At 45.4% G+C, this 60,948-nt stretch overlaps 1 protein-coding gene across 3 annotated transcripts; it reads left to right on the forward strand.

The window, feature by feature from the left end:
• The first annotated feature begins 46,219 nt into the window (after window positions 1-46,219).
• MMADHC (metabolism of cobalamin associated D) lies at window positions 46,220-60,648 on the forward strand. 3 transcript variants are annotated; one of them, XM_038142998.1, is made up of 8 exons: window positions 46,220-46,263; window positions 46,551-46,600; window positions 48,012-48,156; window positions 50,074-50,288; window positions 51,980-52,085; window positions 55,424-55,554; window positions 58,652-58,738; window positions 59,968-60,559. In XM_038142998.1, the coding sequence occupies exons 2-8, from the start codon at window positions 46,592-46,594 to the stop codon at window positions 60,160-60,162; spliced, it is 888 nt and encodes a 295-aa protein (XP_037998926.1). In that variant the 5' UTR covers window positions 46,220-46,263; window positions 46,551-46,591; the 3' UTR covers window positions 60,163-60,559. The 3 variants fall into 3 exon arrangements, with proteins under 3 accessions (XP_037998926.1, XP_037998928.1, XP_037998927.1); XM_038142999.1 differs by lacking the exon at window positions 46,220-46,263 and adding an exon at window positions 46,328-46,424 and having other exon boundaries at window positions 59,968-60,648; XM_038143000.1 differs by lacking the exons at window positions 55,424-55,554; window positions 58,652-58,738; window positions 59,968-60,559 and adding an exon at window positions 54,434-54,813.
• The last annotated feature ends 300 nt before the right edge of the window (window positions 60,649-60,948 follow it).

The raw sequence follows: 60,948 nt of genomic DNA on the forward strand, positions 1-60,948 counted from the left end.
AAATCAGCATAATGGCTTTTAGTCCCGGCCTAAATTTGTGCCGGAACATCTGGCTCGAGGTGAGTGTGTTTAACTGTGCACACATCGCCTTAATTAGAGGAGAAGCAAGGCTGGGGCACTGGAGTCCCCGGCAAGCATTCACTCCCTTATTTTCATTTAAAGCACAGCGATTTGCAATAAGAAAAGCAGATAACGATCGAAATTCTGCCTCTCCTTGCAATAAAAATTTCGTTTTTTGGTTCTGGTTTCGTTTCAAGGAGCTGACCTCGGGCGCATTCCCCCAAACCTCACATCCCATCTTCTTGCAGCTGGTTTTGGGGTGTTTGGGGCACACTGCATGCCCATACAGCCAGAAATCGCTGTCACGCGATAATATTTTGGTTTTGCATGGAAATGAATCCATCAGCTTTGGGCACACTCCGGCCTCCAGCACTAATGTGGGCCCAAATCCACGATAAGGGTTAAAAAGAGAATAAACAATAATGAACAGCTCCTGCTGGCTGAGGCATTCTGCTGTGGGAGGATGGATAAACACAGGATAATTCACTGCCGATGTGTCCCCTGGACATTTCTGGGCACCTTGGGTTGTCTCCACGTCCCTCCTGCCCTCCTGCCACAGATCCACACCCCATTTGGGCGTTTTCATCCATGAAAATTCCATGGATTCGTGCACGGGGGACAGCGAACTCTGCCAATCCCTCATCCATCAGGAACCCTGCACCCCCCAGAGCTGCTGGAGGTGTCTCATCCCATTTTCCCCCTGGCTTGGCTGGCAGAGAGGCATGGAGGTAAGGCCGTGTCCGACCCCGTTCATTCCTGCAGCTGCCCTCCTCGTTATTCCAGCTGGGATCGTGGGGACTGATCCCTGGGGAGCTCAGTCTTGTAAAACTGGATTTTAGGAGTCTCATCTCTGTTTATTCCCTGCTGCAGGAGGGAAAGGCTCCAGCAGGGTTGTCCCAAACTTCTCCAGAGCATTGTGGGACCATGGGAGGGATGGTTGGAAGGGATCTTTAAAGGTTGGATGGGGCTCGGAGCACCCTGGGATAGTGGAAGGTGTCCCTGCCCATGGCAGGGGTGGAATGGGACGGGTTTTAAGGTGCCTTCCAACCAAATCCTTCCGGGATTCTGGGCTTCTGGGGATCTCCCTGTGATCAGATTCCATCTGTTTTATGATCTGGTCCAACCCCCTCCATGGAAATTTCTCAGAGCCAGAGAAACCCTTGGGAGTCATGGACCGCGTGTGGCCCCAGCAGGAGGGGATTTCCATCTCTCCTTGAGAAGTCACAGAGAAATTTAGGATGAAAACCCTTGAAGTTCATCGAGTCCAACCACTCCCTGCGCTTCCAAGGCCACCACTGTCCCCTGTCCCCAAGTGCCACATCCACAGGGCTTTAAATCCCTAAAGGGATGGGGACTCCACCCCTGCCCTGGGCAGTTTGTTCCGGGGCTTGAGCACTTTTTGGGGAAGAAATTTTCCCTCAGATCCAACTTAAACCTCTCCTGGTGCATCTTGAAGCCATTTCCTCTTCTCCTTAACTCTGGCATGGAGGAAACAGAGCTGGGACCCAAATCCTTCTCTCCAGTGGTGCAAAAGTTTCGTGGTTAATGCCCAAGGTTTTTTAGCCATGTGGGATTATATCCCTAAATTCCTGCTCTGCTGGGCTCCACATTTCATATTTACCCCCCAGCCCAGCACTCTCCTAGTCCTGTCCCAGCACATCTTGCCAAAGGAACAACCCACACCAGGCTCCAGAGGGAAAAATCCAGAATTTCCAGTGCTTTAAAATCCCCACACATCCATTATTTAGGGAAGGGATGCAGGGATGGGGGGCAGGAATGAGCCAGGGCCCCCCGCTCGAGATTAGACCCAGATGGCCCAGCCGAGGTGGGGGAACAGCCTTTGCCTCGCTGGTGATGGATGCGCAAATCCCTCCTGCAGCTGGGGGATGGATGGTGATGGATCGGGAGAGCATTAACCTTGTCATTTGTAATAGGTCATCCAGAGATTTTATCACGTTCTAATCCATGGTTTTTATCATGTTTTTATCATCCCGAGCCCCTTCCGAAGGGAAACACGGAGATGGGGACAGACAGGGGCAGCGTTCAGGGGGTTTGATGATAATTTTTTTAATGCTTGCCTTTCCTGAGTCCTGTTTTCTCTTTTTTTTTTTTTTTTTTCCTGTGGAATGAGATGCTCATTTCCCAAGATTTATGTCACCAAATTAGTGATGTTCAATTCCCGATGGCCGTGAATTCCCAATGTCCTTGAGGGAAAACCCAACAGCCAGGAAGTTTTTAGGGCTGTTCCACCCAAAAGGATGAATCTTTTTGAAGCACCAAACACCACATTTCCCATCAATCCAGGAAAATTTGTCCTTCTTCCCTGCATCTTCACTGGGAATATTTATTTCCCACTTTCACCTCTGTTTTCCATCAGGAAGGAAGGAAGGAAAGGGAAGGAAGGAAAGGGAAGGAAGGAAGGAAAGGGAAGGAAGGAAAGGGAAGGAAGGAAAGGGAAGGAAGGAAAGGGAAGGAAGGAAAGGGAAGGAAGGAAAGGGAAGGAAGGAAAGGGAAGGAAGGAAAGGGAAGGAAGGAAGGAAGGAAATCCTTTTTATCCCTGATCGGTCTGTCTGGAAGCAATAATTGTGGTCTCAAGGTGCTTTTGATCCAGGAATAGAATAATGGAATTATAGAACCAATAAAGTTGGGAAAAAACTCCATATAATTGAGTCCAACCATGTCCTCAAATGCCACATCCACACGGATTTTACATTCCTCCAGGAATGGGGACTCCCCCACTGGACAACCCTTTCCATGAAGAATTTTTTCCCTAATATCCAATCTTTAGGAAGTGACATCTCAGATGAAACAAGACCTAAAATGGGCTTTTGCATTCCATGGGGATAATTTGATGGGTTGGTGGCTGTGGCTGTGCATGAGGGTTGCTCTCCCTGACTGGGAGGATTCAGGAGTGCAGCAGGAAGAGATTGGATCCAGGGGATCATCCTGTCCCAATTTAATGCCTTCAAGCCCAGGTCAGTGGGATTTTTAGCTGGAGAAGCCACTGGAGTAAAGTGCTTAGGAAGGGGCTGAACAGATGCCTGAGTTCTGGTGAAAGAAACCGTGAAAAACACGAAGAAATAAATGTTTAAGATAGCAAATATAAAAGGGGGAGTATCCCAGCCCTGGGAGAGGAGAGGATCCCACCGTGAGCTGTTTAAGAGGTGTTGATATCTGCAGAAAATTCAGGCAATGGGAGGCTCAGCCTTGGCTCTTCCCCTCCGCATTCCAAAGGGAAAGGAGCTGAGTTTCCCCCGGCACATCCCTAATTCCCAGGATCATTCCCATCCCAGCCTGTCCCTGGAGTGATGAGGACAGTGGAGCCTCTTTCCCTGGGTCAGGGCTCTCTGGTGGCAGAGCACAGAGTGAATTTTTGTCTTTACCTTTTCGGCATCAGCCACAAAACCAGGGCAAATCTGTTCCATCTGCTCCGCGCTCACGCCCTGAAAAGTTGAGATTAAATTAATTTCTTGAGCCTGGCCAGGAGGTTTTTTGGGACAATGATGCACCAGGGTGTATTTATGTCACAGGACTGAATTCTCTGGGATTTAGGGCATCTCCTCCCTGGAGCAGAGCTCTGTGCTCCAAATTCCACCAGTGCAGCCTCTCCTCAGGCTGTGGAGAAAAGAGGATTTCACCCTCACAGCAGCTAAATCCACCTTCAGGGGGAAAGGCACCCGCAGCCTCTTGTCCCAGATGGAATTATCTTGGGAACCACATTTAACTCAGGCTTTCACTTTGTTTCAGTTCAAACACAGAAAAACATATGTGGATACAGAGAGGTATTTACACAGCGTTTATTTTTAGATTTAATCTGATGCAGAAAAAGGAATTTAAAAAAAAAATCAAGCACAGGGAAGGTGAAAATTAATTTCTGAGACGTGGCTGGACCTGCTGCACTTTGTAATAGGATTTCAGATCAATATGTTGGTGGCATATTCTCTGGAACAAATATTCTGAGGGGAAAGTGGGGTAAGGGTGGCTGGGGGCTTTCCAAGCCTTTGGATCAGCACTGCAGAAATAGGAGGCATATCCAGTCTGGAAAAAATATGGGGTTTAAGCTCTCATTAAGAGAAAGCCTCAATACATTCAGGAATTTCACTCCATGGAGGGATGATGAATTTACAATTCTCTCTCTCTCTAGTGAAGGCTTTGCTCTTATTAAGGGATTATTCTCATTTTTTGGGTGAGCTCAGATCAGGCACCTTTGGCTTGGACCATCCCTGTCACAACTGGGGAGGTTAAACACCAAAAAGGGTGGATTTTCCCCCAAAACATGCCGGAGATTTCCAGTGCCAAACTCTCCTGTCACAGCCACAGCAACTGGAAGAAGAATTCAACCCTGAAAGCATCACTTGGGTTCCGAGCCACGTCCTGTGCTCTGCACACACTCTTGGAAAGGACTTCCCAAAATATTGACTGACGAGGATTTCAAGCATTGCTCCAGCGCTTCACAACACACAAAAATCCCTGAATTTATCCCTTTGTGGTTGTTGTGCAGCAGGGATGAGTCAGAGTTTGTGAGCACAAGCTCAGGCTGCAGGGTTGTGTTCTGGGCAGGCTCCTCCTGCTCCTTGTGCTCCTGCTGGAGATTTTTTTAACTAGGGCTGAAAATGAAGTTTTTAAAATGGATTTGGATCCCTGGATGTGCAAATATTCGTGGTCAGGTTGGATGGGGCTTGGACCAACCTGGGAGAGGGGAAGGCGCTCCCACCATGGACAGTTGTGGACCTTTAAATATCTCTTCAAACCCAAACAGATCCATGATTCATTCAAGTAATTTCAGATAAAATGAGGTAATTCACAGGAAATTTGATTAAAACCTCCTGGTTTTTTGAGTCTGGTAAAAAACAGGACTGAAGGAGCTGCTGCTGGTGTTAAACATTTATTATCGTTGCTGGGTTGTGGAAAACAGATTTTTAAGCTGGAAAATGGAGGCTGAGCCCTGGACAAAGCAAAGCTCAGCTTTTCCAGAGAGGCTGTGGCAGCTCCTGGATCCCTGGAGGTGTCCAAGGCCAGGCTGGATGGGGCTTGGAGCAGCCTGGGATCCTTGGAGCACCCTGGGGGGGGTGGAAGGGGTCGCTGCCCATGAGCTGAGAGATCCTTCATGTCCCTTCCACCCAAACCATTCCCTGATCCCATGATTCCATGATGATTCCATGAGAATTCCATGATGATTTCATGATGATTCCATGATGACTCCATGACAATTCCATGATGATTCCGTGACAGCTCCATGAGGATTCCATAATAATTCCATGGTGATTCCATGATGACTCCATGACAATTCCATGACCATTCCCTGAGAATTCCATGACGATTCCACGACAATTCCATGATGGTTCCATTCCATGACCATTCCATGACCATTCCATGATAATTCCATGATGGTTCCATGACCATTCCATGACCATTCCATGATGACTCCATGATGATTCCATGATGACTCCATGACAATTCCATGACAATTCCATGACAACTCAATGAAAATTCCATGATCATTCCATGACGATTCCATGAGGATTCCATGATGACTCCATGATGATTCCATGACGGCTCCATGCCAATTCTGTGAGAATTCCATGATGACTCCATGACAATTCCATGATCATTCCATTATGATTCCATGATGATTCCATGACGCCTCCATGGCGATTCCATGAGAATTCCATTATGACCCCATGATGATTCCATTATGACTCCACGACAATTCCATGGCGGTTCCATGATGACTCCATGACGACTCCATGACAACTCCATGACAATTCCATGACGATTCCATCCCCTCACGCCGTGCAAGGCCGTGGCCCACACCTGGCTCAGCCTCCTGGAGCACAATCCGTGGAATTTGTGTTCTTCATGAGTCAGAGCCCTCACCTGAGAGTGATCAGGAGTAAAAACTCAATCCAGGCCCGCCTGGGATCAGGATGTCAGCCCAGCTGCACCTGCAGACCCTTCCAACCGCCTGGAACAAGAACTGTTTGGAGCAGAAAATCCCAAATAAACCATTTCAGAGGGAAGCCCGAGGTCCTGAGCCGCAGGAGCCGTCACACCTGGTTAGCTCCAACATGAGGCTGCAGCGTGGATTTATGGCCCAGCACAGATCACTCCAGAGGCTGGGATGAGGGATTTTGCCGGGAAGGATGGATGCCTCTATTTTTTTTTTTTTAACCAAAATATAAAGTTCAGCAGAAGTAAAAAAAAAAAAAACCAAACCAAACAAAACCAAAAACAAACAAAAAAACCACAAAACCAAAAAAAAAAACCAACCAGCTGACAAAGGAACCAAAGGATACAGGGAACATCTAGAGGAGAAATTTATTTAGGGTTTTAATAGGACATGGCATAAAAAAATCTGCATTTTGTCCTCAGCCTGATGTCTGGCCAAAAGCTCGATCAACTTTTCCCCAGCTTCATGGAGATTTTGCATTTTTTCCCATTATCTTCCCTTGATTGGTCCATGCCCCACCACTGCTCCTGTCTCCATCTGGGAGCAATCTTTGTTCTCAGCCACAGCAGGGATTTTTTTAGGGACATTCCTTGAAAATTGGAATTCATTGGGATTCATGAGAGCCCAAGACGTCCCTGTGTGTCTTCCTGCACCAAACACATCCATGGCTTTTTTCCACGGTTTATATTGAAAAAAATCTGCCACAGATGCCCAAATGATGCCAAATTTTTCATTCTCCCATTTTTTTTCCTCACATATGGTAATAGTTTTTCCATCAAAAAAAAAAAAAAAGCATGTCCATGACATTTGCTAAGGATAAAAAATAAAATAAATAATTTTTTGGGGGGAAGCTCTCTCTTTTGGAAGGAAAACAATGCTTTTGAAACTCTTGTTTTAAAGAGTGTCGTTGCTCGTGTCAGGCTGAAAATATTTGGCTCGAGTTCAAGTGCAATAAAACCAGCTTTTGAAACGTCCAGATTTGCAGTAAAACAGACATTCCAGCCTCCACACAGCTCTGGATCCAGAAAATCCTTAGGAACACTTGGGACAACCCAGCCTGGAGACACCGAGCAGCTGTTTTGCCGTTCCAGTGGCAAAAAAAAGGGAGGAATTTTGGGACATCTCTTGGTTCCCCAAAGCATGGGGGTTGTTCTGTGTGTGCAAACAACGGATCCATCAAATCCAATCCTGTTTTTCCCAGGATTTTGGGCCCTCAGCACCAAAATAATGGGAAATAAATATAGAGGAAAGTCCTTTGCTTGAGGAATGGAATGTTGGATGAGTTTTAGGGAAGGCAGATTCCGGTGGGACAATCGAAGGAAGGAGACCTCGCTCCAGGGGCACTCAGGGATGGATCCCAATGACTTCCAGCTTCCCAAATCCACCTAAAACAGGGAAAGAAGCCACGCCACTGCTTCTGATTCAGGAGGTAAATACAGAGGAGATAAATCCAGAGGAAAGTCTCTCCTTCACTTGAGGAATCCAATGTTGGATGAGTTTCATGGAAGGGAGATACCAATGGGACAATCGAAGGAAGGAAGGTGACCTCACTCCAAGGGTGCTCAGGGATGGATCCCAACGACTTCCAGCTTCCCAAATGCACCTAAAACAAGGACAGAAGCCACCCCACTACTTCTGATTCAGGAGAGGAATCCAGAGGAAAGTCTCTCCTTCATTTGAAGAATGGAATGTTGGATGAGTTTCAGGGAAGGCAGATTCCACTGGGACAATCGAAGGAAGGTGATCTCACTCCAGGGGCGCTCAGGGATGGATCCCACCAAATTTGGAAGAATCCAGCTTCTCAAATCCACCTAAAGCAGGGAAAGAAGCCATGCTGCTGCTTCTGATTCAGGAGGTGAATACAGAGGAGATAAATCCAGAGGAAAGTCTCTCCTTCACCTGAGGAATGGGATGTTGGATGAGTTTCAGGGAAGGGAGATTCCGGTGGGACGATCAAAGGAAGGAGACCTCGCTCTGAGGGTGCCCATGGATGGATCCCACCAAATTTTGCGCTTCCAGCTTCCCAAACCCACCTCAAACAGGGACAGCAGCCACGCCGCTGCCTGTGCCACACATCCATACGTGCAACATGCCACGTAATTAACTTAATTAGCCAAAGCCCGACGAGCAACAGGCGCCGGGACTGCTCCCCAAACCATCAACGTGACAGGAGAGCCGGGGCTAATTAACACCTCCTTAATACCTCCACAAATACCAAACCTGCTGCCGGGAGAAAGAGTTTCACACTTCCTTATCAAATTAGGGCGAAAGCACTCCTAATGAGCGAAAATCAATTAGTGCGACACCCAAATGAATGTATTTGTGCTGTCAGCAAGAGTTATTTGCATAACAGTTTGCAAGGGCAGGGGAGATGCTGGAGCTGCTTGGGTTCCTAATGAGGAGCTGCTGCTGGAAAAATTGTTTTATCCAAGTCCCGACAGCACCAGGAGCATCACAGGGGATCCTGCAGGGTTGTGTGTCCAAAAAAACCCCAAATTCCAGGTGAGGAATGGGAGTGACTTTCTAGCCTGGCATTGCTGATGGAGCCCTGGTTCTTCCCTCGTTTATCCAGAGAGGTGAATTCCTCTTCAGAGCCTCTCCAGCTGGAAACGGTACCCAGAAAGCCAAAAGAGCTCTCGGAAAATCATCCTTTGTTTTGTGTTGTTGTTAAAAGCTCTAATTAAATTAGAGGAGTGGCTCAGGAACAAATGGAGATCAACAGCAAGTGATTTTGGTCAGATTCAATTTTATTATGGCTCCCACAAGCATTTTCTTGCCTCTCTGGTGTCTTCCAATGTAGTCTCGACCTTGGATCTAATTGTTTTGGAGGTGTATTTGTGACTAATTCCAACGTGCCTCCATGGAATAGTCATGGAGTCACAGAATCATGGAATGGTTTGGGTTGGAAAGGATCTCAAAGCCCGTTTAATTCCAATCCCTGCCATGGGGCACTTTCCACTATCCCAGGTTGCTCCAAACCCCATCCAGCATGGCCTTGGATTCTTCCAGGGATTGGGCAGGCACAGCTTCTGTGGGCAGAAATGTAAACATAAAAATTATAATTATGCATAAATAAAAATTTAAATATAAATATACATATAAACATAAATATATAGATATAAACGTAAAATTAGAATTATAAATATGACAGAATATGGACTGAAGTAACTTCCCACAAAGTGGACATCCTGAATTCCTCTCAGGATGCACACACACAGCCCCCAACAGACCTGACAGTATTTCCCAGCCATTTTCTCCTTTAAAATCCAGCAGTCAGTTCTCCAGCTTGGGAAAAATCCAGTCAATGGGAGGCAGAACATTTTCCTGGTAAAACAAAATCAGGTTTGAAGATGCGTGGGCAGGGTGATGCTCCGTGATGATCCCGAGCTTTTCACATCCTCAGTGTTATTTTCCAAGGACAACAGTAACCGTGCTCACACAAACCCATTCAGCACTCAATTCCAACATTTTCAGAATCCCTGTTCTCATTTCAGTCAGGTTATTAAAAGGTGTGGGCACTGGGGAATATTTTAATCCCTCAAAAAAATAAAAATAAAGAAGGAAACAGCCCCATTTATTTCATGCCCTTGGAATCATCTGCAGCAAATATAAAATGGTTTTTTAAATTGGGATGGGTGGGAGGTGTCCCCCAGGTAGGGGGGGATGAGATGACCTTTTTATGGTCCCTTCACACCCAAAATATTCCACGATTCTAAATCCACGCTGGAGGTCGCTCCTGGGGAAATTTCCCCTGGAATTTTCTTCTTGAGCCCCTCAGTCTTTTGGGATCCCACTTTTCACTGGGTTCTATGTTGCTTCTTTCTCTTACCCACGGATGGGTCTGGCTGCTGTGGGATCCGCAGCTCTGGGAATTCCCAACGTGCTGGGACCGCAGCCTCTCCACTTAACATAGCTTCACGCATTCCCTGGCTTCCCTCTGCCATCCTCAGCAATTCCAGCTGCCCTGGGAGCTCCACCATCCCCTGCTCGAGCACATCCATCACCCGGCGGGCTCCAGGTAGCACTGCAGGCTTTGCATCCCCTGGCTGTTCCCCAGAAAACAGTGAGGGGGAAAAATCCATAATACTTTAATTTTCTGCACTAAAATTTTAGTTAATTTTAACTTTCTGCTGGGCTCAGTCCCTTTCTTATCTCTGTTTTTTATCTGGCAGCCACGGGGGAGAGCGTTTCCTAAAGCAAGCAGGGGCTGCAGAGGAGCTTTGAACAGAGTTTCTGGGGAAAGCAGAGGGGTTGTCACGGGCTGGTTGTTTCCAGCAGGAGAAAATTTGGGATAAAGAGGACGGAATCTGAAGCCAGAGCCAAACGTGCAGAAATCCCATGCTGGGGAAGGTGGACATCCCAATCCTTGGCATATCTTTACATCTTTCTACAAAAAAAAAATGGAAAATCCCTTAAATTGTCACAGAATTCCCTAAATCACCACCAAAAGAAAAAAAAAATCCCAGAAGGAAAAGGAGACAATCCTGGAAGGGGGATCTATGAGGAAAATGGGGACAAACTTTGTGGCAGGGCTGCTGTGACAGGATAAGGGGAATGTTTCTAAAAGGAAGGATTTTGCTGGATTTGGATTGCATTTAAGAAAGAAGATTTTGCAGTGAGGGTGGGGAGGCTTTGGAATGGAATTCCCAGAGAAATTGTGGCTGTCCCATCCCTGGAAATGTCCAAGGACAGAACTTGGAGCAACCTGGGATAATGGCAGGTGTCCCTGCCCATGCAGGGATTGGAATTAGACGGCATTTAAAGGTCTCTTTCAACCCTAAGCATTTTATGATTTATGATTATTTGTCCAAGAAAATGAAAATCAATTGCAGCTTCCTGTCAAATTTTATGCAAAAGAAAGAAAATTCCATGGAAACAGATCTTTCCTCTCCTCTCTCATCACTCCACGGTCTGCCGAGGGCTTTATTTTCCCTCTGAAAAGAAATGCTCTCGTGTTCTATCTGGGTCTAATGCATAATTTGAACATTCTGAGGGAGATCTTTGAAAGGAATCAGGTTGTAATCTCCTGGAAAGGATGGGAGGCTGCGAGGTCAGTGCCTGAACCAGACGAGAGCAGATCAGCACCTAATAAAGAAAGCAAATATCAGTGAGAAAGGAGGGAAAATAAATTCCTGAAGAGCTGAAACCAGGATTCCCAGCCTCGTGGGAGAAGCAGGGAGAGAAGAGGGAATGAGGGGGATCACAAGAGCTTGGAAAACCCATCAGCCTCTTCCAGACCCCCCCAAAATTATTCCCATTTACACACGAGAAAATTGGCACGGGGCAGCTCCTTGGCTGGTGCAAATCAGCTCCAGGGCAGGACAAATAGCTGGAATAAATGTCTGGGAAAAGAGCAGGGGAAGGCTGAGCTGCCAGAGACATTAACTCCGAGCAGGAGCAGCTCGTTACCTGGTGCAGTAATTAACTCTGTGCTCCTGGAGGTGCATTCTGATGCCTCAGGTTCAGCTTTTCTATTTTTCAGCCTCTGTGCAGCTTTAGTGTGCAGCTCTGAGCTTCACATTCAGCGCTGCTGAGCTCTGTGCACAGAGCAGGGAGACAAAACAATTCCTGCTCCAGCTGGGCACCAAGGACAAATGATCCAAAGCTCAGGCCAGGAGCACAAACAGCGTGGGCTGCAGAGAGAAAAACAAGCAGGGTGGGAGTGCCTGGGCTAAAGCTGGAACGGGACAATGAACTGCAAGGTGCAAATGGAGCAGAGCTGAGCCAAGGCAGAGACCCCGGGAGCGCTCGTGCATTTTGGGACCATTTGGGTTCCTCTTGGCTGCAGCCCTGGCTGGGCTCTTGTGCTGCCCGAGGTGGATCCATGGAGGAGATGCTTTGAATGAATCCCTGCTTTATTCTGTGACTCTGCCCAGCCTCTGCTCCAGGGCAGCCTGAACAAGGCATCATCTACCCTAAATGAGTCCTTTCTAAGGACACAGCCCTGGATCTGGGCTGGAATTCCTCTCCCAGCATCCCCTGAGGGGAGCACACGGCCCTGCTTGGCAGGAGGTGATACACACACACCATGTGCTGGAGAGTAACAGGGCTTTTTTTAGCTTTGCAGGCTTTAAATAGGCTGGAAGGCGCTGAAAACACCCTGGAAAAGCAAAATCCCCCTGCCTGGCATCCTCAAGGTGAGTGGAGATACAGGAATCCTGCTGGGAAATGTTTGGGGTTTGTAAAACCTCACAGGTGCTTTGGGATGGGTTCACCCTGGAACTCTGTGGAAGCCTTCTCTTCCTCTGTGCAGCCTTTCCTCAAGGGATGCTCCAGGAATAATCCTGGACCTCTCACATCAGGCTCAGAGCCCCTGGCAGGGCCTGAAGGGGCTCCAGGAGAGCTGGAGAGGGACTGGGGACAAGGGACAGGAGCCAGGGAATGGATCCCAGTGCCAGAGGGCAGGGATGGATGGGAGATTGGGCACTGGGAATTCCTGGCTGGGCTGGAATTCCCAGAGCAGCTGGGGCTGCCCCTGGATCCCTGGAAGTGTCCCAGGCCAGGCTGGACAGGGCTTGGAGCAGCCTGGGGCAGTGGAAGTTGCCCCTGGGCATGGCAGGGGTGGACTGGATGAGCTTTAAGGTCATTTCCAGCCCAAACCACCCCATGATTCCATTCTCCACATTTAAACCCACATTTGTTGCCTCACCTTCGAGTCATTCTTATTGTGGCTGTTCAAAACACCTGAATTCCTGGCACATGACCCACAAGAGCCAAGCGTCACCCCCAGATTTGGGTCAGTGTCTCGTTGTCACTCTCTGATGCCCAACAGCAGCAGGAGGGGCCGTGGGCTCACCAAGAGATGAATATTCTGTGGCCACTGCTGGCCCTTGAGGGCAGAGGGAGGAACCCAAACCTCACACCCCAAACCTCACACCCCAACCAGTTGCAGGGCAAAGCTGCTCTCCTTGCCTCCTCAGAGGGAAAAATGAGGCACAGCAGCCACGGCCGAAGCTGTGGAGAAGCTCGGTTTATGCAGCCCATGAAAGGGAACATTGTCTGGACATGCCTGGCTCACCCTTTGGAGTGGGAAGTTAAGCAGGACCAAAGCTGCTCCTAAGGAAAATTTTACCCCATAAGGAGCAAAAATGAGGAATAACTCTGTCTGAGGAATGATTCCTCCTCTCCACCCTCTGGGAAGCAACACAAATGTGCCCATTGGTGCTGCAGCAGCTCCAGTTTCCCCCTTCTGGAAAACTTGAATCCCACCTGGAGAAATCCCAAGGAGGCAGGCACGGATTTCCAATTGAAATCTGTGGAGAGCCTGAACCAGACCCAAATTACAGCAAGGAGTGTTTATGTTTGGTATCACCCAGCAAAATCTCCCCAGGACAACCTCAAGGAGCTGCTGCATTTTCAAACTCCGGCAGGAGACCAACAGGACGGAGCAAAACATTTCATTCCTGCTTTTCCAACCCCTCGGGAAGCGCTGCTGCAAAGCTCCTTCAAGGCACGCTGAAATGTCACGGACCTCCCCAAGACAAATATATCTTTTGTGCGATTTAAATGGCAATCAGGGAGCTGTTTTTTCTGATTAATATGGGCAAAGTTGGCGGCCACAGCAGGGGACTGATGAGGCTAATCCGTCAATGTCCTTGAGAATGGGACGCCTGATTGCTCCAAAGCCACTGGAAGTGCATAATGAGGAGGGATCAGGGCCGGGATGCCCCACTCCTCCTGTTCCAGGATTTTTGGGTGTTTGCACATCAGCTGCCTCCCCAGGAAAGATTTGGATGTGTTCTCCAGAGGGCACCGCTAGTGAAATGAGGAGTAGGAGAGGTTATCCCAGGGCAGGGGAGATCAGGCACAGCGCAAAGCTGGAATTTAGGATATTTGGGTGCTTCTGGCTCTGCATGAGCAGAGAACAATTGTCCAGTGCCCTTTTTCCAGAGAATTCGTACCCTCAGTGGGAGCAGGACAGGGATCACTGTCCAGCCTTCCCTCCTGCACGTGGGACCAGGTATTTGTGATGCAGAAGGCCCTGGAGAAGCCAAGGTCCGTGGAAGATCAGGCACAGCACAAAGCTGGAATTTGGGATATTTGGGTGCTTCTGGCTCTGCATGAGCAGAGCTGGACCTGAGGACCCTGGAGATGTGGATATGCCACAGATTAACCTGTGCTCCCAGTGCTGCTGCAGCAGGCATCTCTTAAGGGCAAAGTAACCACAGCTAAATCCATGAACAATTGTCCAGTGCCCTTTTTCCAGGGAATTTGTACCCTCAGTGGGAGCAAGACAGGGATCACCATCCAGCCTTCCCTCCTGCACGTGGGACCAGGTATTTGTGATGCAGGAAGGCCCTGGAGAAGCCAAGGTCCGTGGAAGATCAGGCACAGCACAAAGTTGGAATTTGGGATATTTGGGTGGTTCTGGCTCTGCATGAGCAGAGCTGGACCTGAGGACCCTGGAGATGTGGATATGCCACAGATTAACCTGTGCTCCCAGTGCTGCTGCAGCAGCACCCACCACAGCAAAGTAACCACAGCTAAATCCATGAACAATTGTCCAGTGCCCTTTTTCCAGGGAATTCGTACCCTCAGTGGGAGCAGGACAGGGATTACTGCCCAGCTTTCCCTCCTGCATGGGACCAGGTATTTGTGATGCAGAAGGCCCTGGAGAAGCCAAGATCTGTGGAAGATCAGGCACAGCACAAAGCTGGAATTTAGGATATTTGGGTGCTTCTGGCTCTGCATGAGCAGAGCTGGACCTAAAGACCCTGGAGATGTGGATATGCCACAGATTAACCTGTGCTCCCAGTGCTGCTGCAGCAGGCATCTCTTAAGGGCAAAGTAACCACAGCTAAATCCATGAACAATTGTCCAGTGCCCTTTTTCCAGGGAATTTGTACCCTCAGTGGGAGCAAGACAGGGATCACCATCCAGCCTTCCCTCCTGCACGTGGGACCAGGTATTTGTGATGCAGAAGGTCCTGGAGAAGCCAAGAACCTCCTGAGGACCAAATCCACGTTTCCCTCTCCATCCTGTGAATGCAGGCTCGTCTCTCCCTGGTTCCTCCGTGCTCAGAGCAGGAGCACAGTCTCCCACTGCATCCCTGCTGAGAAATGAGGAATTTCACGGCTTATTGAGCACAGCAAATCGTCACAGCAGATAAGACACGGCCCCAATTATTTAATTCATTTTGTCTTGCAGTTGTTACACGTTGAGAAAATTCCTGTCGTTGCTGCAGCCTACAAAGCCAGGCTGGCTTCCCTCCTCCCAGAGCTGGGAGCTGAGTTGGATGCACGCATGGAGAGGATGGAATCCCTGCCCTCTGCCTCCTGGAGCTCTCCCCACTTCCTAAAAGCCAGGGGCTCCTTGTCCTGGCAGCATTCCCACAGCCCCAGGAGCAGTTGGTGGCGCCTTCCAAGGAGCACAGCTTCCAGAGGGACTTCCCATCTAGCATTTCATTTGGAAATCTGTGCCTGCCTCCTTGGGATTTCTCCGGGTGGGATTCAAGGATTAGGACCAAGTTTTCCAGAAGGGGGAAACTGGAGCTGCTGCAGCAGCAGTGGGCACATTCGTGTTGCTTCCCAGAGGGTGGAGAGGAGGAATCATTCCTCAGACAGAGTTATTCCTCATTTTTGTTCCTTATGGGGTAAAATTTTCCTTAGGAGCAGCTTTGGTCCTGCTTAACTTCCCACTCCAAAGGGTGAGCCAGGCATGTCCAGACAATGTTCCCTTTCATGGGCTGCATAAACCAAGAAGAGCAGCTGAAGATTTTCTCCATGCCCTGGTGTGACTCTGCCCTCTTCCAAAACCAGGTCACCTCCCGTGTCCATCCATCAAAAGCTCCATGGAAGTGCCAGGGATAATCTTCCTCTAGAGTAATTTTTATCCTAAATGTTACAAGCACAGAAATGCAGAAAATTAATGGAAATGGCTCCAGCCGCGCGTTGGATAGAATTTACAGTTATTTGAAATTAAAATCCCAGTGATAACAACAGCACAGCGAAAGTGACTCCACCTCGTTTTCCCTCGAGGACACAAAATGTTCCCAGATTCAGGCATCCTTCATGCTCTGGCAACGCTGGGAAGGTTGGGGAGGGATTGGAAGTGCCCTGGCAGGTGCCAGTGACCCCCACTTAGCTCAGCTGCCATTCCCATCCCCTCTGACTCCACTTCCAGCCCCCGGATCACAGGGATGCTGTGGGGAATCAGATCCTTCCCTCCAGCCATTAATGGATTTTGCAGCACGTTTGGCCAGGATTGCTAGGGCCAAGGAGGAGGTGGCACATCCGTGTCCCACGGGAGCTGGGAATGCCCTGGGGTGGCACCTGGCCCAGGGCAGGGCACAATTCCAGCCCCCGTTTCCCCGGCAGGGTGGGACACCGGCTGCCAGGGTCGCTCACCATCTGCTCATCCGCTGCCGCAGAGCGATTCAAAGCGACTTACAAATTTGTAATGACCTGAATATTCCAGCGCTGGCACATTTGTAATTAGTACCCGCTAATTTGCTCTCAGATCTTTCTCTCTCCTGTACAGCTCAGGCTGCTTTGCAAGACAAATGATCTTTTCCCTGGAATACCTTTCCTCTCCTTGGATCGCGAGGCAGCCCGCCGCAGACGGCAACTCTGCCACCTTAGGATGGCTCTGGAAAACTGCAGGAAAAATCCAGCCCGAATTCCCGGCGGGCACTTCTAAAGCTTCCATCCTCCTGCCTCCATCCTCCCCTCTTCACCCTTCGTCCTCAACCCTCCGGTCTCCAACCCCGACCCTTTGTTTGCCATCCTCCATCCTTCACCCTACATCCTCAATGCCCCATTTTCCACCCTCCACTTCCCATCCTTCATCCCCCATTTTCCACCCTCCACTTCCCATCCTTCATCCTCCATTTTCCACCTTCCACTTCCCATCCTGCATCCTCCATTTTCCACCTTCCACTTCCCATCCTGCATCCTCCACCTTCCACTCTCCAATCTTTGTCCTCAATCCTCCCTTCTCCACCTTCCAATCCTTTATCTTCCACCATCCATCGTTCAGCCTCCATCCTCCACTCTCCATCCTTGATCCTTTATCTTCCATCTCCCATCCTCTACCTTCCATCTCCCAATCTGCATCCTCCATCCTTCATCCTTTGCCCTCAATCCTCCATCCTCCACCCTCCACCCTTTGTCTTCCACCCTTCATCCTCCATCCTCATCTTCCACCTCCATCCTCCACTCTTCACCCTTCATCCTCCACCCTCCCTTCTTCATCTTCCACCTCCCATTCTTCATCCTCCACCCTCCATTCTCCATCCTCCACCTCCCATTCTTCATCCTCCACCCTCCATCCTTTGTTTTCCATCCTTCATCCTCCATCCTCCACCTTCCATCTTCATCCTCCACCCTTTGTCTTCCACCCTTCATCCTCCATCCTCATCTTCCATCTCCATCCTCCACTCTTCACCCTTCATCCTTCACCCTCCATTCTTCATCTTCCACCCTCCATCTTCCATCCTCCACCCTCCATTCTCCATCCTCCACCTCCCATTCTTCATCCTCCACCCTCCACCCTTTGTCTTCCACCCTTCATCCTCCATCCTCATCTTCCATCTTCATCCTCCACTCTTCACCCTTCATCCTCCACCTTCCATTCTCCATCCTCCACCCTTCATCTTCCATCCTCCACCTCCCATTCTCCATCTTCCACCTTTCATCTTCCATCCTCCACCTCCCATTCTCCATCTTCCACCTTTCATCTTCCATCCTCCACCTCCCATTCTTCATCCTCCATCCTCCATCTTTCACCCTTCACCCTCCACTCTTCACCTTCCATCTTCATCCTCCACTCTTCACCCTTCGTCCTCCACTCTTCACCCTTCGTCCTCCACCCTCCTTCATCCTCCACCCTTCATCCTCCATCTTTCACCCTCTATCCTCACGGAATTCCCAAAACACAGAGCAGGAGGACAATCCACAGCTGGAGAACATTTTCTTCCCACCTGTGGCGCTGCACATCCCTGTCCTGTTCCCTGCTGCAGATCCTGCCATGGGGTTGCTACACCTGGATTTCCACTGCTGGAGGCAGATTCTTCCAAAAGATCCAAAATGGGAATTTGGCTCCATGCTGGAGGAGGTTTTACCAACTCCCAGCCATGTTTGAAGGGTTTCCCCAAGGCCCAGAGCTCCTTGTGGCCAGCACGGTGCCTGCTCCAAGCTCAGTGGGAATGGCCAAAGATCCCAGAGGGGTCCCACCCTGACCACTCAGCCCCAGAAATATTGATGTTAAAATCTGAAATTTGGCAGGAAAAGCACGTGGCCATCAAGGCAGGGACACCAAACACCTCCCCAGCCCCTCGAGCAGAGACCTCGGGGCTGCTTTTTTCCCAACGTGCAGCTGACAATCCCTGTTCTACAAATATTCCTCCACCCGGAGAAACCACCTGCTGGCAGCACGGGAAGGAAAGCTTTTCCCTGGAAAACTCCCCTGGCGTGTCCCCAGGCAGTCACCTCCACAGCTGGCAGCGTCCTCAGAGTCCGAGCTGTAATGTGAGAAACACTTGGAATTGCTCTGTATCCCAGAAATCCGATCCTACAGAGCCACAATTAAGCAGATGAGCCATCAGAAAATATTTAATGCTTTGCAACAGGTTTTCCTTCTCAGCCCCATCAGATAAAGGGATACTGGTGGGAAAATCCAGGGAGGCTGTGCCTGGAGTTCAGCAAAAGGACTAATGAGAGGGAAAACAATGTTCCTTTTAGGCCCGGGGCTTCAGGAGTCCCAAATTCCCAACATCCGAGCTAACACATCTGAAATGACTCCCTGAGTCCCAGCCCTGAACTCTGTTTACGTTTTGGAGAGCAGCCAAGAGGTGGCTTATGTGGGTAAGGAATCCGTGTTGAAATAGGATTTCTTCCCAGGGTATCCCTGGGGCTCCAGCCCTTCTCCATGAGCTAAAGAAGACACAATTCCTTCCTGGGATATCCCTGGGGCTCCAGACCTTTTCCATGAGCTAAAGGGGACACAATTCCTTCCCAGGATATCCCTGGGGCTCCATGAGCTAAGAGGGAAACAATTCCTTCCCGGGATATCCCTGGGGCTCCATGAGCTAAGAGGGAAACAATTCCTTCCCGGGGTATCCCTGGGACTCCAGCCTTTCTCCATGAGCTAAAGGGGACACAATTCCTTCCTGGGAAATTCATGGGGCTCCAGCCTTTCTCCATGAGCTAAAGGAGACACAATTCCTTCCCGGGATATCTCTGGGGCTCCATGAGCTAAGAGGGAAACAATTCCTTTTCAGGATACCTGTGGGGCTCCAGCCCTTCTCCATGAGCTAAAGGGGACACAATTCCTTCCCGGGATATCCCTGGGGCTCCAGCCCTTCTCCATGAGCTAAAGAGGACACGATTCCTTCCTGGGAAATCCATGGAGCTCCAGCCTTTCTCCATGAGCTAAAGGAGACACAATTCCTTCCTGAAAAATCCATGGAGCTCCAGACCTTCTCCATGAACTAAAAGGGGCACAATTCCTTCCCGGGATATCCCGGGGGTCCATGAGCTAAGAGGGAAACAATTCCTTCCCAGGATACCCGTGGGGCTCCAGCCCTTCTCCATGAGCTAAAGGGGACACGATTCCTTACCGGGATATCCCTGTGGCTCCATGAGCTAAAAGGGACATGATTCCTTCCTGGGATATCCCTGGAGCTCCAGCCCTTCTCCAAGAGCTGAAGGGGATGGGTTTGGCTTTTCCAACCCCCAGACCTGGCCAGTCGTTCATCCCCAGTGGAGCTAAATCCACGGAGAGCCGTCCCCGGGCAGCAGGAATGGTGTTGGAAGGATGGGAAGCACAGGGAAATGACCAAGCACAGGATCATGGAATCATCAAGGCTGGAAAAGGCCTCCTAAAATCATCCAGTCCCAACATGAACAGAATCCTTCAGGTCAGGAAAATGAGGGTGGGGATCGGGCTCAGGTCCCAGGGAACAGGGACAGGATGGGAGGAAATGGCCTCAAGCTGTGCCAGGGCAGGCTCAGGCTGGATATCAGGAAAATTCCTTCACGGAAAGGGTGGCCCAGTCAGTGGCGGGGAATTGTTGGACCTAACCTTGGAGGGCTTTTCCAGCCTTGATGATTCCGTGATTTGACGATTCTCCCACAAGGAAGAGACTGGAGCTGCTTCAGGAAGGGAAAATGTGGTTTTTAAACAGAACAAACAGAAAAGAGCTCCCCCCATCTCCTGATTCCAGCTGAAGGATTCCTTCCAGTCCTTCCAATTATCTTCCAGGAGTTAGAGGGAGGAGAACTGATCCTCACAAATCTTATCAGATCCGTCAGACATAAATAATGGTCACCAACATATTTTTTTTCAATAGACTTTGATGCCTCTGCAATCCATATTTCCTTCTGACACACAGAATTTTACATCTTTCCAACAAGATGATCTGTGCAGACACTTTATTAAATGTGACATTCATTTGCTTTAGTTCTCATCTTACACATTTTCTATCAATGTTTCTCTTGAGTATAAATAAGAGAATTAAAAGTTTTATACACTTGTTACTCAAGGTGCTCATCAAAGATGTTTTGATGTAGTAGTAGTAGTAGTAATAATAATAATAATAATAATAATAATAATAATAATTAGAAGAATGCAGGTGCATTTCCAGAGTTCCAGGCAGAAATTGGACAGGAAAATGTTCCTGTTGGACACCAAACACCACAGCAGGCCTCAGAAAAACTCAGAGTATGATGGGGTGAGGTAGGAAAATCCTACCTTAGGACATGGAGGTGATTCAGGAAACCAAACCCTCATGTTTTAGGGAATTAGGTCATCTAATTCATCCCTCTGTCAGGCCTGAATTGCTCCTTGTGTTTTTGAGAGTGCCCCATTAAATAACACAATTAATTTGGGCTCTGTGTGAGGATATCACATCCTAGTTTGGGATGTCCAGTAAAAAGGAGGATTTCTCCCTTCCCTCTCACTTATTATCTGATACCATATTTATTGATATAACGTCCTATTTGTTTATATTATATCACATGTGTTGATATAATGTTATATTTGTTGATATATTGTCATTTTTGTTGATGTATTTGGGGTGCTGCCAGTCCCACCAGTTCGCCCCCAGCAGATGTGGGCACCCTCCAGTTTCCAGCTCAGAACTGGGAATTCCTGCCCCATTTCTGTCCTGGCTCATTCCAGATTTGAGGCTTCCTTGGGGAACAAATCCTGCAAACAAGGGGAAGATTCCCATTGGGATTCTTTCTTCCAGCACCACTTTATGCCTACATCACCATGTCTAAGATGACCTTCAGTCTGCCTGAGCTTTTCCCCGGGGAGCACGATGAAGAGGAATTTCCATGTCCAACCCTTTCTTCCCTGACATTTGTTGGCACGTGGATGGAGCTTCATTAGCCGCACGTTATTTATTTGATCTTCCCATTTTTTATTCCTGCCTTTGATTACCCAATAACTCTGGAAATTATTTGGAAGCCTGGAAGGGGGTTCAGCCTAAATAACAACCCTGCCACCTGACCCTCATTATTCTCCTCTTCCTTTATTTTACATAGGCAGAAGAGGAGGGAGAATAAAAAGGGATTGAGAAAAAAAACCCACGAGGAATGATGTCACGGAGACAGACGAACATTCCTGCTCTGGCTTTTATCTCTGGGAATGCTGGCAGCCCTCAGATGTCTGAGCAATGCCGAGTTGTTACAGCACCGCTGGGATCAATAGCTCCATTAATCTTTCAGAGGCTGCCTCCTTCCATGCCCAATCCACCATTTAGAGGGAAAAAAATCCAAGTTGCACATCCCATCTGCATCCCTGGAATCTTCCAAGGCCAGGCTGGACAGGGCGTGGGATGTGGAATGTGTCCCTGCCAAGGAATCCCTTGGAATTGGATCAGCTTAAGGTCCCTTCCAACCCCAGAATTCCATGAAATAAAGGTTAAAACCAACCCAGGAAAGGAATATTGGGAATATTGGGAATGTGGCTGTGAACACCCCATTGGAGCAGGAACGTCCCTTCCAACTCTGGAATTCCATGAAATAAATGCAAAAACCAATCAGGAAAGGAATATTGGGAAGCTGTCACTGTGAGCACCCTATGGAAGTGTGAACATCCATTCCAACCCTGGAATTCCATTAAATAAATGCAAAAACCAACCCAGGAAAGGAATATTGGGAAGCTGTGGCTGTGAGCACCCCACTGGAGCGAGAACACCCCTTCCAACCCTGGAATTCCATGAAATAAATATAAAAAACAACCCAGGAAAGGAATATTGGGAAGCTGTCACTGTGAGAACCCCATAGAAGTGGGAACACCTATTCCAACCCTGGAATTCCATTAAATAAATGCAAAAACCAAACAGGAAAGGAATACTGGGAAGTTGTGTCCGTGAGCACCCCATGGTAGCAGGAACTCGCGGCACATTCCAGCCTCGGAATTCCATGAAATAAATGCAAAAACCAACCCAGGAAAGGAATATTGGGAACCTTTGGCTGTGAAAACCCCATGGAAGTGGGAACACCTATTCCAACACTGGAATTCCATTAAATAAATATAAAAACCAACCCAGGAAAGGAATATTGGGAAGCTGTGTCCATGAGCACCCCATGGTAGCGGGAACTCGCGGCACATTCCGGCTGCAATTCCATTTATGGCTCTCTTTAAGTATTATCCTAAGTGTTATTTAAGAGACGTGCAGTCCTTGGGTAGATCCCTTATCCCTGAGGAGAGGGGCCGAGGGAAAAACGCACGGAGCAGAAATGACTTTGTGTCATAATCTGGAGATTTAATGACGAGCGGAGCGCGCGGAAGGAGGAAGGAAAGGGCAGGGTCGTGACACCAAAGCAAAAAAGATCTGAGTAAACAAGCCTGGGAGCCTGTGGGAGAAACAAAGCCAAGGAAATTCGGGATGCTTTGATGGGAATTTTTCCCAAAAGCTGAGTTCTTCAATGCTGGCAGCTTCCAAATCAAAATTCAATTGGAAAATCCTTCATGGTTTTAAAATACCCTGAGGTACAGGGATGGCACAGCTGCCATCCCTGCCAGGAGCAGGGATGCATTTCCAACAAGCAGGAATGAGAGAAAAAGGCAGGAATGAGAATTAACTGGGAATATCCAGCCTGGAAAGGTTTAAATTATATCCACCATGAAGCAGGGAGGGGGCAACATCCATATGAGGCTGTGAGTGGGATTTATGTTCCTTGACGCTGCTGGGATGGAGATCTGGGAAGGGCTGAGCTCTCATCTTCCTGCTGGTCTGAAAAAACAGGAGGGGAAAAACCCTTTAAAATTCATCCATTTTCACTGCTAAATGAAATTTTTTTCCTGAGAAAATGAAGCAGTTCCAGCACGACTCCTTGATGGCGTATCAGGATCCAACCCAAATATCGGAATCATGGAATTCGGCCATGCTGCAGTGAGCTTTACAGGCTGCTTTTCAGCCTCCAAAAAAATACTTGTGCAAGTCGAGAAATAAAGTGATGGAGCTGGTTTTACATTTCCTGGGAATACCTGATTAAGGAATTTCATGCAGTTCCACTTGGGAAGGCACAAAGGCTGTGGTTCGAAGCCGAGTGAGTGCTCTGTGCAAAGAGACTTTCTCCATCTGCAATAAAATGGGAAAATAAATGCCACGTTCAGGGAAAAACAAACAGCACAAACACCACAATTCAACCTCTTCTTTTTTTTTTTTTTTTTTTTTTTTTTTTTTTCAGAGGAAACAGTTATGGCAGCTTTTATATGGATTGGCTTCTAAATGGAGAGGAGATATGGAGCAAAGGAAAGTCCAGCCTGTTTTTTTCCCACTGACACTGAGTTTTCCAGCCCCACAAGCCGTTCCCATTCCTGAAAATTCTGCAAAGTCACTCAATTTGCATATATGCAAATAACACTGGGTGTTTTCCCTGCTGGAGACAGAGCTTTGCCTTTCCTGCATTGGGCCATAAATGCTGGCAAACAGCAGAAGCTGCAGGAAAACGAATAACAGCTCCAGAACAAGGAATTAGGAGTTAGGGAAATGTGGATTAATTAATCTGAAATGACAAAAAGATCTGAGGGCAGTGAGCAGCCCCCACCCACGAGGGGCTGCTTTGCCCAGGCTATTCCCAGGCTGGATAACCTCACCTGGGCCCATGGAAGAGCCTTGCTGACAAAAATTCCAAAGGTTTGGAATTTGCATGGAGCTGGGATTTTATTGTGAGGTTTTATGATAAGAGTGAACGACATCCAAGGGCACCATTCCCGGCTCAGGGCTGCAGCTGGAGCACTAAAACACGAGCAATTTAATCTCCTGCTTAAATGGTGATTATTATTTGCCATTGGCTGCATCCAGCAGGAATCTTTTGAACCTCTTTTCCCATTGTTGCCAGGTCTGTGGCCGGGCTGTTCCAGAGGCAGGGATGTATCGATCCCGACCCCCATCCCGCATTTCTGACGGACAAAAGGGCTCATTTCACACCCAGCTGGATTCCCTTTGTGAGGGACATTCCTAAAAGGGCTCCCCGGGGTCACCTACACACCAGGCAAATGGTATTTCTGGGAAAATAAAATAATTCCCAATATTTTTAGGGATTAAACCTGGGAAAGAGCTATAATCTATGCTCAACTTTTATTTTAAAAGGGCAGCATTGGAAACCCTTTTGGAAAATCCCACAGGAACATTTCACAGGAGGATAAATCCCACCCTCAGCAAGCCTGGGCAAACTGGAGGTCGGATGGGTGGAATAAGCTCAGGTTCTTTGTCTGTGGAAGCCACCTTGGAAAGAAACTTTGGGAATGATCCAAGAACAGAAGAGCTCTAGTTTGCTTTTCCAGCAGAGAAACCAGCCCAGAGCTCCCAGCCCAATCCCAGCAGAGCTTGGCAATGTTCAGGTGGAGCGAGAGGACATCCCAGGACAGCATTCCCCGCACATTCCTGCTTCCTGTCTTCAGCCAGGCTGGACACAAAATGCTGGGAATTCACACAAATCCACAGCCACGAGGAAAACACTTGGCACTGGATCCACTTCCAGGCCAGGCTGGAACAACCTGGGATGGTGGAAGGTGTCCCTGCCCATGGAAAGGGGTGGAATGGGATGGGCTTTAAGGCCTTTCCAACCTAAACCATTCCATGATTTTCTGATTCCATGATTCGCTAGGGCCGAAAATCCTCCTGATCCCAAGAGGCTGCAGGTACCTCTGAATTCTGGCTCCATCCCATCTCCTCCTGAGGAGGTGACTTGGAATCACACCAGGACACCAGCAAACAGCAGCTTTGCAATAAAAATGTATTTCTGATATAAAGTTCCCTGGAAAATCCAAATTTCCCTGGATAACATCCAAAAATGTTATTTTCTCTTTTTTTTTTCTTTTTTTTTTTTTTTTTTTTCTGCAGACACAAGCCCAGCGTTAATAAGGCAAAGCTGCAGAGCTGTGAGTGACCAGGGTGACTTTTGCCACACCCCAGGTGGCCCCTGCTCACTTTAAGGTCACCAACCACACAGGGTTGGGCAAAATGAAAACCCTTCCTGCAAATGCCAACAGGAAAAATCCACATGGGAATGACATTATCAACGCTGGCACAAACGAGGGATCATCACATTCCTGCAGCAATCACGTGGAGAGAAAGGCAGAAATTCCAAGCCAGCTGAGAGTTTGTATTGCTGGAGGAAAACTGGTGCTGGATAAATTCATCCCACACATTGTGGATTCTTTGCTTCTTCTTTTCTGCCAAGGCTGGGATTAAATGTGTGAGTTGGTGTTTCTTGTTGGGACTCAGGTGTTTGTTAGTGCTCATCTCTGTCACACTCTCACCAACCCTGAGCTCTGCAGCACTGCACTCTGACACACTCAAATGGAGCCCTGGCTCTCTCTCTGCAAGGCCTTTGAAGGATCAACTGCCCAATTCAGAAATGACACCTCAATTATTGTCAATTTAACCCAATAACCAACCACTCATGTCCTGAAATGGGGACTTTTTATCCAATTACACAAAAACACCCAAACCCATGGAGGAGAAGGAGAAGGAGAAGGAGAAGGAGAAGGAGAAGGAGAAGGAGAAGGAGAAGGAGAAGGAGAAGGAGAAGGAGAAGGAGAAGGAGAAGGAGAAGGAGAAGGAGAAGGAGAAGGAGGAGAAGGAGAAGAAGAACAAGGACCAGCCTCCACCCTAAAACCTCCATCTAGCTCTATATACATTAACCCTTAAACTCTAAATTTCTCCCCCCTGTGATGTCACACACTTCTATCCAAACTCCACCCCCACAATCCCAGTTCTGTCATTCCATTTTGGAAGCTTCTCCACTCCTCAGGTCAGTGCAGTGTTCTCCTGGGGGTCAGTGCCTGGCAGCACTGAGAGTCTGAAATTCCCAGCAGCCAGGGTTCCAAGAACTCGTGACCTCCAGCCTATCCCAGCACAAGGACACTGATGGATCCAGAGCTTTGACACGCGAGAAAACCCGACGTGTTCTGATTACAATATCCCGTGAAGCTGTAATTAAGGCCTTTATGGCAACAATGAAAATTGGATTACATTATTCCAGGGCTAAACAGCCTGAAGATTGCAGGGAAGCCAGGAGGATGGAGCGTAACGAGCCACAGGCAGCTCTGACAGCAGACAAAGACGGGCGATTGTGGGAGAATTTGAAGTGGTTTTGTGCCTTTTGAAATTATAGAGGACAAGCCCAGGAGTGGCAGCTGAGGAAATCACACCTTCATTTTCCCCTGGGCTCTTCAGACTCCATTTTTCTGTAAGTAATGTGGGTAAATCAGAGGGGCTTAATGCCATCCACGCAGATCCCGGTTTCCCTACAAATCACGTTTTCCATCATGGTTTTATTTAAATGAGTGCATCCTTCATGTCACTGGGAGATGAGGGAGGCTGGAAATTCCCAACACGCACCACAGCCACCTGAATTCTCTGTCCTTTAAAACACCAAACCAGTTCTGCAAGACCCAGAATCCCCTGAATTAAAATCCCAAGGGAAAAGCAGGACCGGGGCAGCTCCACTGAACTTTGCAATGGTTTCCAACCTTTTCCATTATATTATAGGATCTCACAATTCCAGATGGTTTGGGTTGGGAAGGACCTTAAAGCCCATCCCAGTCCACCTCTGCCATGGCAGGGACACTTTGCACTATGCCAGGTTATTCCAGCCTGGCCTTGGACAATTCCAGGGATCCAGGGGCAGCCACAGCTTCTTGGGGCACCCAGTGCCAGGGCCTGCCCACCCTCCCAGGGAAGAAATCCTTCCTAAATTAATGAAATAATTATCCTTCCTGGATTAATTACATTATTAACAGAGTTTATGGGACACTGAGGAGCATTTGAGACCTTGCCCACAGCTCTTCCTCCCTGCCTTCCTCCACCAAGCACAGCGGGATCTGCTCCCTCCTCGCCATCGTTCCCAAAAGGTGCTTTATGGTCAGCAGCTCCCATTTGGGGTTTGCAGGGGGCCAAAAGAGCAGGGATTTGGCTCTTGCAAATCCAAATCTGAGCCAAACCCACTGATTTTCACAGGATTCACAGAATTCCTGGGTTGGAAGAGACCTTCAAGATCATTGAGTCCAACCCAGCCTCAACACCTCAACTAAACCCTGGCACCCAGTGCCACATCCAGGCTTTTTCCTCGATTCTTTGTCAAAGCCTTGTTAAACCTCACCAACAATCTGCCAAAAATCCCTTCCAACCCTTGTCAAAACCCTTTCTGATTTCAAACTGTGGGAACCCACATTTTTTACAGCAAACCAGCGGAGTAAGAGTTATACTTTAAGTGACACGTTCTAAAAACCCCCACATTTTATTTATTGTCATGGTTCCTTGGCCTTTTCCTGGCATCACACTCTGCACCCAGCTGTGCCCACGGAAAAACCTGGATATGGGAGGCTTTGCTACGTGCCCTCACCATGGTTTGGCTATTCAAACGCTTAAATAAAACTGTATTCTCCAGACAGAGAATAAAAATCACCTCACTCCTCAGTTGTAGGGTAAATGAACTCCATAAAACACGAGTATCATTTGTTTTAATAAAAGGGAGCCCACAGGGAGTTGGTCCATCTGAGCTCGGAATTCTCTGTTTTCAGGTTCGTGTTTGGCGTGTTCCCAGCTGGGGTTCATCCCTCACTGCCCATCAGATCACACACAGAGGTGTCTGTGCTCTGCAATATTGTTTTTCCATGTATTTTCCATCCTCTTTGCTCCTCCATAGAAGGTACGAACGTGTCAAAGCCTTGCCAGGCTGATATTGATTTGTGGCACATCGTAAATGTTTCATCTTCGATTCCCTTCACTGAGCAAAAAGAGCTGTGGAAAATCTCATCCCTGCTTTGGGTTTGTTTTTTTTCTGTCTGCACAGAATTAGCAAATATCCAGATCTGAAACAACACCTTATTGAAAACACAAGAATTTTTCAGTGGATTATTTCAGATTATTTCAAGGGATGGCCTCAGCACCGTGCAGATTTCAAGACAGGCTTTGTGCTGCTGTGTTTTTATTTTCTTTGTTTTCCCAAATGGGGTTTGGACAAGGAGAGAGGTTGGATCTGTGTGGGACAGGGGCAGGCAATGTGCAAAACCTCTCCAAGATGTCCCAGGTGTCACCTCTGGTGCTTCCCTAGCATCCATTGGCATCTTCCAGCTCCTCCCCAGGGCTGCGTCCCTAAATTCTCAGCCAAAAATTCAAGTCTGTTCTTGCCACTTGTTTCCCTTCTGTGCAGCATAAATTTAGGGATTAATTTAAAATTAGCCGAGCAGTGTTTTGAGAAGGATGAGATGTGAATTCTGAATTTAGCAGAATCAGTATGTTTCCTCCTGATGCCTTATTCCAAGATGGCAAAATTGATCCACTTGAAAAAAGAAATAAAAAAAGCTAAACATCAATAGGATTAACCAACCCCAAAATTCCCCTCCAGAGCTCTTCTAGGATATAAGGAAATTATTTAGGTTGACACTAAAGAAAAAAAAAAATTGTTTCATTTGAATCTACTTTCAGTTTGGCACATTAATTGCTTTAAAAATTCATTATCCACACAGCTTTACTTGACTTCCAGTAGGAGTAAACTTCAGCTCCCTGATAACCTAATTTCTTTAAACATTCATACAACATGAATTTTGATGGCCTAGCAAAGTTTTGGGGGCCATAAACCCCTCCTTAAAAATTTCTATGGCCTATAGGTAAAATACATATACACTATTTCTAGAAATATAGATACATAGATATAGATATAAATATAGATATAAAATGATATAGATATAGATATAGATATAGATATAGATATAGATATAGATATAAATAAATATAAATATAAATATAAATATAAATATAAATATAAATATAAATATAAATATAAATATAAATATAAATGTAAATATAAATATAAATGTAAATGTAAATATAATTGAAAGCTCAACACCATTAAAACAACTCACACTAATATAAATACAGCAATGCCATACTTCCTAAAAACCCCCAATTAATTCCATTTCCCAAAGCCTTTGGGCAGGACATCAAGCAGGAGGGCTGTGAATTCCCCCCTACATCCACCCCCAAAGCCAAGCCAGGCTGCCTGCAGGAATCGGGGCTCCCAACAAATTGGAAACCACTCCTGGAATAATGTGCAGTTTGTTCAGATTAGGCAGAGTCAAAAATCATCCCTAATGGAACAATGTCCATGCAGCAGCAGGCGCACACGAGATAATTTAAGCAGGAGGAAATGGGCTTTGAAGTGGTCCCTGATGAGGTTTTGCTTGTTCCTAAGAGAATCCAGATGGATTCCAGAGCTTTTTTAAAACCACTTTCTAAACCCCCCACCCCCCCCATCATTAGGGCACATTATGGTGACACTCTGCAGTGGGGGTTTTATGGGGAAAGAGATTTCCAAGTGGGATTTTCCTGGGCAGTGTTCCCCCTCAGTCCCTGAACCCCCACTGTGCCATTTCATTCCTTGTGCTGCTCAATCCCTGGGATTTTCCTGGCCAATGTCCCCCCCTCAGTCCCTGAAACATCCTTTCAATTTCATTCCCTGTCCTGCTCAATCCCTGGGATTTTCCTGGCCAATGTCCCCCCTCAGTACCTGAACCATCCCTTCCATTTCATGCCCTGTGCTGCTCAATCCCTGGGATTTTCCTGGCCAATGTTCCCCCTCAGTCCCTGAGCTCCCACTCTGCCATTTCATTCCTTGTGCTGCTCAATCCCTGGGATTTTCCTGGCCAATGTCCCCCCTCAGTACCTGAACCATCCCTTCCATTTCATGCCCTGTGCTGCTCAATCCCTGGGATTTTCCTGGCCAATGTTCCCCCTCAGTCCCTGAGCTCCCACTCTGCCATTTCATTCCTTGTGCTGCTCAATCCCTGGGATTTTCCTGGCCAATGTCCCCCCTCAGTACCTGAACCATCCCTTCCATTTCATGCCCTGTGCTGCTCAATCCTGGGATTTTCCTGGCCAATGTTCCCCCTCAGTACCTGAACCCCAACTCTGCCATTTCATTCCCTGTCCTGCACAATTCCTGGGATGTGCATTTTGCAGAGGATCCATCCTGGGCCAAATCCTGCCTCCTGTCATCCTTGGAACTCATCCTGACTTCCTGGGGGTTGTGCTACAGGAATTGAGAGTGGCCTGAACACTCCTGGTTTCACCCCAAAATGTTCATTCCTGGTTTTCACAGCTGCAGAGCAGAGCAAATCCAGGGAACAGCCACGTGGATGCTCCACAAGGAGGGGAATTCAGTGTGTTATCATTAAAGGGCTCCCTGATTTTGCATTTCGCTGGGAATTTCCCTGCAAAGCCACGGAGCAGCCAGCCAGGAATGCGGGATTTTTGGATTTATTCCTTGCCTTGCTTTGTCTCCAAAGCGAGGGAAGGGACGTGTTGGATGCTCCAGCTGGCTCGGACTGTGCAAGCCAAGGAGGCAGCAGCTCAACCAGGGACACCCAAACAGCCACCGAGCCCAAATCCAGGCTAGGATTGCCTTCCTGATTGGAATTTTAAGGAAGACACTCACACAGACTCATTGTATCTATAATTAAAACCCACAAACAAACCCCACCATGAGCATTCCAGCCCCTCTCCCCACCCAAGCAACTGCAGCAGGTCCTTCCCATCAGGATAGGGGTCACCAAACCTTGTTTTCTTTTCTTTTCCTTCGTTTTTTTCCCCCCAAGATCTGACCTTCAGAAGGCAATTCCTGGGCAACCCTCACAATGAGTGCCTTCCCCCATCCGTGTTAAGTGATGGGGAAAGCTATCAGGCAAAGAAAATTGATTCCCTTTCAGAGGCAGAACCAGAGGCGGCGAGGGATTTGATTTCCCTGGAAGGTTATTATATTCAATGCTAACATTATTTAAAGGCTTTTCAATGGAGCTGTACTCCACAACACCTCATTATGGAGGAAAATCAGCCTAATGATTGCGCTCTGCCAATACGGGGGGGATCTCATTCCTGCTGGAGATGCTCTCCGCCTGGGAACGAGGTGCATCCATCACAGCAGCCTGGACAGGATGGGAAAAGGCAGGAGACCAGCCCTGTGCGATAATTGTTAGAATTCCTGGCTGCAAAGTTGTGGCTTTTCCGTTCAAGCGCGTGGGATTTTGCGTTTTCGGGCGCCTCGCGGAGTTTCATCCATTAAACACGAGTTCAGGGCTGAGTCTATTTGGACTGGCTGTTTCCTCTCCATAAGGAATCCGTCAGGAGTCTCAAATAATCGGGAATGTGGTCATTTATTTCCACATTGCTTCACTACGTGTGTGAACAGCACTTATCACCCCCTCACACACCTGCAGCGCCGGCACATTTGCATTTGTGGAACTAAACACATTTCTGCAAGGGAATTAAGTAACACGGACTTTTTCTCAGGTTTAGCCAGCAAAGCTCTTCCAATGTTTTTTTTTCCCCTCTCTGAAAAGGCCTTCCAATAAATGAAGTGACTTTGGGGTTTATAAAAAGTATTAGCTGGAAGTGTTTGTGTTTTCAGTGAAAACTCCAAATCGTAGAATCATGGGATGGTTTAGGGTGGAAGAAACCTCAAAGCCCATCCAGTTCCACTCTCAGCCCATCCTCCACTATCCCAGGTTGTCTAAGCCCTGTCCAACCCTGCCTTGGACGCTTCAAGGGATGAGGCAGCCACAGCAGTGGTAGGCAGGTTGAAAAAAACTTGTTGCCCACTCAAAAAATAACATTAAATACATTTTTTTAACAGTGAAAAACTTTGGTTTTATAGATGGATTTTCTCATGAAGGGAAAGATTACCAGGTGATATCTCCTGTCTAACAGGAGAGTGCTTGGCAGCCTGGCAAGAAACGTTTAAAGTTATCAGAGCTGAGACTTGAAATTCAGCCTGGTACAACTTAAACCAGCCAGACTCAGTTCCAACCTTTCACAATCTAAAATTTAATACAAACCAGAGCAAATTCCCCAGTGCAGCACCAATCAGGCACCAGGTCTGGCTCAGCAACCCCAGGCTTGCCCTCTTCCCCCCTCTTCCAGCCTTCCTAACTGCAGAGAAACTCTGGTTTTCCGAGCTTTTCCCCGCTAATTGAATCCCATTTACTGCAGGCCTGCCTGCATTTACAATGAGCTGGGGGATCATTTCTGCCCAGACGTGGGGACTCGGTGGAGTTGCAACTCGTAATTCAAACGTGCCCCTTGCAAAGAGGGTTTAGAGCCCTCAAAGGAATAAATCCAGCACTCTGTGACCCTGGAAAGTCACCTCCCTGCAGACACGGAGTGGTGTGGGATCTTTCATCCCCCAGATCCTGAAATCCAGAGCTTTTCCACCCCCCAGGCATTGTGGAGCAGAGCTGCCTCTGGTTCTGACATGTTCCTACAGATAATACGGATTTTTAAACTCCTTTTCCCCCAGTTTGCCATTAGAGTGATTAATGCAAGGAGAGGAAATATGGATAAGGAGAGGAAAAATGGATAAGGAGAGGAGAGCAGCATCCTGCAGCCCACCCCTCCAGCTTGGAGATGGATGAGGTCGGGAAGAGGAGCCAGCAGGCCACGCTGAAATCCCATCCCAAATCCAGGTTTAACATTTATAGCTGGGACAGTGCACCAGGAGCCTGAATCCCACACAGGGGTTGAGTTATTGGGAGTTTTTCCCACTCTCTGCCTTCACCTCCAGCAGCAGCAGCAATTCCATATGGAAGCATCCCAGCACTCGCCCAGCCAGCAAAGCAATTTGCCAGTCAACAGCTGCATTAACCAGGAAATCCTCCCGGGCAGAATTCCTCCCCGAGCCGCAGATTCTTTTACGGAGTCCCCCAGCCCTCCAACAACTGGATTTTAATAACTTTAATGACCCCAATCCTGTGAGCTCAAGTTAAAGATTAACTTTGGAGCTTTTATTGGACTTATTTGGGTGCAGGAGAGTTTGGAGTTGTTTTTCCTGTCAGAGGTTTGGCCCTGGCCTTGCAGTTGGATGCTCAACTCAATTGCTTCGGTTTAACAGTTTTTCCTTTGGTTTTCCAACAGTTCCTAAAGAGCAAAGCAGAAGAAAGAGAAACCTGGGGGTTTTATGGATATTTAAAGTCCATGAGGAGGGAGGTATTTGAGCTCTGAGGAGCTCAAGTGTGGCTGTAGGAATGGGACAAATCCATTGGAAATGTCTTCTTCAGGGATGGTCTCCATCGCCCTGCCCTGCTCTCATGGAGGCGGTGTCTGGACACCCAGCACTTCCCAAACCTCAGGAGAACTGAGGAGCTGCTGCCAGGAGCCCTCACGCTCATTAGTTCCTCCTCATTGGCAAGTCTGGCAGCTGGAGGGGTTGGACCTTCTGCACGTGGGACATGTGGGAATTTTGATCCGTAGCTGATGGAAGACACCCAATCCAATGTGCTGGAATACCCCCAATCCAACCTGATGGAAGACCCAGCCCAGCAGGATGGAAGACACCCAACCCAACAGGGTGGAAGATGCCCAAAGGGATGGAAGATGCCCACTACAATACAATGGAAGGAGACCAACCCAATGGAAGACACACAGCGTGATGGAAAACACCCAACCCAACATGATGGAAGACGCCCAACCCAACATGATGGAAGACACACAACAAGATGGAAGATGCCCAATCCAACGTGAAGGAAGATGTCTGACTCAACATGATGGAAGACACACAACGTGATGGAAGACACCCAACCCAACGCGATGGAAGATGCCCAACCCAATGTGACAGGAGATGCCCAATCCAACATGATGGAAGATGCCCAATCCAACCTGATGGAAGACACACAACATGATGGAAGACACCCAACCCAACGTGATGGAAGATACCCAACCCAGCCACACTGGCCAGCTCAGTGCCAGGATTTTGACCTGGAGAATCTGGGGGGCACGGCCAACCCCACTGAGCAGGGCAATATGGGCAGAGGGGTTCCCACCACTGTAGCTGCACTCACGCAAGAACCTCGCTGCTTCCAGAAGATCTTTTCCTTTCAAGCCTGGGTCCAGTGCCAGAACTTTCTTTAGCCCGACAACAAGAATTCCAGACTGATTTGGGGGGAAAGGGACCTTAAAAACATCCCATTCCAGCCCCTGTCACAGGCAGGGACACCTCCCACTAGACCAGGTTGCTCCAAACCCAGTTGAGAACATTTCCAGGGATGGGGCAACCACAACTTGATCAATCCCACAAATGTTACCATCTCCAGAGAAATTCTATCACGCACCCAGGAGGCATCAAAAACAGGGAAAGCAAAAACAAGACTGCAAATTCCGTCTTTTCTAATGTGAACGTGTTGAGTCACGAGTTAATTAATGAGAAGTTACACGTGAAAACTCCAGAACGAGTCTCCAGCTCTCTGAGTCAGACGCCCACAGGTTGGAGGAGGGAAGGAAGAGGGGGAGAAGGGCTTTGCAAAAGGATGCCCTGAGGAGCAGGACCAGGAATGAGGGGCCATCCATCCGTCACATAATTCCCAAGAAAGAGTTATATAGAGCATGATGAGAGATGTCAATGCTTAAAAAAAAAAAAAGTCCCAAAAAGAAATAAAATGCCAGACGTCTACAAGGAGCAATTTGCCAGAAAAAGCAAAACAGCTGAGGAGGAGTAATCCGAGCCACATTATTTTCTCATTTTCTTCATTAATTTTAAATACCAAAACTTACAGCAAGGCAGGCCCTTAAAAAAAAAAAAAAAAAGAAAAGAAAAAAAAAGTTTAACTCTTTCTTTTCTGGGTGAATAAAGCAGCAGAGATTTTTCTAGTGAAGTCTCCCTTTGACCTGAGAGGATGGGAGCAGGGACACACAGAAGAGAGCTGGCTGCTGAAGAAGACCATGACAAGGTGCTGAACTTGAAAGTTACACCCAGCTTAGATCCCATCAGGGCTGTGGATGGAGAGATTTGGGAAAAGCCTCAAAATCCTTGAACAGTTCTGCTTTCCCTTCTCAGGGTGACAAGCGGGGCAAGGCCAGCTCTCCCTCCTGTCACAGACATCAGGACAGATCATCTTCCTGAGCTCTGACACCACAGAGAGGAATAGTCTCCCAAAAAGGGAATTATTCCCAAGCCAACCTGGGAGAAACTCTCCTGTTTGGTTTGAGATTGAGCCTGTCCACGTGCTTACCGTCCTCCTTCCCTTTTCACTCTGTCCCCTCTGGATGCAGCCAGAGGTTCAGCCCAGTTTCACCAGTGATAACCTAAATTATTTGAGTTATTCCTCATTCCTGCCAGGTGCTGGGATAGCTGGGACTGAAGGATTCACTGACACAGGTGTGAAACAAAATGTGATCTGGTAATGGAGACACCTTGGAGTAAAGACAGGAACATCTGGAGCACAGTGGAACCTGTGACCCTGCTGTGACACTGAATGACAGCCACCAGGAGATTTAGAAATACCTCAAAAGCACCAAACCCACTGGTGCTCTGCCACCCCCAGAGGTCCAGGTCCCTCTCCAGCCAAGCACTCATTGTCCAGACTTCCAAATTTATGGAAAACAATTCCTGAAGCTTTTATTGCCAAGAAGCTGCTTCACTGATGACTTGTAGAGGGATTTCTCTTCCCAGCTTTCAGCCCCAGCTTGCACCTCCTTATCCTGAACTTCTTGTGGTGATGAAGACAAGACCCAAATGCCTCAGACAGCAAAAAAGCTGCTGGTTTTCATCTCCCTGACAAACACAAGCCAGACTCCAAACTCTTTTCATCCAAATTCTCTTTCCCAAAAAGAATATTTTATTCTCGTAATATCGCAGTGCTCACAGTTTGGGTTTTAATCCCTGAAACCCAAGCTAGAAGTGCTCCAGGTCAGGGGGTTTGGAGAAATCTGGAAAACCCTGCAGCTTCCTTCCCTTCCAGCTGGTGGCAATGCTCTGCCTGAAGCCACGGTCACACGAGTCACTTTTTGAATAAAATTCAGAAACCATCTCCCAGGTAAGAACTGAAGCTTTTGGAGTCCCTATCTCCACGTAGTTTGATTTGGAAGCGAAGAGGACCCTGAGCAGCAAGGACCTGGTCCTGCTCCCACAGAACACCTACTGCAGCCCGCCCTGGCTTTCATCCCAAGCTTCACTTTTTCCCACTGACAAAGCAAAGGATGAGACAAAGCAGGAAAGCACGATTCCTGTTCGGGATCTGTTTCCATAGAAACACTGAAATTAAGAGGGAGAGGAGCTTCCAGCATCCCCCAGTGCCCCCAGCGAGCACCAGGCCCGCAGCTCCGAGGCCTGCTCACACCAGAGCTGACAAAACACATTTCCATGGGAATTCCACGGAATTCCTGCCAACACCGACCATCCCAGACAGGATTCCACGCTGCTGGGATTTAATCAGGGAGGAAATGCTCCGTGGGAGCATCTCCCAAGGGCATTCCTTGGCTGTGACGGGCACCAGGCGCCCTCACGCTCCTGCCTGGGAGCTCTCGGATATATTTAACTGACAAGATGCTCAAAAACCCAGCAAGGAGCACACAGGAGTAATGTGGACATGATTCACAGGTTTGCAGTATCCAGATGGAACACACAACTCCTCCAAGAACGTGAATATCATGTGGGCCACCAGCCAGGCTGTGTCAAGAGGAACGTTCACACAAGGGAAGCAGTCACAGCACGACCCTTTGTCCCAAAAACCATCACTGCACTTCCCACTGCTGCTGGGTTTGGGACAAAGGAGGTTACCAGGCTCCTACCTGGCACCAAAATCCCGGGAATCTGCTGGTCCTGGTGTCCTCCAGTGCTGGCTGGGAGCAAGAAATTTCATCTTCTCCTTCGGACGCCTGGAAACGAAAACATATGTGCCAAAAAAACCCCAAAAACAACCAAAAACCAAACCCTGAAGCATTAATGAAAACTGGATGCTGCTTCTTGTTACTTTCTAAATTTGAGATATAACAGGAACACCGAAAAATGTGCAAAGGAATGTTCTTCCCCCTCCACTCAGCGACAGCAAGCTTTTCCCTGGTAGTTTGCAGCGCCGTCCCTGCTCCATAAAAACACAATAAAATCACTGGGAGAAACACTAGAAGAGATTGACAGAGTAAAACAAGAACAAAGTATAAACCCAGAAGCATCAAGAGTAAGCTCTTAAGTCTCTTCTTCCTAATCTTCCCAATGATCTCCTCCACTGCTCTGTTTTATTACCTCTCAGAAGGGTTTTAGCTTTAATATAGATTGGAATTACTGGGGAAAGGAAACATTTTAAACATTTAGGCATCCTAACTCTTTCAAGAGAGGTTCCTTAACCTTTAATCCTCCTTCCTCCACCCGCGGGCCACGCAATATGCGGGGCAAAAGGTCAGGAACGTGGAGCAAGGCAATAATCTGAGTCTAACCCACTTTTCTGTGACCCAGGCAATCAGCAGTCAGTGCACAAACACACACCACGGGTTTTGCTGCTGCTGGGGGCTGCTGGGCTCAGTTTAAATGCTGGCGAGGGTTTAAACCGCGGCACAGGCATGGAGAAGGGCTGGAAGGGCCACAGAGGGGCACGGGCAGCAGAGGGGTCAGAAAGCCATCAGATGGTTTGGCTGGGATCCTAAAGTCCATTTCAAGGACAACTTCCACTATCCCGGGCTGCTCCAGCCTGGCTTTGGACCCTTCCAAGGATCCAGGGGCAGCCACCGCTGCTCTGGGCACCCTGTGCCACAGCTGGCACTCTCCTAAGAGTTCAGGGCTGGCCAAGCAGCTCTTTGGCTGATCTGAGTTGATTCTTTCCCCCTTTCCCTCGCCCCTGGGGTGTTTTTGGGGTGATCAGTGAGTTATGATCAGCTCTGCCCTGCTGTGCCCAGCCCTGGAGCTCCTTAGGAGCGACAGCTGTCACAGCCTGCCAAGGGACGTGTGGCCTTGGCTGGGGTAGCTGTCACAGCCCTGTCACTGCTGTGCACCCAGGGGTCTCATCTGGCTTTTAGGATGGCTCCTGGCAGCTTGCAAATCAAACAGCAACAGCAAAATCAGCTCCAGATCCCCCCCGGGCTGAGCAGCTCCGTGAAATCCTTCCCGCTGCCACCATAAATATTCAGGAGCGCCCCAGGGAGCGGTGCCTTCATTTCCTCTGCCCTGTCGCTGGCAGGGTGACAGCTCTGCAGCCACGGACACTGCCCCAGCATCCTCGGGAAGTCTGGAGGGACAGCAAGGCTCACAGCAGGCAGTGATGTGCTACAAAAGAGAAGCCACAGCCCACAGCCACCCTGCCTCGGTGACCTTTCCAAACCCGCTCGCTTCATCAGCTCTGCAGAGCCCACACTAACGAGAAATGCCATTTTTTCCACAAGTTCATTCACTCCCACACGGCTCCCAAAGGAGCAGGGAAATAGCTGCAGCCACTGCTGTGGCCAGAGCCCAAAGTGGGTCCCGGGGGCGAGCTGAAGGCAGCTCCTCCCTGGTGAAAAAAGTGAGCGCGACAGAAAAAGGGAAGTTTTAAAAGAGATTCAGCCCTTCTGCTGCTTTTCCACACCAAACTGATTCACTCAGCTAAACATTCAGCCCCGAGGCTTTCTTCCCTCAAACTGATTCACTCCAAAAGTTGTTTTATTCAGGGCAGAAAGGACGGGCAAAGCCAGGAGGCTCCTCTTTCCTTCCTCTTCAGGCTTGGCTGGGAGCAGCTGAGCTGAGGCTGCTCCCAGGGGATGCAGAGTTTTGGGGTGATGAAATGATGCTCTCACCATCACCTCAGGGCTCTCCTTGGTCCCTGCGTGGAGAAACCTCTGCTGAGCTCCCAGCTCTTCCTCCCCAGAGTTGGTGATGAGAGACTTTGGAGGGAGATGAATAAAGATGTGAATTTGAATATTCAAGTACGCAGAGATGTGTTGATGCTGCCTTTTGTTAGACACACCAGACACTGATTTGTACCTTCTGTCAAAGCTAAAGATTTGGGAGACAGCACAAAATGTTGGGTCTGCTGTGTGGAGTTGAGAAAAAAACCCTACAAATTCAAGGAAAATCGTGTGCACATTGCTGCATCTCTGGGTTTTTGTGGTTCATCTACAAGTTGGAAGGAAATATTAATTCAAGTCCAGCTGAATGATCTGGGGCTGTCAGAGTTGTGCATCAGTCTGGGACATAAGTGAAATTTAAAATTAAAAAAAAAAAGTCAGCAGGGAATCAGCAAAATGGACCAGGAATGATCCCATTTCTCCAGATCAGTACTTATTTATCCCAGAGGAAAATACAGATTTATCCCACAGACTAACCCCTCTGATTTTCCTTTTTTCAGTCATTTGCAAACCCCTGACAACTAAAAATGCAAACAACGTGCACCAAACAAGCTTTTGGCTGCTCTTTGCAGGCTGAAATCTGACGTGCAGGATGGGAAGCCGCAGCATTTCATGGCTCCATCACACGGACAGGGAATCTCAGCAAACTTCCCTCTCCCTTTGATCATCTCACAGGTCTCATCTGTTCCTATCAGAACTTTTGAAGAGGAATGTCTTATGTTTCCTTCTGAAGTCGATGTGAGAAAGTGAAGAGCCTTTATTTTAAGGTACCTTTAGAAAGGAGGAGGTTGGCACATGCAAAATGGAGTTTTCACTCCTTTGTTTGAGTCATTCCAACACACACACACACACACAAAAAAAAAAGGAATCTGTCAGTGACAAGTCAGGAGGTTGTTTGTTATTCCTGAACTGGTAAAAAAGAGAATATTAAACCCACCAGGAACATGTTCTGCAAATTCCACGGTTCCTTTATTCTTCCTGAAGGATAAAGAAGTGTTGTGCCATGGAATGAGGTAAATCGGCAAAAAAAGCAAATTTGGAGCAAGAGTTTGGTGACAGAATTAACAAATTCTGTTAGGTGACAGAATTAGGTAACAGCACCTAACCAGGCTTGTCAGCAGAAGGGTTTTGCTCTCCACAGTAAAAATGCTCTTGAGTTAAGAGGTTTAATTTTAACTATCTGACAGAGCAAAATGCAGCAATTGGAATAATTATTTACCTCCTGACTCCACCCAAGGCCTCTCTGTGGCAATGATTTTACCCCCAAGTACCAAATCAGTGCTGGAAAGCCCAGACATGGAGTTCACACCCGGATTCTGCCTCCCTCAGTGACTCAGATGGGGAAATATCTGGGAATTCCTAATATGGAATACCTCCCAATGGGAATTTTCATCCCAGTTTTCACTAAAGGCGTTGGAAAGTGTTCCATAAACTTTATTGAGCTCTGGATGTGGGTAAGGAGAATCCTGAAGAGGCTTTGCAGGAAGATTTTCTGGACTGTGTCCTGAAATCCTGGGGCTGCTGACCTCCCTTTCCACAGAGCTGAGTTAAGATTTGCTCCTAAAACATGGGGCAAAAGAGGAACATTCAGGGATTTTCAGCATCCACGGCATGGCAGCACGCTGCACAATGAGTGATTCCCTCAAACTTCCAGCCAGGAGGTTTGGTTAAACCCCATAAATTTGGACAGAAAGGGCCTCCAACTGTCCTGCCTCACACGTCAAGAGAGACGTTTTATCACAACATCCATCAGCCAGCCCAGCTCCTCCGAGTGGGAAGTTGTGTGATTTCTGCTCTCACATTCTGCCAGATGCTGGGCTCTTTCATTCCCTGCCAGACAGGAACAGCCTCATAACTCACAGGCAGCCCACCATGCCATAAACCTCTTTGTGAGACACGCTTCCCATCCACGAGGGTTAAAAAATACGACCCCATCTATTCAAAAAATAAAAAAAAAACCAACAAAAAACCAATAAATGAGGAATCTGGTGGAATAAGTAGCCCATTAGGCATGGCACTGGGTTGAAGCTGGAATTTTACCGCCTCAGATTTTCTAACACTTCCCAGATGGATAAAGATTGACCAAAAATAGAAGCAGCCTATAAAAAGCTGGTTTTGATCCAGTTCTGAGGGGAACCTTTCTCCTTACCTGGCGCCCAGCACATCTGGCACCCAGAGCCTGGAATGCCACATTCCAGAGCAGATGGATGGCTCAGGACCACCAGCACCTGGAGCATTCCTGCCTGCCAAGCCTGGTGTCTCTGCCACCAGCAGATCCCAAGAGAGAGCTCCACATCCTCCTGCTCCTCCTGGATCTCTCCATCCAAGAGCTGGGACCTCAGGAAAATGCAGTCCTGATACAAACCAGTCCTTTTCCCAGTTCAGCTGCAGTGTGGACCAAGTTCAAGTCCCATGAAACTTAATCCAGACTGTTTCTGGCTTCCAGCTTTGGTGACAGCTTTAGCACTGAATTATTGACACAAAAATTCCATAAATTCCCAGATTTGCCACCAAATTCAGGTCCCATGAAAGTTAATCCAGGCTATTTCTGGCCTCCAGCTTTGGTGGCAGCCTCAGCACTGAATTATTGACACCTAAATTCCATCAATTCCATAAATTCCCAGATTTGCCACCAAATTCAGGTCCCATGAAACTTAATCCAGACTATTTCTGGCATCCAGCTTTGGTGGCAGCCTCAGCACTGAATTATTGACACCCGAATTCCATAAATTTGGAGTGGAACCAGTGGTAAATATAAATATCTCCCAAAACACCCAACCTGCAATCGTTCCCTGTTCCCCACAGGCCGTGTTGGATGTGGCAACATTTCTGAGCTGCTGCTAGAAGGGACCTGGGAAAAAAGGACTTGGGAATCTCCTCACTCGCCCCATGTGAGCAACAAGGAGCAGCTCATGCTTCCCAGGAAAAATATCCCTGTTTAATCCCTACCAAGCAAATGATAAAGCTTTTAAAGCTCGATTTCTGTGTTTTAAAGCAAACTGAGGTGAATTAGTGTCTGCCTCAGCCTCAGATCCATCTGGATACTCCTGCGTCAGGGCTCCTGTTGGAAGGATGGAAATGGCACATCCCAGTTTAGGAAGGTTGATAAAATTCTCTCTTTGGTGAAAAAGTGGGAGATTACAGATCCAGGGGAGGCTGTGCTGGTAAAGGATTCCCAGCAAATCCTCAGCAAAGCAGAGTCAAAGCCAAGCAGTTTTGTGGGAAAAGGCCTTTTCCTCCCCTGCCCTTTAGGGTGGACATTCCAGTGGGCAGGGACACACAGGAGATAAAGGAGGAAATCCCCTTCAGGTTCACAGCAATCCATCCAGGGGGGAATGTCTTCCCAAAAAGAAAACAAACCACGCAAAGACTTATCTGGTGTGATTGCACCGCTCCCCTAAAAGCCTCTTTTCCCAGTGGTAGCCAGCAAATCTCTGGAAATGCCAGAAGAAAGGGATTGTTCATATAAACACATCCATTTCCAGGGGAAGTTTATTCTTCCTATAGCCAGAGGATGTTTATTTTGTGGAGAAGAGCACGTTAAAACCTTTCCTCCCTTCTCCTCCATCCCCGGCACTCAGGAGCAGCCATTCCTCATTCCCAAGGTTTAGCGGGTCAGGGGAAGGGGGAGCCTCAGTGGAAACGTGAGGAAAAATAAATACAGGGAATGAAATGGATAAACAAAATAGCTGAGCTGGAGTGGGGAGGCTAAAAATTCCCTGGCTGGGGCAGTGACAAAGGATGGCTGAGAGTTGTCAGCTCTGTGGGGTGATCCTAAACATCTCCTGGACCACAGGCTGGGATCCCAGTGCCTCTGCTGCCCTTTGGAATGGGCTGGAATGCCGGGGAGGCCGGGAATGCTCCGTGCCTGATGTGCTTCCAGCAGCTTTTAGAGATGCAAAATCAATGGCAACGATTTGAACTCGGGTTTAACACAGTCCTAATGAAGTTTAATGGGTGCCATTAGGAAAATTGGGAGCACCAGCACAATCCATCATTGCACAGATAAATGGAAAATGGGAATAAAGAATATCTGGGGGGTTTTTTAGCACTGCTTAACCAGCACCTCCTGTATCCAAAGGGAAAATCACCAGGGAAAATTCCTAAAATTCAGGCTATTGTTTCATGTCCCTGCTTGCTGTACTGTTGTAACTTTTTCTGCTTTCAGACTTGGCAGCTGCAGCCAGCTCGGAGTTTTCTGTTCTTTCTGAGGCCTGCTTTCCCAGCTCTCTGAAAATCTTCTCAGCTTTACAATTTCCCACAGTTCCCAGGGTGGAACTGGGAATAAAACCAGCGAATACCCACACTAAGGATGAAACCCTGGTTTGGGGTTTCCAGTCCAGTTCCAGGATCTCACCCCAGAGTTCTGAAGACTCCAAGGATGGAGTTTGCACAGCTTCTCTGGGTTCCTGGAAGAGCTGAGAGGAAACAGCTGAAAATTCACTTTCTGCTGGTCTTGGGCACCAAAGCAGCTCCTCAGGGGCACCTCTGGCTCCTCTGCTTCCAGAGCTGGGCACCCAGCAGGTCTGGGCATGGAAGGAGAATCCCAGATGAGCTCTGGAGTTCAGTGTTCAGCCAGGGGGTGATGGTGACTGGGAAAGTTTCAAAGTTCTGAGGCTCTTCCCGGTGCTGATCAAGGTGCCAAGAGGAAAGCACTGTCCCAAAGAGAGAGAGAAGAATCCTGGAATCATGGAATGGTTTGGGTTGGAAAGGAGCTTAAAGCTCATCCATCCCACTCCTGCCATGGCAGAACACCTTCCACTGTCCCAAAGAGAGTGAGAAGAATCCTGGAATCATGGAATGGTTTGGCTTGGAAAGGAGCTTAAAGCTCATCCCATCCCACTCCTGCCATGGCAGGGACACCTTCCACTGTCCCAAAGAGAGTGAGAAGAATCCTGGAATCATGGAATGGTTTGGCTTGGAAAGGAGCTTAAAGCTCATCCCATCCCACCCCTGCCATGGCAGGGACACCTTCCACTGTCCCAGGCTGCTCCAGCCTGGCCTTGGGCACTGCCAGGGATCCAGGGGCAGCCCCAGCTGCTCTGGCAATTCCAGCCCAGCCAGGAATTCCCAGTTCCCAATCTCCCATCCATCCCTGCCCTCTGGCAGTGGGAGCCATTCCCTGGCTCCTGTCCCTGCAGGCCTTGTCCCCAGTCCCTCTCCAGCTCTCCTGGAGCCCCTCCAGGCCCTGCCAGGGGCTCTGAGCTCTCCCTGGAGCCTTCCCTTCTCCAGGGGAACATTCCCAGCTCTCCCAACCTTTCCCTCTGATCATCTCCATGGTCTCCTCTGGACTCTCCAGCAGCTCCACGTCCTTTCCATGCTGGAGATCCCCGAGGAAAAAAATCATCTCAGTAACAACAGGAAAAAACAGCAAAACCTGGGCACGAACTTCAGCTTCCAGCTCCAGGTTCTGGACACCGAGGAGTTTCCCTGAAGCCATGTGGATTTTTCCAAAAAGGCTTTCCAAGGAGGAATTAGGAATCCTGTGGTGTGCATTTCTTCCTCTCCCTCAAAGTGAGAGCAGCAATCTCCGAGGGAAGAATTTAATCAAAGCCAGCTGCTAATTACTTTCCTGACACCAGGGGAGAAGGATGTTGGCATCCAAAAGATCTGGAAGATTTTTCCTGATTAATATTTGATAAATCTGTAATTGGATCGTTTGATTCCGCGGTCTCCTTTGAATAGGAACTTTATTGAAATGAATCTTTATGGATTCAGGCCGCAGACTTGAGGGGCTGATAACTCAAGGATTGATTGGAGTATCTGGAAGTGGCAGCCCTGGAGAGGAGATAAATTGGGATTGCCTAAGGACAAGTCAATACAGGCTGGATTTAATCCACAGTGCTTCCTATTAGAGGACATAAATTACGTTCTGTAAAGAGTTAAATTTCTCTGATTTCTCTTTTTTTCCCCCTGAAGTTCAGAGATTCCACATGAATATTTAATTCAAAAGCAAATGAGAATTAAGTGTGCTAACATTGAATTAATAAAAGAGTTGAGTGGCATCCAATAGTGAGCAAATGCGCTCACGAAAAAGTCCAAAAATCAAAATTGCAACATTAGAGGTACTTAATACATCACATTGTTTAGGAATGGATATCACAATTTCCTCTTGATCCTGATAAAATAAAGCCAGGACTTTATTAAATGCAGTAAGAACATTGTAAGGCTGAATATTATTACCCTGGCCACAAACCCAATGTCCTGCTCTGGTTTTGAACTGTGGAAACCTCTGGCACTGGTTTATGTTAATAAATTCCTGCTAATAAACCAGTGACAAAGCAAAATAAATGTCCAGAAACCTCGGGTTTAGAAGGAAAATAAATTCAAGGCCTTGTGCAAAGTCACTGAGGGATGGGAACGCCCAGACTTTTATTTGGGAGAGATTAAAATTCCTTTTTCTTCACCAGCAACGCTGCTTGGAACAGAGCGCGAAGAAACGGCAAAAAATGAGAGAGCAAACTTTCATCCTTGGGGCTGCGACCATTCCCTGGGGAGCCTGTCCAGAGCTCTTCCATTAAAAAAACAACAAAATCAACAGGGAGGGAAGCCATTGAAGCAGGTTTTAAATATTTTTATTATTATTATTATTTTGTAAAGTTATTTGAGGTATTGCCCTTGAAGTCACAGTTTTGTGGCAGAAGCGCCACTGATGCTCCACATTCCCAGCGAACACCCTGCGCTTTTCCTTAGAGGAAACATCCTCTCCTCCTTTCAATTCCCTCCAACAAAACCCTTTCTCCCCTTTTTCTCCCCGTTTTTTCCTCCCCATTTTCCCCTTTCTGGATCCCCGCGAATGCTGAGGGCGATGAGGGCGCCTGACGCTCCGCGACTGCCCCCTGGTGCCCCGCGCGGGAACAGCGCACACAGCCGCCCTTCTCCACCCCTCACACGGGGCAACACCACCTTGGGAGCACCGAGGGGACACCCCAGCCCCGCCACGACCGATCGCGGCCCCGCCACAACCGATCGCGGCCCCGCCGATCCCCCGGGAGCCTCCCCGGCCCCGCCGCCATCACCGCCTCCCCCTCACGGCTTCCACCGCCCCTCCCGCAGCCCCGAGCAACCGAACGCCGAGCGGCGGATTCCGCGCGGTGCGGCGCCGTGCCCCTCGAGGTGTCGGCGGATCGACTGGCTCAGCCTGGAGGCGCGCGGCGGGGGCGGGGCGGGGGCGGGGCGGGGGCGGGTGGGCGCCGCCATTTTGCAGGAAGAGGTGAGGGGGGCCGGGGGCTCCTTTTCTTTTCCTCTTTTCCCGCTTCCTTCTCCCTTTTCCCCTTTCCTTCTCCTATTCTTCCATTTCTTTCTCCCTTCCCGTCAGCTGTTGCTGCCTGTCCGCGGCAGCGCCGCTCCTGGGACGCGGGGGGGCCGTGCGGGGTGAGCGGGGTGTGAGGGGGTTTTGGGGTTGGGGAGTTCAGCGCCTTCTTTTCCTTTTCCTCTTCCTTTCCCTTCCTTTTCCTCGTCCCCTTTCTGTTCTCTGCCCTCTTCCCTTCTCTTTTCCAGGGGTGTCCGGGCCTGTCGGCGAGGGGAGAGCAGCGTCTGCCATGGCCAATGTGAGTGAGTGACGCCAGCCCTTGCGGATAGCCCGGGAACGGAGGAATTGAGGATTAAATGGAATTACAAACAGGTTTGGGTGGGGAAAAAAACCCCAAACCTTAAAAATCCCTTAATTCCGACTCCGTGCCGTGGGCAGGGACAGCTTCCAGTGTGCTCCAAGGCTTGGGCACTTCAGAGGCAGCCACAGGACCTCACACTTCCCTCAGAGGGAAGAATTTCTGCCTAAAATCCCAATCCAGTTCGAATATCCCAGGAATAATAACCTAATTAAGGATTCGATCCATTTTTTTCGGTGCTTTTTCTGCCGTCCTGGGCTCTGGCACGGAGGAATTCCGTGGTTTGGAGCGCTCAGCTGGTGCGAGGCTGGAGAATCAAACACCTTTTATTGATCGTTTTTATTGCTCCCCGCCGTGGGGAAATGAATAATTCATGAATTCCCCGGCTGGTGCTTCTCGTGTAATGCCAGGTGTGTCAATATTTGCATGAGCGAGCTGTAATTAGTGACATCTCCGTGTGCAGCGAGGCTGCTAATGAGGAAAAATTCGCTTTTCTGCTAATTACATGTCGGCTGGAATTGTTTACATCTGTTTGTAACACCATCATCGCGTAAAAATTAATTTCAGGAGCGATTTGACGCGAGAAAGAAAAAAAGATTGGAGCGGAGTCGGATTTTTGTTGTGTTACAGGGAACTTTTAAAGCTGTTTTAGGAGGAGGCAGCTCCAGGTTTGAAGTGTAAATAATTTATTTAAGTCATAATTTAAATGTGTCTTGAAGCATTTCAGTTTTTATGATTTGGTAGGAATTATTTTATATTTACACAGGAGTGCTGGATGGAAAACTGCCTTGGGTTTGATGTTTTAAATTCCATTTTTATATTAAACATCCAAATAGCACCGTTTATGCTCTTCTTTTAAAAGTAAATGACTTTTGAAAGTGCTTCTTTTGATGTAAAAATGCATAAATTTTTATAGAATCAAAGCTGCAGCGCTTGAGGAAACCCCTTTTATGTTATTTTCTCCAAAGAATTGTTATTCCTCACCTGAAAAGTTGAATTTTCCAAAAAACACCCACACTGTGCCAGGTGGGATTGGTATTTTCCAGGAAACGTGCAGACAATCCATAATTTAATTTAGATTTTATTTTTTCAGGGCTTTTTCCTCGCGTGAGAATCCTTTAATCAACCCTAAAACCACTTCAAGGCTTTTGCTTTGCTTGGAACAACAAAATATAAAAATAACAACAAAATACTTCTCCAACCTGATGTCCTAGCTGGCAGAATTCAAATTTTAATTTCATTATCGAGGGAGGATTTTTCTTGTGACTCGCAGAGCTGTCTGTAAACGATTCTTTGGATTTTAATTTTATTAATAATTTATTATTTGATATTTTTTTTCCCCTCTCCTCAGGTGCTCTGTAACAGAGCAAGATTGGTCACCTACCTGCCAGGCTTTTACTCCTTGCTCCGAAGAGTTGGGAACGCCAAGGCTTTTTCCACTGCAGGATCCTCTGGCTCGGATGAGCCTCACGTGGCTGCTGCACCTCCTGATTTATGTGAGGAAAAGCACATTTATCCCCTCGAAATCTGAATTTGGAACTGGGATTCTTGACTCGGGAGAAGAGAAAAATCAAATTTAGGAAGGAAAAGCAAGTTTAGGAAAAAAAAGCAAATTTATTCCCTTGAAATCCCAATTTGGAACTGGGATTCTTGACTCAGGAGAAGAGAAAAATCAAATTTATGAAGGAAAAGCAAATTGAAGGAAAAAAAAGCAAATTTTTTCCCTTGAAATCTGAATTTGGAACTGGGATTCTTGACCTGGTAGAAGAGAAAAATCAAATTTATGAAAGAAAAGCAAATTGAAGGAAAAAAAGCAAATTTATTCCCTTGAAATCCCAATTTGGAAGTGAGATTTTTGAGTTGGGAGAAGGGAAAAAGCAAATTTAAGAACAAAAAGCAAATTTAAATAGAAAAAGCACATTTATAAAAAAGAGCAAATTTATTCCCTTGAAATCCCAATTTGGAACTGGGATTCTTGACTCGGGAGAAGAGAGAAATCAAATTTATGAAGGAAAAGCAAATTGAAGGAAAAAAAGCAAATTTATTCCCTTGAAATCTGAATTTGGAAGTGAGATTTTTGACCTGGTAGAAGAGAAGAATCAAATTTATGAAGGAAAAGCAAATTTAAGGAAAAAAAGTGCATTTAGGAAAAAGAAAAAGCAAACTTATCCCCTCGAAATCCAAATTTGGAAGTGAGATTTTTGACTTGGGAGAAGAAAAAAAAATCAAATTTAAGAATAAAATGCAAATTTAAGTTAAAAAGGCACATTTAGAAAAAAGAAAAAGCAAATTTACTCCCTTAAAATCCAAATTTGGAAGTGGGATTCTTGACTTGGTAGAAAAGCAAATTTCAGAAGAAAAAGCACATTTAGAAAGCAAGAAAAAGTAAATTTATTCCCTTGAAATCCCAGTTTGACTTGGTAGGAAAAACCAAATTTAAGAAGAAAAAAGCAAATTTATTCCCTTGAAATCTGAATTTGGAAGTGGGATTTTTGTTTTGGTAGAAGAGAAAAAGCAAATTTATTCCCTTGAAATCCATGTTAGGTCAGTGCTGATGTTTGTGATGGGATCCTCGTGTGGCAGAGGGGTTTTCCTTTGGGTTCCCTGCTGGTTTTGGGGTTTCCCTGATGGTTTTTGGGGTTTCCCTCCTGGTTTTTGGGTTTCCCAGCTGGTTTTGGGATTTCCTGGCCGTTTCAGGTTTCCCTGTTGTCTTTGGTGTTCCCTGACCATTTTTTGGTATTCCCTGACCGTTTTTGGGGTTCCCTGACCGTTTTTGGGCTTTCCTGACCATTTTTGGTGTTCCCTGACCATTTTTGGCATTTCCCTGACCGTTTTTGGGGTTCCCTGAGTGTTTTGCAGTTCCCTGACCATTTTTGGCATTCCCTGACCGTTTTTTGTGTTCCCTGACCGTTTTTGGGCTTTCCTGGCCATTTTTTGGGTTCCCTGAGTGCTTTGTGGTTCCCTGGCCGTTTCTGGTGTTCCCTGACCGTTTCTAGGGTTCCCTGACCGTTTTTGGGGTTCCCTGACCGTTTTTGCGGTTCCCTGACCGTTTTTGCGGTTCCCTGACCGTTTTTGCGGTTCCCTGACCATTTTTGGGCTTTCCCTGACCATTTTTGGGCTTTCCCTGACCATTTTTGGGGTTCCCTGACCCTTTCTGGTGTTCCCTGACCCTTTCTGGTGTTCCCTGACCGTTTCTGGTGTTCCCTGACCCTTTCTGGTGTTCCCTGACCCTTTCTGGTGTTCCCTGACCGTTTTTGGGCTTTTCTGACCATTTTTGGGGTTCCCTGACCATTTTTGGGCTTTCCCTGATTGTTTTTGGGCTTCCCTGAGTGCTTTGTGGTTTCCTGGCCAGTTTGGGGGTTTCTCTGCTGTTTTCGGGGTTCCCTGACCTCTCTGTGCTCCCCGCCCCGCAGGTCCCAGGACGGTGTGGCCGGACGAGCTGATGGGTCCCTTCGGGCCGCAGGACCAGCGCTTCCAGCTGCCGGGGAACATGGGCTTCGGCTGCCACCTGCACGGCACGGGCAGCGCCGGCGCCGCGCCCGCCCCGAGCCTGCCCGCGCTGCTGGCGGAGCCGTCGGGCAGCGAGCGGCACGAGCTGGTGCTGGCGCAGTGCATGCACGAGGCCCAGGTGAGGCACGGCGCGGCCGCCTGACCCCCGGGGGCTCCGGGGCTGAGGAGCCGCGGGGGAAAGGAAAAGGAAAAGGGATCTTCTTCTCGTCTGAGGAGCCTGTGCGGCGCTCGCACGGGGATGTGTTTGCATGCTGGTTATTTTATTTTTTATTTTTATTTTTTTTTATTTTATTATTTTAGTTTTACTTTAATTTTACTTTAGTTTTACTTTTGTTTTACTTTTATTTTACTTTAATTTTATTCTATTTTTATTCTATTTTTATTCTATTTTTATTCTATTTTATGTTTATTTTATTTTTATTTTGATTTTACTTTTATTTTACTTTTATTTTTATTCTATTTTTATTTTATTTTTATTTTATTTTGTTTATTTTATGTTTATTTTATTTTTACTTTTATTTTACTTTTATTTTACTTTTATTTTACTTTTATTTTTATTCTATTTTTATTCTGTTTTTATTCTATTTTTATTTTATTTTTATTTTAGTTTAGTTTTACTTTTATTTTACTTTTATTTTATTTTTATTCTATTTTTGTTCTATTCTAATTTTATTTTATGTTTATTTTAATTTTAATTTTTATTTTATTTTACTTTAATTTTTATTCTATTTTTATTTTATTTTATGTTTATTTTAATTTTAATTTTATTTTTATTTTATATTTACTTTTATTTTAGTTTTTTAAATTTTATTCTTATTTCATTTTGTTTTTATTTTATTTTCTTATTATTATTTATTTATTTTATTTCAATTTAATTTATTATTATTATTATTTATTTCATTGTTATTTATTATTTCCATAAACAAGATTTTCAATATTAATTATTTCAAGAAAATATCTTTCGCTATTTTAATATTCAATCAATATTTAAATTTTTTATTATATTTGTATTTTATTTTTGATGACTGTTTCATTGATTTCATGTCAATTGTTTTTTGCCAATTTTGACTTTTTGCCCTAAAAAGCCACCAGAAAATTCTGCTTTTGTTCCTTTAATGCAGCTTTTAGAATCAGGAAATACCTGAAATCTATCCGTTGATATTGTACTAAATAAGAATTATTTCAAATAATTATTAAAATTTTGGTATTTATATTTTATATCTATTTATCTATATTTCATTTATGCATATATATATTCATATGTTATATTCTTTATTTATATTTATATATAATAATATTTCAGTATTTATATATATTCTGCTTTAACACAATACAGTTCCAATTAAATAGAAAACTTCAGTATTTCTATAAAATAGAAATAGTTCTGTGTGGATTTGAGTAACACCAAAATCTATTTTACTTTTAGTATATTTTAGTATCTTTTAGTATCTTTTAGTATCTTTTAATATCTATCTTTTAGTACCTTTTAGTACCTTTTAATACCTTTTAATATCTTTTAATATCTATCATTTAGTATCTTTTAGTATCTATCTCTTAGTATTTTTTAGTATCTTTTAATATATTATAATATATTAAAATATATTATATTATAATATTTTAAATCACTTTTCGTATCTTTCAATATCTTCAATAATTTTAATTTTTCCGTATTTAATATGAAAGCTGTGAAGTGCCCCTGCAGATGATCTGGAACTGCTCGAGTGTGTCCGATCACTCAGCCCTGTTTTGACGTTCAGAGTTATTCCTGTTTGACATTAACTGTGAAAATTCAATTCTTGGTGGTTTTAGGGCTCTGATGGTGCCCAGAAGCAGCAGATCAACAGTGCTGAAACCTACTTTGAGCGAGCCAAGGTGGAGTGTGCCGTGCAAGCCTGTCCTGAGCTGCTGAGAAAAGGTTCACTTTGCTTTCCAGCCCAGAAATTCAGCTTTTCCCTGTGAAACTTTCCCTGGCAGTGCTCTAGCACAGAGTGCTGTAGGAAAGGGAAATTCAGAGTAATCATCTCAAAAACCCCTCTGGGGAGAATGGAAACCAATTGCTGTTGGCAATATTTAACATTTCGTTGAATATTTTTAATTTTAAATTAATTTTTAAAAAATATTTGCTGTTGACACTCTTTAGTATTTCATTTTAAATGTAATTTTTCGTTGTTATTTCAGTGCCAGGGAAATGCTGGAGTTAATTCCTTTCCAAAATCCTTCGGAATTGCTAAACAAAACAACAAACGGGAATCAGGAGAGTTCTGAATTTGTGGTTTTAATTTATTCAGGAAGGAAATGACCAAAATTAAATGGGAATAAAACAAACCCAAAACGCTGCTGACAATATTCAATATTTCAGTTAAAATATAAATTTTAGTTGTTGTTTTACTGGGAAATTCTGAAGTAAATTCCTTATGCAAAATCCTGTTGCCAAATCCTTTGGAATTGCTAAACAAAACAACAAACGGGAATCAGGAAACTTCTGAATTTGTATTTTTAATTTATTCAGGAAGGAAATGAGCGAAATTAAATGGGAATAAAACAAACCCAAAAGGCTGCTGACAATATCCAATATTTCAGTTAAAATGTAAATTTTAGTTGTTTTATTGGGAAATTCTGGAGTAAATTCCTTATGCAAAATCCTGTTGCCAAATCCTTTGGAATTCCTCAACAAAACAACAAATGGGAATCAGGAAAGTTCTGAATTTGTATTTTTAATTTATTCAGGAAGGAAATGACCAAAATTAATCAGTTAAAATGTAATTTTTAGTTGTTGTTTTTCTGGCAAATTCTGGAGTAAATTCCTTATCCAAAATCCTGTTGCCAAATGCTTTGGAATTCCTCAACAAAACAACAAACGGGAATCAGGAAACTTCTGAATTTGTATTTTTAATTTATTCAGGAAGGAAATGACCAAAATTAAATGGGAATAAAACAAACCCAAAACGCTGCTGACAATATTCAATATTTCAGTTAAAATATAAATTTTAGTTGTTGTTTTACTGGGAAATTCTGGAGTAAATTCCTTACCCAAAATCCAGTCGCCAAATCCTCTGGAATTGCTAAACAAAACAACAAACAGGAATCAGGAAACTTCTGCCAGCACTGAATTTGTATTTTTAATTTATTCAGGAAGGAAATGGCCAAAATTAAATGGGAATAGAACAAACCCAAAACGCTGCTGACAATATCCAGTATTTCAGTTAAAATGTAAATTTTAGTTGTTTTATTGGGAAATTCTGGAGTAAATTCCTTATGCAAAATCCTGTGGCCAAATCCTTTGGAATTCCTCAACAAAACAACAAATGGGAATCAGGAAAGTTCTGAATTTGAATTTTTAATTTATTCAGGAAGGAAATGACCAAAATTAATCAGCTAAAATGTAATTTTTAGTTGTTGTTTTACTGGCAAATTCTGGAGTTAATTCCTTATCCAAAATCCAGTCACCAAATCCTTTGGAATTGCTAAACAAAACAACAAACGGGAATCAGGAAAGTTCTGAATTTGAATTTTTAATTTATTCAGGAAGGAAATGACCAAAATTAAATGGGAATAAAACAAACCCAAAGCTTTGCTGCTGACAATATTCAATATTTCAGTTAAAATGTAAATTTTAGTTGTTGTTTTACTGGCAAATTCTGAAGGAAATCCCTTATCCAAAATCCTGTGGCCAAATCCTTTGGAATTCCTCAACAAAACAACAAATGGGAATCAGGAAACTTCTGCCAGCACTGATTTTGAATTTTAATTTATTCAGGAAAGAAATGAGCGAAATTAAATGGGAACCGTTTAATTAAATCAAAAAATAAAAATAGTAAAAATAAAGAATAAATTTAATGATAATAATGAAATTTATAATGACACGAATATATTCATGTAATTGAATATAAAATTATATTATAGAAATGATATCTAATATAGAAAATATTTTATAGAAATGATATCTATTATATAAAATATATTACTTAAATTACAATATAATTATAGAAATTCTATATTATATACTTTTAATATATAAACATTTCTCTTTATATATTAAATATAATTCTATTTATATTTATTATATAAAAATATAATAATAAGTAAAAAATCCAAGTTAAACCAAATGACATAAAGCAGTTTCAGCAGGGAGCTGTGCCTGAGCTGTTGCTGTGGCTGTGAGGGGATGTCCCCTGGCCCAGCAGGACAATCTCTGGTTGTCCCCAGTCTCTGGTTGTCCCCAGTCTCTGGTTGTCCCCAATCTCTGGTTGTCCCCATGTGCAGAGCTGCAGCCGCTGTTCCCAGCAGTGACCTCCTGGTGCCTGACGGTGCTCAGGGTCACCCAGAGGAGCCAGCACGACCTGAGCGTGTGGGTGGCTGGGGATGTCCTGTGGCCCAGCAGGACAAACTCTGGTTGTCCCCAATCTCTGGTTGTCCCCATGTGCAGAGCTGCAGCTGCTGTTCCCAGAGGTGAAGCCCCAGCTCCTGATGGTGCTCAGGGTCACCCAGAGGAGCCAGCAGCACATGAGGGTGGCTGTGAGGGGATGTCCCATGGCAGAGCAGGACAATCTCTGGTTGTCCCCAATCTCTGGTTGTCCCCACGTGCAGAGCTGCAGCCGCTGTTCCCAGCGGTGACCCTCAGCACCTGACGGTGCTCAGGGTCACCCAGAGGAGCCAGCAGCACATGAGCATGTGGGTGGCTGGGGATGTCCTGTGGCCCAGCAGGACAAACTCTGGTTGTCCCCAATCTCTGGTTGTCCCCATGTGCAGAGCTGCAGCTGCTGTTCCCAGAGGTGAAGCCCCAGCTCCTGATGGTGCTCAGGGTCACCCAGAGGAGCCAGCACGACATGAGCGTGTGGGTGGCTGGGGATGTCCTGTGGCCCAGCAGGACAAACTCTGGTTGTCCCCAATCTCTGGTTGTCCCCACATGCAGAGCTGCAGCCGCTGTTCCCAGCGGTGACCCTCAGCGCCTGACGGTGCTCAGGGTCACCCAGAGGAGCCAGCAGCACATGAGCGTGTGGGTGGCTGGGGATGTCCTGTGGCCCAGCAGGACAAACTCTGGCTGTCCCCAGTCTCTGGCTGTCCCCAATCTCTGGTTGTCCCCATGTGCAGAGCTGCAGCCGCTGTTCCCAGCGGTGACCCTCAGCGCCTGATGGTGCTCAGGGTCACCCAGAGGAGCCAGCAGCACATGAGCGTGTGGGTGGCTGGGGATGTCCCCTGGCCCAGCAGGACAAACTCTGGTTGTCCCCAATCTCTGGTTGTCCCCACGTGCAGAGCTGCAGCCGCTGTTCCCCGAGGTGAAGCCCCAGCTGCTGACGGTGCTCACGGTCACGCAGAGGAGCCAGCACGACATGAGCGTGTGGAGCCACGAGGTGGAGCAGGAGAGGGAGGTGCTGCTGGAGAACGTGAGTGCCTGCAAACACCAACCTGCCATTCACATCCCGCTCCTCAGCCTTGGGGGCAGTTCAGGGTCACACTTCTTATTTTTGAAATTTTTATATTCTATTACATTCCACATAGATATATGGAATGGAATGTAATATTTAAAATATATTAAAAAATATATATGTTAAAATTTCTATATTTTATAAATATTATAATATATAAAAATTGTACATTTTTAATATATTATTTATATCTAATTATTATAATATATAAATATTTATTTTATTATAATTATATTATATAAGTATGATTTTATATATAATAAATAATATATAAATATAAAATAATATAAATATATATCTATATAAAATATAAAAATCTATTTTATATATAAAAATTGTATATTTTATAAAAATTGTATATATATAAAATTTTATATTCTAGAAAAATAATATACAAAAATATCTAAAAATAATGTATATAATATGCAAATATATATTGTATAAAACATATAATATGCAAATATATATTATATGAAATATATAAAATACAAATATGTATTGTATAAAATATATAAAATATATTAAGAAAAAAATTAGATTTTAGAAATACTTTATCTATATTAAAATTTTTGTATTTTATAAATATTATTAGATATAATTTTATATTCTAACTATATAATTTTATAGATAATATAAATATATTAAATAATATATAGATATATTAATAATGTATATAAAATATATAAAACATATTTTATATATTAGAAATTTTATATTTTATATTTATTATTTTCATGTAATATATAAAAATATAGATCGATATTATATTTGTATGTGAAATTTTTATTTTTTATATTATTTGTAATACAATTCTATTTATACTTTTTCATTTTTAATCATCATTTACTCTTTAATTCATTTAATTAAGATTCCACTGCACTTTTTACTGGTCAAAAATATAAAAATCACCAATTTCTCTGGGTTTTTTTCCACTTTTATGAATGTTTTCATTCTTTTACCCCAGATTTCAGTTGTGTTTTTTCATCGTAACTTTGTCTTGTTCTGTTAGTTCTAGAGGGCTCTGAAAATCCCTTTATTTCCCATTTTCCACCATTTTCCCATTTCCCCACCAAGTGTCGCTGTTCACTGCCCTTAGCACCTCAAAAAAAGAACATTTCTGCCTGTGTTTGATCAAATACCCCCAAACCCAGCATTTCATCTGGAAAGAAATCAGATTTATGCCTGAAATCAACCTGGGAATGCCCAAAATCGCAAATGTGGGCTCTCTAAATCAACCCCAAAAAAAGGAATCAACACAAAATGACGCAGAAATTCCGATTCCCTTCATTTCAGTGTGTTCTTCTCCTTGAATTATTTCTGGCCTGTTGCTCTTTGCTGTTTTAATCTGGTCTAATTATGTGTTAATTGGCATCTTTGTTCCTCAGGCACCTCCCTGTCAAGTCTAATCCAGTCACTGGTGGGTGTGAATTTCAAACCAGCAAATTCAGAGGGAAATGTTGCTTTGCTTGCAGAATTCACCTGAAAATTCTCATTTCAGGGGCTAAAAAATCAGGTTATACAGCCAAATCCAAATATTTGCATTAATCCACCTCAAGTGTTCATTAACCTCACCCCGAGGGACCAGAAGAGATCATGGATCAGAAATGTTGTGCCTAAAATTGTGATATTTGGGGTTTAATTTACAATTTGGACATAATTGATCATCAGAGCCATCAAACCTCAAAATACAGAATTTTGAATTCTGGGGGAAATTTTCCTTATTGTGAATTAATTCAGAATTTACTGTGAAGGGTAAAATTCCCTTATTTTGAACTAATACAGAATTTATTGTAAAGGATAAATTTCCTTTATTTTAAACTAAGATAGAATTTACTGTAAAGGGTAAAATTCCCTCATTTTGAACTAATACAGATTTTTTTGTAAAGGGTTAAATTCCCTCATTTTGAACTAATTCAGAATTTATTGTAAAGAGTAAAATTCCCTTATTTTAAACTAATACAGAATTTACTGTAAAGGGTAAAATTCATTAATTTTGGATTAATACAGAATGTACTGTAAAGGATAAATTTTTTCTTATTTTGAACTAACACAGAATGTACTGTAAAGGTAAAATTCATTCATTTTGAACTAATACAGAATTTATTGTAAAGGATAAATTGTCATTATTTTGAACTAACACAGAATGTACTGTAAATTTCCCTTATTAATATTAATTCAAAATAAGGGTAAAATTCCCTCATTTTGAACTAATACAGAATTTATTGTAAAGGGTAAAATTCCCTTATTTTGAACTAATACAGAATTTACTGTAAAGGGTAAAATTCCCTCATTTTGAACTAATTCAGAATTTATTGTAAAGGGTAAAATTCCCTCATTTTGAACTAATACAGAATTTACTGTAAAGGGTAAAATTCCCTCATTTTGAACTAATACAGAATTTATTGTAAAGGGTAAAATTCCCTCATTTTGAACTAATACAGAATTTACTGTAAAGGATAAATTTTCCTTATTTTGAACTAATACAGAATTTACTGTAAAGGATAAATTTTCCTTATTTTGAACTAATACAGAATTTACTGTAAAGGATAAATTTTCCTTATTTTGAACTAATACAGAATTTACTGTAAAGGATAAATTTTCCTTATTTTGAATTAACACAGAATGTACTGTAAATTTCCCTTATTAATATTAATTCAAAATAAGGGTAAAATTCCCTCATTTTGTATTGAAAAGGATAAATTTTCCTTATTTTGAACTAATCCAGAATTTACTGTAAAGGATTAATTTCCTTTATTTTGAACCAACACAGAATTTACTGTAAAGGATAAATTCCCTCATTTTAAACCAATACAGAATTTGCTGTAATAGGTAAATTTCCTTTATTTTGGACCTTTAAGAAACAGAAGCTGCATAAATCATATTTTTATACATTTGGAACCTTGAGCTTCTTGGGGCACTAATTGCAGAGAAAATCCAGTTTTTTACAGCTGTAAGGAAATAAAGGGTTTTATTTATAACAAGTAAAGTTAGAAACAATTCTTCTTGTGTGAAAAGCTCATTTGATATCTTTCTTTTCCCAAATTTTCCCTTCCAGTTCATCAATGGTGCCAAGGAGATCTGCTATGCACTTTCTTCTGAGGGCTACTGGGCTGATTTCATTGACCCATCCTCAGGACTGGCAGTAAGTTCTTTCTTGCAGTGTGGAGTTTGGCTTAAATCCAACTTTTCCAGGATAATTCCTTGACTAAGTGAAGATTTATGAGCTCAGCTGTGTCAGCTCTGAGTGCAGGGCCAGCATTGCCAGGAAATGAAACTGGGGTTTAGGGAACTGGAGAAGTTTTATGCCCCAAATCCCTTGGGCACTTTCTGCCCTGCCCAGGTAACTTGGGAGCCCTGACACACCTGTGCAGGTGAAGGCTCTAAAAAACCTCTTTGCACCTGTTAATGATCCCTTTGTCCCCAAAAAATGAACTTTTTGTTCCTGTGGAACACTGGGAGCTTTCAGTGGGAGATGGGTTTAGTCTGAGCTCTGCTAAAACCGTATTGTAGTTCAAGGGGATGGTGGCAAAGCTCAGCTTAGTGGGGTTGTATTTAAAAACACTACAAAAAGCAGGGATTTATTGTACCAACAGAGGCAAACAGGGGATGTTTGTGAGGCAGAACAGGCAGGTCAGGGGTGGAAAAGCTTCCCAGAATTCAGTGCCTTGAAGGAATTAGGGATTGTTGGAAGTGGGGCTTTGTCTTCAGACTCCAGCATTAACAACCCAGCCCAGAATCAGGTGTTGGTTTTAAGTCAGAAGCTTCCTCCTGAGATAAAGAACTGAAATATCTGTGTGCAACTTAAATACCAGTTTAATTTAAATACTTAAATACCAGTTTAATTTAAATATCAGTTTAATTTAAATACCTGTTTGCAACTTAATTACCAGTTTCATTTAAATACTTAAATGCCAGTTTAATTTAAATACCTGTTTGCAGTTTAATCACATTTTTGCTCCTCTAACCAACTTTCTTTATGGTCTTATTGCAAAGTTAAGTTGTTAATTTTTGCAGTTTCCTAGAAGTTTTCTCTCCTTAGTCCTTGTCCTGTTTGTGCTGTTTCTGGCAGGGTTCTGAATTCCTCACAAAGGTGAGGGTGGGATTGGGATTTGAAAGGAAAACCTTTCAAACTCCACATAAAACTTCTCCACACAGCTGAAGTCAGGCTTAACTTCCAACCATCCATCAGAATTTGAAATGCTTGTGGAAAATCTTCTTTTTCTTGTTGTTTTCCTTTAGGATTTGAAAGGAAAACCTTTCAAACTCCACGTAAAACTTCTCCACACAGCTGAAGTCAGGCTTAACTTCCAGCCATCCATCAGAATTTGAAATCCTTGTGGAAAATTTTTTTTTCTTGTTATTTTCCTTTAGTTTTTTGGGCCTTACTCCAACAACACCCTGCTGGAGACCGACGAGCGCTACCGGCACCTGGGCTTTGCCGTGGATGACCTGGGCTGCTGCAAGGTGATCAGGCACAACCTCTGGGGCACCCACGTGGTGGTGGGCAGCATCTTCACCAACGCCGAGCCCGACAGCCCCATCATGAGGAAACTCAGTGGCAACTGAGCCCTGCAGCTCCCTCAGGCTCCTGGCACCTTGGAGTTGTTGGGTGATTCTCCCTCGGCATCATCAGGAGTTCCTCGCTCCCGAGTGTTCTTAGAGAATAAAAGTAGCTGGTATTTATTTCTGGTCTTTTGGGAATGTGTGTTCACCACATGTGGCTTGACAGCGTTGAGAACCAGAGGGATGATCGTTTTCCTTCTTAAATTTTCCATTTTCTCTTACCTCAACAATTCTGTCTTTCACTGGTCGATGTAGTATTCAGAGTCCTCTGAAAATGCCACTGAAATTCCCAACAAATCTGCCATTCCTGAAATTAGGAACTGGCAAAAAAAAAATGGAATGAGTCATAAAATTGTTCTCCCAGAATGCAGAACTTAATAAAATCTGGGCTAATCACTCATTTGCTGTTGGAAAATGAGAATGAGGTCAACTTCCAGTGGTCTCCAGCTTATCCAGAGACTCCATAAAAAGTCCTTAATTACCCTGGAATTACTCATCTCTTATTGTTTTTTGTCTTCATGGTGCTTGGGATTTATTTTCTCAATGTTAGCTAAATATATTTAATTAGTTTATATACCTAAATGTAATTTAAAGTTGCTTTTGTAACTTTCTTAGGTCATTAAATACAAAAAAAAAGAGAGATAATAGGGCACTGCTTGGATCTCATCATTGTTTTCCTGGACTTGGGTGCAATCTAGACTTGCCTCTGGAATTTGGAAATGCAAAGAGCAATTAGGATCAATTACTGCAATTAGAAAGATGTTTCAACAGGAAGGTTCCAGGCTCCTC

This window comes from Motacilla alba, chromosome 7 (genome assembly GCF_015832195.1).
Source record: "Motacilla alba alba isolate MOTALB_02 chromosome 7, Motacilla_alba_V1.0_pri, whole genome shotgun sequence".
In the NCBI taxonomy this organism is placed as follows: Eukaryota; Metazoa; Chordata; class Aves; order Passeriformes; family Motacillidae; genus Motacilla; species Motacilla alba.

Bases quoted from the DNA above. Each gene is read 5' to 3' on its own strand.
- MMADHC (XM_038142998.1), top strand. The intron at 50,289-51,979 runs GTGAGGCACGGC...TGGTGGTTTTAG, and splicing joins AGTGCATGCACGAGGCCCAG to GGCTCTGATGGTGCCCAGAA. The intron at 52,086-55,423 runs GTTCACTTTGCT...CCCCACGTGCAG, and splicing joins TCCTGAGCTGCTGAGAAAAG to AGCTGCAGCCGCTGTTCCCC.